Source organism: Lactuca serriola, chromosome 4 (assembly GCF_051521515.1).
Source record: "Lactuca serriola cultivar US96UC23 chromosome 4, Lser_US96UC23_V15, whole genome shotgun sequence".
NCBI classification, from domain to species: Eukaryota; Viridiplantae; Streptophyta; class Magnoliopsida; order Asterales; family Asteraceae; genus Lactuca; species Lactuca serriola.
This window is the reverse complement of record NC_136411.1, coordinates 72,431,897-72,503,985: the sequence shown is the minus strand read 5'-3', so window position 1 is coordinate 72,503,985 and position 72,089 is coordinate 72,431,897. Positions and strand designations below refer to the sequence as shown.

General features: G+C 34.8%; 6 protein-coding genes and 1 pseudogene across 7 annotated transcripts; 3 read left to right on the top strand and 4 right to left on the bottom strand.

Moving 5' to 3' along the window:
• Positions 1-21,488: 21,488 nt before the first annotated feature.
• LOC145098503 (secreted RxLR effector protein 161 pseudogene) lies at positions 21,489-22,028 on the bottom strand (annotated as a pseudogene).
• Positions 22,029-24,183: 2,155 nt separating this feature from the next.
• LOC145098501 (uncharacterized) lies at positions 24,184-26,246 on the bottom strand. The gene is made up of 3 exons (XM_079036137.1): positions 26,193-26,246; positions 26,096-26,150; positions 24,184-25,067 (listed from the first exon to the last, which is right to left on the bottom strand). The coding sequence occupies exons 1-3, from the start codon at positions 26,244-26,246 to the stop codon at positions 24,184-24,186; spliced, it is 993 nt and encodes a 330-aa protein (XP_078892263.1).
• Positions 26,247-26,803: 557 nt separating this feature from the next.
• On the bottom strand, positions 26,804-29,610 carry RGLG4 (Ca(2)-dependent phospholipid-binding protein (Copine) family). 2 transcript variants are annotated; one of them, XM_079039148.1, is made up of 12 exons: positions 29,495-29,610; positions 29,257-29,423; positions 29,051-29,135; positions 28,803-28,946; positions 28,602-28,715; positions 28,399-28,496; positions 28,238-28,317; positions 27,940-28,045; positions 27,652-27,779; positions 27,355-27,472; positions 27,208-27,264; positions 26,804-27,055 (listed from the first exon to the last, which is right to left on the bottom strand). In XM_079039148.1, exons 1-12 carry the CDS (start codon positions 29,502-29,504, stop codon positions 26,972-26,974), a joined length of 1,191 nt encoding a protein of 396 aa, XP_078895274.1. In that variant the 5' UTR covers positions 29,505-29,610; the 3' UTR covers positions 26,804-26,971. The 2 variants fall into 2 exon arrangements, with proteins under 2 accessions (XP_078895274.1, XP_078895273.1); XM_079039147.1 differs by lacking the exon at positions 29,495-29,610 and having other exon boundaries at positions 29,257-29,488.
• A 579-nt stretch (positions 29,611-30,189) lies between these two features.
• Positions 30,190-31,018, top strand: LOC145101862 (actin-related protein 2/3 complex subunit 5A). The gene is made up of 4 exons (XM_079039149.1): positions 30,190-30,347; positions 30,439-30,511; positions 30,613-30,713; positions 30,808-31,018. The coding sequence occupies exons 1-4, from the start codon at positions 30,259-30,261 to the stop codon at positions 30,941-30,943; spliced, it is 399 nt and encodes a 132-aa protein (XP_078895275.1). The 5' UTR covers positions 30,190-30,258; the 3' UTR covers positions 30,944-31,018.
• A 1,040-nt stretch (positions 31,019-32,058) lies between these two features.
• On the bottom strand, positions 32,059-35,480 carry LOC145101859 (flowering locus K homology domain-like). The gene is made up of 9 exons (XM_079039146.1): positions 35,157-35,480; positions 34,360-34,461; positions 33,220-33,438; positions 33,079-33,137; positions 32,903-32,997; positions 32,716-32,828; positions 32,569-32,631; positions 32,406-32,482; positions 32,059-32,289 (listed from the first exon to the last, which is right to left on the bottom strand). Exons 1-9 carry the CDS (start codon positions 35,433-35,435, stop codon positions 32,196-32,198), a joined length of 1,101 nt encoding a protein of 366 aa, XP_078895272.1. The 5' UTR covers positions 35,436-35,480; the 3' UTR covers positions 32,059-32,195.
• Positions 35,481-56,067: 20,587 nt separating this feature from the next.
• On the top strand, positions 56,068-58,137 carry LOC145101858 (uncharacterized). Its single transcript, XM_079039145.1, has 3 exons — positions 56,068-57,163; positions 57,595-57,666; positions 57,748-58,137. The coding sequence occupies exons 1-3, from the start codon at positions 56,351-56,353 to the stop codon at positions 57,751-57,753; spliced, it is 891 nt and encodes a 296-aa protein (XP_078895271.1). The 5' UTR covers positions 56,068-56,350; the 3' UTR covers positions 57,754-58,137.
• A 3,067-nt stretch (positions 58,138-61,204) lies between these two features.
• On the top strand, positions 61,205-63,056 carry DUO1 (myb-like HTH transcriptional regulator family protein). The gene is made up of 4 exons (XM_079037562.1): positions 61,205-61,509; positions 62,006-62,261; positions 62,327-62,720; positions 62,795-63,056. Exons 1-4 carry the CDS (start codon positions 61,307-61,309, stop codon positions 62,935-62,937), a joined length of 996 nt encoding a protein of 331 aa, XP_078893688.1. The 5' UTR covers positions 61,205-61,306; the 3' UTR covers positions 62,938-63,056.
• Positions 63,057-72,089: the final 9,033 nt, after the last annotated feature.

Here is a 72,089-nt window from a genome sequence, read left to right as displayed (position 1 = left end):
CTGTCTCGAATCTAGCCACAGGGGAAAAAGTTTCCTCATAGTCTATACCGTATTCTTGTGAATACCCTTTCGCAACAAGACGAGCTTTGTGTTTTTGAAGACTTCCATCAGCATTATACTTTGTTCGATATACCCATTTAAGTCCTACAACATTCTTGTCTTTTGGAACATCAACCAACTCCCATGTTGAGTTTCTTTCAATGGCTTGTATTTCTTCTTTCATAGCTTTCTGCCACTCAAGTTGCTGAACAACTTCTTCATAATCGGTTGGATCTGTTGCATACAAGGCAAATGTACAGGAGTTATAAACATCAGCCACGGATTTGAACTTCTTCGGTGTATCATCATAAGTGTCTCTCGGTGGTGGATTATTTGATGAATTGTCATTATCTGAATCTGAACTTGAAGAATCTGAACTTGAAGAACCTTGATCGCCCTGGGGTATTTCTGCATTATCTCCTGAACTTGTGGATGGTACCTCTTCAAAGTTTATAACCTGATCTCTTTCTTTTTGGGTATTAGGTATCCACCTTGCTTCTTCATTAAACTCAACATTCCTGCTTATTATCACTTTGCCACTAAGAGGGTTATATAAACGATATGCTTTGGATTGAGGACTATACCCAATGAAAATACATTTTAGAGATTTTTCATCAAGTTTTGAACGAGAATTTACCAAAGCATATGCTACACAACCAAAGACTTTTAAGTGGCTTACTGTGGGTTTTCTACCTGTCCAAGCTTCATATGGTGTGCGATTCATAACAACTCTAGTTGGAGAGATATTTAGAATATACACGGCAGTTGCAACAATCTCTCCCCAAAACTGATCAGACATTCCCTTCGCTTTCAGCATGCTTCTTGCCATTTCTTCTACTGTTCTATTTTTCCTCTCTGCTACCCCGTTTTGTTGGGGTGTTTCAGGTGCTGTTAATTGCCTGTAAATGCCATTTTTATCACAAAAATCATTAAACTCATTAGATAAAAACTCGCCACCACGATCAGTTCTGAGAGCCTTGATGTTCCTGCCACTCTGTTTCTCCACAAGTGCTTTGAAATTCTTGAAACACTCAAAGGCTTCTGACTTGAGTTTTAGGAAATAAACCCAACTCATACGACTGAAATCATCAGTAAGCAAGAAAAAATACCGACTTCCGCTAAATGTATCAGCTTTCATAGGACCACACAAGTCAGCATGTACAAGTTCTAGGCAATCTGAAGCTCTCCAAGAACTTGCAACGGGAAACGACTTTCTGCTTTGTTTTCCATAAACACACCCCTCACAGAAACCAACTTCACCAATATTTGGCAGCCCGAAAACCATCTCCTTTCTGCTTAGCAATCTCAGCTCATTTACATTCAAATGCCCATATCGTAGATGCCAAAGCCTGGCCTCATTATCACAACTAACTGTTAAGGCTTTATAATCTTTTGTAGCATCGAGAGGGAACACTTGATTTTGAGTCATTTGGAAAATTGCCATAGGCTGCCCAGATTTCTTGTTAATTATGGAACACGTGTCATCATCAAATACTACACGATGTCCAATTCTCATTAGCTGTCCAACACTCAGTAAGTTGTATGCTAAACTTGGTACAAATTGAACATCATGAAGAACTTTAGTATTACCTTGCATGGTTTCAATAGTAAGTGTACCTTCGCCTTTAACTTCAATCTTTCGGTGATTCCCAAGTCGGACTTCACTTTTCTTTGTTTCATCAAGATCTCGAAATGAAGATCTTGAACCAGACATGTGATTCGAGCATCCACTGTCTATATACCACACACGATCTGAAACATTAGTAGTTGTAGACATAGTCATAAATAGCCTACCTTCTTCTTCCACCTTTTCAGTAAAGTTAGCTTTATTTTCATCTTTTTGCTTGGTCCAACAATCTGCTTCAACATGTCCAGACCTATTACAATACCGACATTGCAGGTTGCTCTTTTGGTAACGTTGATCTGCAAAGTTTCCTCTTCCTTTTCCATGACCACGACCTCGAAAAGTGCATCTTCTTTGCCCACGACCACCGGAAGAACCACCAGATTTTTCTGGCCTGCCTTTAAAAGAATTGCCTCTTACATGGAATGCTTTCTCATCACCTTTTTCGTTGCCCCTGTTTAACCTTTCTTCGTGTGCAATCAAAGAACTCATCAACTCATCAAACGTGTAAGTTGATAGGTCCTTAGATTCTTCAATCGCGACAACAACATGATTAAATTCCTTGGTCAGGCTTCGTAGGACTTTGCTTACTATTGTTTCTTCACTAACATTTTCACCATAAGTTTTCATGTGACTGACAAGTCCAGATACTCTAGAAAGAAATACTTGCACAGATTCCTTTTCTTTCATAACCAAAGTTTCAAATTCACGACGAAGTGATTGAAGTTTCACAGTGATTACCTTTTTATCACCCATATATTCTTGCTTCAAAATTTCCCATGCCTCCGTGGATGTTGATGCTGCAGCAATACGAGGAAATATTTCATCATCCAACGTCGATTGAATGTATAGAAGAGCCTTTGCATCCTTCTTACGAGTGTCCCGCAACGGTTGATCTGGTTGAGCCGGTGTTGGAGTTGGCTCTGTGTATCCATTCTCCACCAATTCCCAAAGCTCCCGGGATTTGAACAAAGTCTTCATTTTTAGACTCCACAAATGATACTTTTCTCCTTTGAAGACTGGAATCAGAGGCTGAGTTGCAGAACTGTTGTTGTTGCTTGCCATTGCTATCTCTCTTAGGTGTTTCACTCAATTACTCCTTTCTTTTGCTTGATAAAGAAAGAAGCGGATCAGAACCTGGAAGAGCTCTGATACCACTGTTGTATGTAAATAGAAGAAGAGGAAAAAAAAGATAATATTTCACTGCCATTTAAAACTAAGAAATTACAGAGCTTAAATAGGAAACAAAAACATGAACTGAAAGAAAGATAAAAAGACAGACTAAGACTCTTGACTTTTGTAACTGAAAAACAACTTTTAAGACTCTACTAATGCAGTAATTAAAGACACATGGCAGTGATTATTTGAATCAATTAACCAACACATTTCTTGGAACTTTTCTTCCACATATTAGGGCTTGCATCTCCCCTCCCAAAGATTCAAGTTCTAGTTTTTTTGTTTTTTTTTCTTTCTTCCTTGGGAGGTATAAAACGCTAACTGATAATGCTTTTAGAGATGGTTTTCCTTGGCTTAGATTTCTTTGCACTATCCCTAACAAAGCACATTTGTTGAGGAACTCTAACTAGATCTAGAGAGTGTCTGAATACACTCTTCGTGGTTAAACAATATGATTGAGAAAATATCATTATAATGAATGAGTAGCGTCGTCAATTGGCCAATTCATTTTTTAGAGTTCTCGGATTTCTTCTTTGTTCAAAGGTTTCTAGTCTAATCATAAACAAACCTATTGACAAAGGCCTTTAGAAGAGAAATGTAGGAGTAAGAGAGGAGGTTGGACTTGAATAATAATGTGTGATCAATTTGTTTGTACATAACTAAGTAAAAAGTAGATGTGCTAAGTTAAACATCTATTGGATATCATTTTTTATACTATTTTAGACAACCCATGTAAACTGGCGTTCTTCTTTTTATACACAATAAGAACAACAACTCCCCTTGGATAAGAGCCTAATGATTGAAGTGTGAAATTCTATGCATGATGTTCAAGGTTCAAACCATGCCATGTCCAAAATATTGCTAGTGTTCAACGATTAACCTTTTATATAAGATTCGGGGGGGGGGGGGGGGTGGATGTGGGCTGCTCATATTCTACGGTTTACCATTTCATAATAAGAAAAACAAAACTATCCTTAAAATCTTAGACAAAAATTGGTTTCAAGTGAGGTATTCGGATGTATGAGAAATTCAACAATTATCGACATCAAAATGGTATAATTTTAAGTCAACAAAATAAATTATCTTTAGGAGTTATAAAATGATCGTTCTTTTTTCAAACCTATACTGACCGTTATGATTACAAATTTCTTCAAAATCAAAAGCTATTTTGATTATTTTTTTCATGTAATATTATTTACATTGCCATCTTTTGCAAATTCTTAATGATTAGTCTTTTAAGTGAATTTAAAGCAACTCCTCTTATCAACCGCTCTATTTTACAACAATGTTTCTAACTTTGCTTAATGTTTGATATTTTTAAACATTGGTGTTCAAGTGTGCCACTATAACAACGAACTCAAATTATAGGAACGAACCAACGAACTCAATAAAATTCAACTTATCACAAATTTGAAGATTATCATGGTGTCTATATCAGTGTAGTGAGAAGCGTTCGATTTTGGTTTATGCTAATTGCAAGAGAAGTTGCTTTTGAAATCAAATTCAAAGATGGAGATTTAATGCTTGGATTCTTTATCGGTCGACCAGAAGATGTTCAAATTTCATAATTGATTTTGTTACTTCGAACAAATAGGAAACAAATCAAAATCAAAGATGGAGATTCAGAGTGTGGATTCGCCATTGATTGAACACAAGAGGTTAGATTTTCAAAACTTAATCCATTGCTTCGAACAAATAGAAAAAAAAAGGAATGCATCAATAAAATGTATAAGATTTTTTTTAGATATGACATTTGTTCATTCTTCAATCCCTTTTAGTTTTTTTATCTTGTCTATTGTTTTATCTGAAATAGGGTTTATACTCCATTTGGTTCTTCTATCTGATATTGTATTTGTTGATATCGGGTTAGAGGAACCCCCCCCCCCCTTTGTATGGCAGTGATTGACATTCAAGAACCATATGAGAAAACATATGCATTAATCTGATGCATGTTTATTTGAAAAAGAAAAGTTTAATAACAACAATACAGTACAACAACTATAGAAGTCCTTAATGTTAGCTTCTTCAACACCTTTTACATATACACAAAATCTTGTTTGATTTGGGAAGAATCGCATTAGTATACAAAAGGTAACCTTTTTTGTTGTGATTCCTTAACCTGATGGGTTTGTTATGATTTAAAATATTTTCAATTTTCAAGTAATTATTATGCTTTCTACAACTTTTGTTCGTATTATTATCTTTTCTTAACAAAATAGTTTCTTGTGGGTTTGTGTACATTGTAATTTTTAACATAAATATATAGTAATTTGGCATGCATATGAAGTGTTTGACAAAATACCTAAACTAAAATATAAATTAACAACATTGCTAAAAATGAGGAAAAACAGTGTAATGGTTGGTTACAGTAGCTTTAGATTCCACCAAGTAGGTATCTAAAAGATAATCAAGACTTTAAAGAATCGGAGTTGTCTTCAAAAAAAATCTTGAATGGATAAGAATTCACAGACTAATAAAGCTCTAAACAGGGGCTGTTGAGTTTTTTGGTTTTTGTTTCAACATTTTATAAAGTTTTTACTCAACTTTAAACGTACATAACTTCCTCATATGACCTCGGAACAACGTCATTTTTTTCTATATTGTATTACTCTATATGGACTTCATTTTAAGCTCAAAAAACATCTTAATATGTTACGAATTCATAGACTTGTAAAGCTATAAACAGGGGTTGTTGGGTTTTTTAGTTTTTGTTTTAGAATTTTACAAATTTTTACTCAACTTTGAACACACATAACTTCCTTATATGATGTTGAAAAAATATCATTTTTTATAATCATATGTATTTACTTACCTGATACATATACTTATTCTTATGTATATGCATATGTTACTTATTGTTATATATGTATATGTATATAGTTATGAATATGAATATACTTATTCTTATGTATATTCATATGTATATGCATATGCTTATTCATATGCATATGCATATACTTATTTTTATGCATATGTATATGCATATGCATATACTTATTCATATGCATATGTATATACTTATTCTTATGTATATGCATATGCATATGTATTTATTTATTCTTATGTATATGCATATGCATATACATATGTGTATGCGTATGCATATGCATATGCATATATTTATTCATATGTATATGTATATGCTTACTCTTATGCATACATATAAGGATTAAAAATGTATTTTAAAAATATGCATGTGCAGATGCACATGTTTTTTTTAATATGCATTTGCATATGCACATGTTTTTTTAAAAATATGCATATACAAAGAAATATGAATAAGCATTAAAATGCATTTTTTGTAAAAAAATAATTTAATGTTAATTTTGAAATATAAGGAATATCTTTGTTGATTTAAAAAAATAATAAAATAAATAAAAATCAAAATAAAAATAATTTATTTATTTTTTCAAATAAGTGAATGTATACCTTATATTTCGAAATTAAGATACAAAAAAGAATTTTTCATAAAATACAATTTTAATGAATATTAAAAAAATGTTCAAAAATACATTTAAAAAAAATATGCATTATGTACATTCATATATTTTTTTCAATTTTTTTTTTGCAATTGTTTAGATATATGTATGTACATGCATATGTGAAATTTGGTACCTAATTCATTATAGATAAAAAGTTTGGTTATTTTCTCCGTAAATTTAGTTCTCCATTGATCGTGCCTCATATATATATATATATATATATATATATATATATATATATATATATATATATATATATATATGTATATATATAATAAATGTATAACGAATCTATTCATTAAGGGCATTATACCAAATATATAAAGAGATAATTACCATCTATATTGATAATGATAACACTAATATACCTCTTTTGTTTGAGCGGGAGGTGGTTGAACACTTAAATTGGATCTAACATCAACAAATAACCAAAGTGGTAGATTTTTGGTAAGAATGACAATATATTTGTAGGAGAAAGACATATTAAGCATATAACTATTTTTGTCACAAACAAAATGGATGTTGATATAGATATATGAATGGGGTTGTCTGATTTATGGACAACAAAGAGATTGCCAAACATATGAAGAGTTGAATCCGAGAAATATTATTTGGAGTTGATATGTTTTTAGGACTAAGTTTGTGGTACAACACATTATACATAACCACTCCGACATGAGAGAGTAACGTATCATTTTATGGAAGATAAGATAAGATTTTATTCTAAAAAAATAATAATCAAAAGGTGAAAAGATTAGTGTCGATACATCCGTCTAGTTAATATATGTATAAGATATGTAGTGAGCATGGGTGTATTGATATAGAAGGATGTCGAAGTCAAGGGTTACCTAAATTGGACATCCACACTAATCGTGCAATACTTATATGATACTAGGTGAATGCACGCGCGCTGCTCAGAAACACATATATAGTTGAAATCTTTACAAACATATGTTTTATTTAATATAACAATAACGTTGTTGTTAACTTTGATACAATAATTCATATACTAAGTTGATATAATATATTGATTAGTTTGAATTATATGATAATATATACATCTATTAAAACTGCATAATCTCAATCGTTTGAATGACATCTACCCGCAGGTTACTCATAAATGAAAATAAAAAATAATATACGGTTTAATGTTATTTGTTATTGTTAATTAATTTTTTTTAACGTTTTAATTTCTATCGTTGTAATTATTTAAAACATCAAACATTTTTTTTAAAGGTAACAATATAATCGTTTATATAAAGTTAGTTTTAACTATTATTATTGTAAGTTATTTTAAGTTACTTACTTAAAAACTTTTAATGATTATAAAAATATATTTATGAAATATTCTAGTTAAATTGAGACTATAGTTTAGTTTTTGCATTTAACACTATAATTTATCACGTTTAACTACTCACAAAATATTCTTTAGGGTTTTTAAGTGAAATTTATATTTATATTTAAGTTGACCATGTAATGTTATATTTAAATTAACAATTTAAATATTTTATCAAAACTGTTCAAAAGTTGTAGCTTTAAACTAATAATGGTTTACATACAACACCATATTAAATATAGTAAATTAAATATAATACTTTAAAAATTAAAGACATAACTTTATAAGTAGAAGTAAGATATCATTTTAATATTAAAATTTAGTTTCTTTATGATTACACTTTAGGTGTGATATTTATTTAAACTTATTAACCAACTTATTATCATTATTAGAAAGATACTACAATTTATCACTTTTAACTATGTACAAAATATTATTTTGGTTGTTTAAGTTCAACTACAATTTATATTTAAGTTAACCGTGTAATGCTATATTTAAATTAACAGTTTAAAAATTATAGCTTTAAAATGATAATGGTTTACATAAAACATTTTAAAATTAATAAATAAAGTATAATATGTTATAAGTTAAAGACATAACTTTATAAATAAAAGTAAAGATATTATTTTAATATTGAAATTTAGTTTATATATGATTACACTTTAGGTTTGATATTTATTTAACCTTATTAACCAATTTATAATCATTATTAGAAAGAAATTGAAAAGTCATGGGAGTTTTAAATGAATGTGGTGAAAGGTAAAATGCTTCTTTTATATATATACTAGGCGAGTGCCCGCGCGTTGCGCAGAAACATCTATATAGATGAAATTTGTACAAATATATGTTTTTTTTAAATACAAAAATAATGATGTTGTTAAATTTGATATAATAATTCATATACTAAGTTGATATAATATATTGATTATTTTGAATTATATCATAATATATATATATATATATATATATATATATATATATTAAAACTGCATAATCTCAATCTTTTGAATGACCTTTACCTGCGGGTTACTCATGAATAAAATTAAATATAATGTATGGTTTAATGTTATTTATAGTTGTTGTTATTGTTAATTAATTTTTTTAAATTTATTTGCTTAAGGTTTTAATTTCTATCATTGTGCTATTTAAAACATCAAACAATTTTTTTTTTATTTTAAAGGTAACAATATAATCATTTATATAGAGTTATTTTAACTATTGTTATTAAAAGTTATTTTAAGCTACTTATTTGAAAACTTTTAATGATTATAAAATATATTTAGTAAATATTTTAGTTAAATTGATATTACAATTTAGTTTTCACATTTAGCACTACAATTTATCATTTTTAACTATTCACAAAATATTCTTTGGGTTTTTAAGTGGAACTAAAATTTATATTGAAGTTGACCCTGTAATGTTATATTTAAATTAACAATTTAAGTATTTTATCCAAACTATTTTAAAGTTGTAGTTTTATACTGATAATGGTAAAATACAACAACATATTAAATCTAATAAATTAAGTAGTTAAAAGTTAAAAACCTAACTTTATAAGTAGATGTAAAAATATTATTTTAGTATTGAAATTTAGTTTATTTATGATTACACTTTAGGTTTGATATTTATTTAACCTTATTAATCAACTTATAATCATTATTAGAAAGACACTAAAATTTATCAGTTTTAGCTATTTACAAAATATTCTTTAGGTTGTTTAAGTTGAACTAAAATTTATATTTTAGCTGATCCTGTAAGGTTATATATAAATTAAAAATTTAAGTATTTTATACAAATTGTTCAAAAGTTGTAACTTTAAAATGATAATCGTTTACATACAACAACATATTAGACCTAATAAATTAAATATAATATCTTAAAAGTTAAAAACATAATTTTATAAGTAGAAGAATATACATTCTTTTAATATTGAAATTTGGTTTCTTTATGATTAAACTTTAGGTTTTATATTTATTTAACCTTATTAACCAAGTTATAATCATTATTAGAAAGAAATTGAAAAGTCATGGGAGTTTCAAATGAATGTGGTGAAATAAAAAATGAATGACAGTTTCAAATGAATGCGGTGAAAGGAAAAATGCTTCCTTTATAAGTATACTAGGCGAATCCTCGCGCGTTGCGCGAGAATAGAATTATATAGTTAAAATAATAACTTTTACCAAATTATTATTTAATATTTCTACTTTGAAACAAAATGTTAGTAGTAAAGCAAACATATATTTAACATATTAGTTTTATTAGACATTATAGTTTAATTTTTAAGTCATTGTGATACATACAATTGTTTGATAATTTTATAAACTGTTTAAAATTGTGTAAATTATATATCAAATGAATGATAATATAACGGGTAACAAAACATATGAACAAAAATATGAACTGCAACTTTTAATAACATAAAAATAGAAAAACATCTATTATAACCTTTATATTAATATATATATATATATATATATATATATATATATATATATATTTTTATTATTCGTTGTGTATATATATATATATATATATATATATATATATATATATATATATATATATATACACAATGAATAATAAAAAATATGAAAAATAAACACTATAAATTTTAATAACATAAAAACACTAAAATATCTATTATAACATTTATATTAACTCTTCATATTTAAATCACAAATCTCTTCAAATACATTAATATTTTTAATGAGCAAAACTTTACAACCTTATAAAAGAAAGGAAAATAAAAAGTTATTAGTGATTACTAATTAATAATCATAAGTTCAAAACTCTTGAGTTGTAACTAATAAATATACATAAATTAGAAAACTCTTGAGTTGTAGTGTGAATTTCAAATGAATGCGGTACTTGGAAATGTATTATTATTATTATTATTATTATTATTATTATTATTATTATTATTATTATATTCTTCTAAATAATTGGTTTTGATGCATCATTTTAATCCTTTCAATTATTAAACATAAAAATATTTAATTATAAATTTACAACATACATAGGTGCATATACATGATAATTACATATCAAATGTTCAAAATTATGTTATCTTTTAAATATTGTCTTTTAAATATGTTGTGTAGGATAACCCAACAAAAAAATAATAGAAAATAAACATAATCAAAATAGAAAAACTACAATCAATAAATAAGAGCATTGGGTGGTTGAATATATAAATAAAAATGTTACATAAACATACATTTAAATCAAAAGAAAAAACTAACATTTGTCAACTTTGCTCAAACAAAAAAACTATATCCATTTTATGAATCTTCTTTTTTCATTTAACACCATTCAACTATAGATACTTGATAACAATTCTTCCCTAACCTACAATCAAAATATTTTTCTTGAAAAAGAAGAAGCAGAAAGATATTCCAAGCAAAACATTGATGTTTGAAGAGTCACATTCAAGATTGAGTAATACACACAAATCACATATAAAGATCAAATGAGAAACTGAATATAAAGAAATAATAGAAAAGCTTCATTTGTTTTGGTTGAAAAAAAATCATATTAAAATTACCATCGATGCGACATAACCCATTTCTTCAAATCATCATTTTTGGATCATGAATGCTTCAACTATGTGAAAACTTTTGAATCACAATATCTTCAAATCCTTTTTACATGTAAGATTTTATATAACACAAAAGTCACAAAAGATTGGCCTTTTAATAGTAAACTTTTCACTAAATGCTAATTAAACATAATATAAGTTATAAAACTTTTGAGTGTTAAATCATAATTAGGAAAACTTTTGAGTTGCATTAGTTAAAAAAGGGGGTTTCAAATGAATGTGGTTTGAGAAAGTCAAATAAAGGGGTTTCAAATGCATGACATTCAAGAAAAATGTTAGCTTTATAAGTATGTATGATAATGATAATGATATATATATATATATATATATATATATATAATTACTTTTAATATTCTCTTAACGGTTGGAACAGAAAGAGTTCCAAACATTTATTAAATAAGGTACCATTATGTGTCTTGAAAATTTTCATAGAATAAATTTGACCATTGATATGATCAAAGAGCTCATGGTTTTAATAAACTTTTAGGTTCTTTCATTATCCTTGTTCAACAAATACATGCATAGAAACATATATATATATATATATATATATATATATATATATATATATATATATACACACACACTTATACTGAAACAAGAATTTTTAGTGAGCGATGTTTTGATGCTCTTATTCTCTAATACATGTCTTAAATATACCAAGGAATGTACTTATCACATGTTATATGCATATTGAGAATCTATTGCACATGCCTAGGAAAGTTATTTATCCTTATTAAAGTAATTTATCATGAAGTAGATGAAATTGACTTGTTAGGCAGAAATGATTGACAAAGTTTGGAAGTTGTTCTAATGGAAACTTAGGTCGCAATCATGAAGTAAAAGGGAAAAAATCCAAGACCATACAATTGCCAAAAAATTGTTGCGATTCTATTTAGATTCCTTGTCAATTAGATATACATGTAAGATGTTCGTAAAATGTTTTAGTTTGTTATTTATGATATATCTCTTATTATTTATGAATCTAGTAGGAAGAAAAATCTCGAACACCCTTATATTAGCTTTGAATTTTATGAAGATATACACTTGACTAAAAGGTGGTGATAGTCCATTCAATAATAAAATAAAGAGGATCTTCAAAGAAAGAGTACACTACATCAAAATTCGGAGAAATGTGGGTGTTTTTGACTCTTTAACAAAGTACATTGCAATTAATTTTTATTTTAATCGATTTTAAAGGGTCACCAGTATGTAATATAATGTGTACTACGACACTATGGTGGTGAAGTATGGTTATAATTGGCTTCCCCCCTTCGTATACTATACTACGGTGTGATGAATTTAGCAATCATGAAAAAAGAATGCTTGGATGGTGTTGTGTGGTCGATCCACCGAGGTTGTGGTATACATATTTATACTTTGGGTTTTTTTTATTATAGCATATTTTAGTTATTTGTTTTTTTTGTTATAGAATCTTACTTTACTTTGTTTCTTATTTCATCGTACTTTCACTTTGTTTATTTGTTTATTATAGTATCCTACATTCATTTAGTTATGTTATTTTTTTATTATAACATCCTACTTTAAGTTGGTTGTTTATTTATTTATAAAAACATTCTTCTTTAATTTAGTTTTTTATATGCTTAATATAATATCTTAATTTCAACAATGTGTTTATTACGGCACATGTACTCACTCTCAATATCTTATTTGTGCAAAAATACATGAGCCGTCCCCATCCTTGAAACATAGTCTAACAAGTTTTGCCTAATTCAAACTTGAATTAATTTGAGTATGCCCTCTCATAAAATTTGTTCTTCTGTACAAATTTTCTTTTGTTTGCATGTAGTAGGACTCACAAATATTTGTCATTATGGCAATTAATATCTCCATCTATTATTAAAACATAAAGAGATGGAACATTGGTAAATATACATTCATTTATGTTTCTCTTCTTGTTGTTTCATGGGTCGTGGTACTCATATATTCAATATTAAATAATGATTAATATGGACGTTAAATTAAATGAAATTTAAATTTTTATAAGTTAATAGTAGCACTTCTTTATGTTATTCCAATTTCCATGTTTAAATACATGTATCATGCTAATGTAAATAAATGTTATGGAGTAAATAAATTTTAAATAGACATTAAGTAACAATAAGAATATGGTAAATAAGAAACTTTTCATGGTCTAATCTCAAATAGGAAATTCTTTATTCTTTAATTGATTGAATTTGCATTAGGAAATTACTCATCCTCTATCATGTTTGCTTTTGGTTTATTTTCTAAGGAGGCATCTTCAGCTCTAGTTTGTCATTGCATGTGATTGACATATATTATTATTATTATTACTATTGTAATCATCCATGTCTATTGATTTATAATGTTGTTTTATCAATCATTCTCATATAATTATAACCACCCCCGTTGCATTCTATTTCGCCGTCTACCAATATTTCTTATGCCTTTAAAATCCATATAGCATGTGATTGACCTATCTTGTTATTATAACATCACTCCATCTCTATACTATTTATCAAATATATACAATACATAATGTTAATATCTTCCGCTCTAATGTGTTAGTGTGTGTGAGTTCTATGATCACTTTCCATCCCCACACTTTATTTGTGATGAGGTGTGTATGAATACATATATGTAGATGAAGGTTCTTCTTGATGGTTGATGGTTTTCTCGTAGTTGAAGAAAGTAGGTTGATGCTAGGTATATGGTTTCAACTTTGTATGTAGTTGCATTTTCTTGGTTTAATCCACAATATTCATTTGAACTCGCCATGTTTCTTCTATTGTTTGTTTATATATTATTTTCATTTGGGCTTACTTACTTTTCATGTTCATTTTATTGTTCTTACAAAAACCTAAATTTAAGCATTACTCAATGAATCATCTAGTACATATGTCATAATTAGATTTACTTTAAGAACCATGTACAAATCCCCTTTGATTGGTATTAATATAAAATCAACATCACCATTTTGTCGGGATGGAAAACAAACCACTGAATTTGGTAGATCACTTATTAATGTCAAATTTTTGCCATGTAAGAAATGACAGTCAGTTGGAGTGCTCTCATTGGCATAACACCAATTTTTCTATTGGTGTGAAATGTCTTTAGGAGTTAAATAGTTTCCTATTTTGAATATCATTATAATCTATTAAACCTAGAAAATGTATCGGCTAAAATACATGTATTATGTAAGGAATCTTATTTAATTTCCATTAACATACTATATATAAAGTACGTACCTTTTAAAGAAAGCACATTCACAAGGTGATGTAGAATACAAAACACATACAAAGATTGACGTTGCTGATCCTTGGACTATCCAGGAAAATCTCTTCCAAAGCTACATTGATTCAACGAATACATTGGTTTTAGGGCTCAAGTTCTAGCAACAAGGATTCCGAATTTGGAGAAAAATAACTATGCTTCGTAAAATTGAAAGTTACCATCCAAATTACATCATCTCAACTTAAATAAGAAGCAAAAAAATTAAACTGACTTGAGAAAAGCCCATGGGCCGAACACATTCCCAAAAACAAAACACGAAAAAAAAAAAAACATAAAAACATGCATAACTTCACTTAAAAAGCGTTTTTAGGACTCAAAATGGTTTAAGGACTTATCATGGTGTGATCCTCGTTTCAAGTTTCAGTATAACTAGTCGCAACACTAAAATAGAGCTAAATAGCCAAAGTTATGGTGCCAATTCCATAAAGCCCCTTTGATAACTCGATCATGGGTGTATGGATCTTTAACCATACTCCAAAATCCTTAATAAATAAGAAACATTCTTATAGTTATCTAACATGGGAACCAAGAAAACAAACCCATGATATGTATTATTTTTGGAATTCATATTAAAAATAAAGGATAAATATGTCTTTGGAAAAGAAATTATCCCCAATGTTTTTAAGTTGTCAAAAAACCTAAATCTTCTCTAATAAATGAAGATCTTTTTTGCCACTTATCACATTCTCATTCAATTTGCCAAATGTCATTTTTGGTTATTTTGAATTAATTTTTTTTCTACATGTCATTTTATAAGTTTTTCTATTTTATTAAATTCCACATAATACTTTAGTGTAATAATTGCAAGAAAATGGATATTAATTTCAGTAATAAACTTACATTTTAATTTCAAAATTCTCAAAATTAAAACTCATTAGTTTCTTTTCTTTATTTAAATTATTTGTTTAAATTTAAAAGATAAAAAACATTTCCATTATAATAATTCATTATTTTTCTTATTTTCTTATAAATTCAAAGTTTTCAAATATTTTGATCTTTATATTTAATTTTTTTTAAACTAACTCATGTAATACGTGGGTCTCATAGAATGTCGTATTTTAATGCTATAATTTTTGCACAAGTTTTAAATTTATGTATATATTTGGTCCAAACTTTAAATGTTGTTACCAACATGATTATTTTTTTTACTTATTCTCCCATAAATTAATTTTTACAACTTTTTTAAACCATTTTAAGACTTATTTTACAAATTTTATATTTTCTAAAGTTTTTTAAATGTTTTTACACTTTTTTATAATATTACAACTTTTAGAAATTCTTCCCTTAGAATTATTTTTTGTAAAAAAAGATAAGTGAGTGAGTTGTAAAAAAATTGTATGAAATGTAAAAATTGTAAACGTGTTTAAAACAATTTTAAAAGGGTTGTATCAAAATTTATAAAACAATGTACAAAAAACAAAACAAAAAAAATATTAAAAGTTGTAAGAAAGTTATAAAATTTTAAAATGTTGCGAAATAGTTGTACAAAAAAATAGATCGTATTTGTAACAAAATTTAAAGAGTGGACCAAATTTGTATCAAAGTTAAAACTTAGGCTAAAAATGTAATATTGAAATGTAGCCGACTATACATGGTATAACATTATACAAGGTGAGAATAAAAAAATCAATGTTCGTTACATTTTGTACCAAATCCATTGTCGAACTCAGATTCTAATCAAACATTGGTGATAAGATAAGTGATCAACTATTCATTTGTTCTATAAGAGATCATATGAATAAAGTCACAGATTAAATGATTAACCTCATGCTCATTTGTTATTTCTCGATCTCCGATTTTATGATCAAATTCAGACTACAAAATCGAACACATCAATTTAGTATGGACTAGGCCTAATTCTTATAGATCAACTCAAATCACTGAGGGGCCTAATGATATCATTTTTCTATTAAGGAAAAAGGAAATAATAAACTTTGACTACATAATTATAACTTTTACTCATCAAATCGCACATGACGCTACGTTTTATAACATCAAGTTACTAATGCATTTACGTAACACTAATGCACAACTAACTTGCAAATTACAACTTATGTATCTCCATTTGAATAATAGAAGATATTGTCATCTTAGAATTACTTATGATTGAATCCATGAAGAAATCTCTAAGCATGGGTTTACCCAATACTTAAATTCCTATTTCCAAGTACTCATGAATATTGCAACAATCAGTATGTAGTATCTAATCTCTATAGACAATCTACAAACGATTCATTACAATCTTAATTCACTACTTACTTCCAAAAGTATGAAAGATTGTGGAATTAGAATAATAAAATTATTCAGGAAGCAAATATGCAAAGTGAAACACAATAATAAACTAATTAACTATGGTATCATACCCCTTGAATATAAATAAATCTGTATTATTTAATCACCATAACAATTACAAGTTTATCCATTGTATGTTGTTTCGTGTACTCAACTAACCACTTGAACTAAATAACATCAGTGATTCCTTGTTCTAAACATGTATGCTATGCCTCATTATGGTTCTTATTTGTGAATAGATTGACTAGACGTTACTCCAATGAAGCTCATTTCAAAGTTTCAAATTCTTGTCCTTATCTAAGATGTAATGGAATTTCATCTTTACATGCATTGACCTTCTGTAATGTCGTGGTTCTAAATTCACAGAGACCGAGACTTCGTTATTACAGAATGTTCCACTGAAATTTTTTACTTGAACCAATTTGATGGTAATGAAGTCTCAAATTCAAGGTACACTCCTTGAACACTTCTCTTGCACTAAAGTTTCCAACTCACATGTAGATTTTATAAGCATCTCCCATTATGGAAACATTTCCATATTCCCATATCACCATCAATTCTGAACAAGAATTATCTCAATCCAAAATGTGTCACTATGGTCCGTCCTAAATAATAGCATACTTCTAATTGTCAACAAGCAACCAGTCTTTGGTAAAACCTTAGAATGTTCTTGACAGTTGTTTAACAACTTCAATCAAACAAAATTCTAATCCATTTCTCACAATGCCCAAGGCATCCGAAACATCAGAATAAGTACATATTATGGCATATATGATCGATCCTATATCTGAAGCATATGTGACTCGACTCATTATTACATGTACAATGATTTAATATATGTTCATTTTCTTGCTATAATATTTCTATATGTGGAATCTCCTATGTTGAACCATTTCAACATGATATTCATATATGTATTTGACTAAGTTCTATTAAAATATACAATCTAAACCTTTAGATTTGAAATAAAGTATGAGTGTCCTCTCCCCAAGTATACTATAGCGAAATAATTCCCAAACCTTGCAATTGGCAAATTGGAGATATCGTTTCATATGAGCAGCATTGCTAGCATGCAATACTACCATAACAATTATGCTCCCACTAGCTTTGACTTGTACCTAGAAATCAAATGGACTTCTAGAAATGAATACCCTTTGACTTTCATATAGATTTGCATATTTTTGTTATGTGATGCTTCGTTAAGTCTCTGACTATACTTCTCAAGCTTATACACCTTAGTTGGATAATGTGTGTGTTGGATTAAGGTGTCTAAGCTCATAACTAAATTGGTATAAACTTGTAATTAGAAACAAAGTCCTTTTGGGTTGCCCTAATAACTAGAACTTGGTTAGAATGATATTTGTAGACAGAGGATAAATTTATTAGTTTATTATATGATTAATAAATTGTAGTAAATGATTTGTTAATATATTATATAATTAATATATTAATTGGAAATAGATAGTTGAGCATAAAGAGAAGTTTGTTGCTATTTCTTAAATTTAGTCTTCACCAAATATGCAGTAAAACTGCCAACCTAAAGTGGTCTTAAGGTTGGTTATAAGTTCTGCCATCTATCAGGCAAGAAAAAAAAGTAACAGGATTAAAATAGAGAGTAACCCTTTTAGTAAAGAGTAATTGGATCATAAGATAGGGAAAATATCACTATATCACAAAATAGAGAGCAACCCTTTTTAGTAAAGACTCATCATTTTGCAACAAGTTCATGTATTATGAAGTTAAGTTTGATAGCAACTTACTTTCATTTAGTTGTATGTTAAAGGAAAAATGTCATTATAGCACAATAAACTGTCATGTTTTGTTTGATTTGGTCATTATTGTTCTTTTTTTGCGCAATAAATCATTAAAGTTACATTTTCGGTATCAACTACATTGTTTTCATCGATTTGTTAGCATTTAATAATTAAGATATATATTTTGCAAAAGCCATGTGCTGCTTATTTTTTTTTTTAATTAAGAAAATTAAAATAAATAATGATAAAAGTTAGAACTCATCTAAATCAATTCCCCCATTACTTCCTTTATGCTCAACCCTATATTAACCTCTTAACCCTAAATCACAAAGCTACAGTCACCATCCACCATCACCTGACGATCGTCGACCATCATAGTCGGACCGCAAACCACCATCATCAAACTACCACTGATCTTCGCTTTCCCGAAGAAGAGAAATCGTTGATGTTGCCTTAACTTTTTCCGTTGAAAAGATGTTACCTTCCATGGAAATGATGTCGTCGCCTTGGTTATTTCCAGTAACCGTCTCCTTCTTCGTTCTTGTCCCACCTACCCTCATACTATTTCATTACCGTAGGTGACCGCTTTCGGTGATATACACCACTGAAGCCCACAATCACCCACAATTGGCATATCAGTAATCGCGACCTCCATCCCTTATGATTGACGTGAATCATAGCTACCCCAACCGTGGCAATCATATTAGAATTCCAGTGAATTAGATCATTCCTCTGATTTTTTACACTCTATTCGAAAGTCATTTCAAGAACCTCGTGAATCGGATCCACTACCACCATCGGCATATAACTAAAATCTTTTGATTTCCAAAAATATGTTATAGTTTCGGTATTGGATCTTGATTTTCATTGATCTTTTGATTTGGTTTTGATTCATACATCAATAGTACACAGTCGATTACTATATTGTACTGATTTTCTATTTCCAACAGGTTTGGTTTTGATTTTATCACATTTGATTTTGATTTCATTAGGTCTAGTTTTGATTGTTATCATATCTAGTTTTAATTTTCATTTGCCTTGGTTTAGTAGTAACTGATATAGGTTGTCGGAGGAGGTTACAGGCGGTGGTTGTTGGACATGAAAGAGATGAGGTGGATTTGATTTTGATTGATTTTAGTTTTGATTTTGGTAGCATTTTCTTTTGGTTAGTGGTAACTGATGTCACGGTGGAGGAAATAGTTGGTAAATGGATATAACATTTTCTTTAATTTTTATATACAAACACTTACTGTTAGTATAGTGTGTTCGTTTTCGTCCTTGAAAGCTTCATGTAAAGAAAAAAAATTAGATGCAAATGATGTGGATGAGGCTCGAGTTGGACTCGATTCCCTTAAACAGATTAGCCGTCTGTTCCCAGGGTACAACAACCTAAACAGTATTGTGTACTGCCGGATATCACCACTTGCCTGAAAGAATCGCCGGAAGCAGGAGTGCAGATAAGGAAGAAGAAGAAGAGTAATTTCATTCGTGTGTTTGAATGAGAAGGCAAGGTCTTCTTTTATAGTTGAATCGTGAAACAGAAACAAATCACTAATTGATTGAGCGTTTAATGGCAATAAATGTCATTAATTACGCAATTAATGCATCAGTTACAGAATTCAAAAATAGGGACCAAAACTGTCAAGTTTAGCAAAAATGAGGGTAGCGCGCGCCCGAATTTTCAGACCTGCATTTCGTGTCCGTAGGTCGCGCCCATGCACGAGTTCGGTGTTTTTGGTCTACGGAACCAAGATTTGCACCCTCCTGCGCACGGGTAGGAATTGTAGCATAACCATAGACACAAGCTTGTAAGCCTTCCATGCAATGAAGCTTATAAACCTTGTTGAGTTTGGTCTCTCTACCAATGTGGGACTCATTCTCACATTCCTCTCTTTTGCTAACCTTATTCTCAAATACCCATCCTTGATTATCGATATCTCATTCACTTATACTCTATTTTGGACTTATAATATATCGTTTCAAAGTCCTCATGGAGGAGAACACAAACCCACTTAGAGTTCGTTATATATACAACATATGTATATATTTATATATGTCCAAAGTTAGTAAAAAACATAAATATTTATACTAAATTTCCAACAATCCCCCACATGAATGGAGATCGATCTCTACACATCCAATTTCCAGACGAAATTTTCAACAGTTGAATCCTGCATAGGATAAGTAGGTATTACCCTTTGAACCCTCCCTTAATAAGTTACACTTAATCTCCTAGCAATTAGTAGATCTCGATGTCTTTGAACTAAGCTTCCATTTATGTAGACGACAATGTAAATCTCACAGGACTCTCCCTGACAAGGTCATATCCTCATAGACGTGTTCGTTTTAGTCATGAACACTAACCTGGTTCTGCAAGAGCTTTAGGAATTTTTTTTTTGCCCCTATAATTCCCTTCGAAGCGACCCCACTTCTCTCTCATATAGGTGATTCCAAGAATCATTAAAAACCATATGTTTAGCCTAATTTTGTCACTACATATAGACTAGGAAGAAATGTTAACTCCCCCCCCCCCCCCCCCACAGTGACCTGCTCCACTGATACAATTAGGTTATCCTTTTGAACCCAAATCTTGGGATCTCCAGTCTTCTGGGTAAGGTTTCCTTCATATGAATTTATTCATTCATGGGCTTTAGTCCCATTCCTCTTGACGGCTTATAAACTACATCTCTACTCAAGCCTTTTATAAGCGGATCCGCAATGTTATCCTTTGACTTCACCCAGTCAACTATGATAACCCCCGTAGAGAATAGTTGTCGTATCGTTTTATGTCTACATCTAATGTGCCTTGATTTCCCATTATACATTGTACTTTGAGCTCTACCAATTGCCGATTGGTTATCACAATGTATACATATGGCTGTTACCGGCTTAGGCCATTCGGGAATGTCCTCTACAAATTGACGAAGCCACTCCGCCTCTTCAGCACAAATATCTGCTTGGATGATTTCCATGCTACAGCAGCACCTCCAAGTGGAAACACATATCCACTTGTAGATCTGGAATCTTTTATGTCAGATATCCAATTTGCATCTATGTATCCTTCGATAAATGCTGGATGTCTGCCATAATGCAGTCTATATTCTCGCATGTATTTCACATACCTCAGCAACCTAGTAATACTCTTCCAGTGTTCAGAACTGGGTTTACTAGTGTATCTACTTAGTCTGCTCACAGCATATGCTAAGTCAGGTCTGGTACAACTCATTAGATACATCAGACTGCCAGTAATTCTTGAATATTCCACTTGATTAACACTATCACCTCTATTTTTACGTAGATGTTGACTAGTGTCAATTGGAGTTCTAGCTATGCTAGTGTCTCCTTTAGCAAATTTTTCAAGAATTTTATCCACATAGTGTGTTTGACTCAAAATCAAACCACTTTGGGTTCTTGTGATCTTCACTCTAATAATCACATCTGCTAAACCCATATCTTTCACTATCCTTCGTGGATCTTATTATCTTGTCATCACTACCAATGATAAGCATATCATCAACATACAAACACAAGATGACATAACCATGAGTGGTGTTTTCACATAGATACACTTATCACACTCATTGATTCTAAAGCCACTTTCCATCATGACTTGATCAAACTTTTGATGCCATTGTTTAGGAGCTTGTTTTAATCCATATAGAGACTTAACAAGTTTACAAACCTTGTTCTCTTGTCCTGAGGCAATGAATCCCTCAGGTTGCTCCATATAAATTTCTTCGTCCAACTCCCCATTTAGGAAAGCCGTTTTCACATCCATTTGATGAACTTGCAAGTTTCTGATAGTTGCAATGGCAAGAACTAATCTAATGGATGTTATCCGCATTACCGGCGAATAGGTATCAAAGTAGGCTAGACCTTCCTTTTGTCTATAACCTTTGATTACTAGTCTTGCCTTGTATTTATCAATATTACCATCAGGTTTCATCTTTCTCTTAAAAATCCAACGGTAACCTAGTGGCTTGCTACTTGGAGGTAGATCCACTAGTTCCCATGTATCATTTTGTAAGATAGATTCTACCTCATTTTTGATGGCTTCTTTCCATTGAGGTCCCTCGGAAGAAGTTACCGCCTCTTGGTAGGTTTTAGGTTCACTTTCCACCACATAGGTGAAAAAATCATCACCAAATGATTTTTCAACTCTAGCCCTCTTACTTCTTCTGGTTTCTATCTCTTCCTCCTCAGATTGAGCTTGTTCTTCCTCTCAAACAACTTCGTTATTTGGTAAAGATGGGCTTTCAACTTCCTTGTTCAAACAGGGAAACACATCTTCAAAGAATGAAGCATTCCTTGATTCCATTATGGTATTCTTGTGTATTTCAGGATTCTTAGAATAATGCACAAGGAACCGATAAGCACTACTACTTTGTGCATACCCAATGAATACACAATCCACTGTTTTAGGCCCTAACTTTTGTACCTTAGGTGTTGGCACTACAACTTTAGCTAGGCACCCCCATACTCGTAAGTACTTATATGATGGCTTTCTTCCCATCCAAAGTTCATACGGTGTTTCATTCTTTTCTTTGCGAGGTATCTTATTTAAAAGATAGTTAGCCGACAAAATAGCTTCCCCCCACATTGACTGATTTACACCCGAACTAATTATCATGGCATTGACCATTTCTTTCAAGGTACGGTTCTTTCTTTCAACAATTCCATTGGATTGAGGTGAATAGGGTGATGTGAATTCATGACGAATTCCGTTTTTAGCACAAAAATCAGCATAGGGAGAAACATATTCCCTACCCCTATCACTTCTAACCACTTTAATTCTCTTGTTGAGTTGATTCTCAACTTCATTTTTGTACAAGACAAACTTGTCTATTGCTTCATCTTTACTCTTAAGTAAATATATGTAGCAATATTTCGTGCTATCATCGATGAATGTAATAAAGTATTTGTTCCCACCTTGAGTAGGAATTAACTTTAGATCACACACATCAATGTGAAGTAAATCAAGAGGTTTGGTGTTTCTTTTGATTGTTTGGAAAGACAATCTATTTTGTTTGGCTTCAACACATGTTGGGTATTTGTGATTTGAGTCAATATTAAGTTTTGGTATGTATTCTAGTTTAATTAATCGCTTAATTGAATTGTAATTTACATGTCCTAAGCGACCATGCCAAACATTTGAACACTCAAGCAAATAAGCAGAACTAGAACTTTCATTATTCATTTTGTTTGTCACCATTACATTCAATTTGAACATGCCATTCAAGGCATATCCTTTTCCCACAAACATACCATTTTTCGACAAAACAAACTTGTCCGACTCAAACACTAGCTTAAAACCAAATTGGTTCAACAAACCACCCGACACTAGATTCTTACGAAGTTCAGGAACATACAAAACATCCCTAAGCTTCACTTCTTTCCCCGAAGTCATTTTTAGAATGACATCACCACCACCTTTGATATCCGCGGTAGCTGCATTTCCCATATAGAGCTTTTCACCATCTTCAACTTCTTTGTAGGTGTTGAAAACACTTTTGTCATGACACACATGACGAGTAGCTCTCGTGTTAATCCACCACTCCTTTGAATTTGTATTCATGAGATTCACTTCAGAAACCATAGCCGTGAGATCAGTTATCCATCGTAGTAGCTGCATTTCCCATATAGAGCTTTTCACCATCTTCAACTTCTTTGTAGGTGTTGAAAACACTTTTGTCATGACACACATGACGAGTAGCTCTCGTGTTAATCCACCACTCCTTTGAATTTGTATTCATGAGATTCACTTCAGAAACCATAGCCGTGAGATCAGTTATCATGGCCACCAACTCCATGTTATCATTCACCATGTTTGCTTGATGGTTTTCCCTCGGTTGGCCACAGTTGTAGCACTTGAACTTCTTCTTGAAAGTTCCTGCCTTGGGGCCTAGGTTTTTGCCCTTTGCTTTCCCTTTGTGAGGTCCCTTGCCTTTGCTTTTGGAAGTTTGACCAGCTTCCACCATATGAACCTTAGAAGATTCAACTTCACTGCCTTTCTTCAAGGTCATTCTATTGTCTTCTTCAATGAGAAGACGCACCACCAGTTCCTCCACAGACATCTCCTTTCGCTTAGGCTTAAGGTAATTTTTGAAGTCTATCCAACCAGGAGGAAGCTTTTCAACCATTGATGCAACTTGGAATGATTCATTAAGATCCATCCCTTCTGCATTGTTATCATGTATGATGACCTGAAGGTCTTGGACTTGACTCATAACAGATTTCGAGTCATCCATTTTGTATTCCAAGAACTTAGCAACAACATGCTTCTTAGTTCCAGCATCTTCTGTCTTATACTTCCTTTCCAACGACTCCCATATTTCCTTAGCAGTTGCAACTTTACAATAAACATTGTAAAGTGCATCTGTTAGCCCATTCAACACATAGTTGCGGCACAGAAATTCTGAATGCTTCCATGCATCCACTGCATTCACAGATTGAGCATCAGCCTGCCCCTCAGCAATTACAGGAGCAGTTTCTGTTGGTAAATGGATATAACATTTTTTTTAATTTTTAAATACAAACACTTACTGTTAGTATAGTGTCTTTGTTTTCGTCCTTGAAAGCTTCTTGTAAAGAAAAAATTAGATGCAAATGATGTGGCTGAGGCTCGAGTTGGACTCGATTCCCTTAAACAGATTCGCCGTCTGTTCCCAGGGTACAACAACCTAAATAGTATTGTGTACTGGCGGATATCACCACTTGCCTGAAAGAATCGTCGGAAACAGGAGTGCAGATAAGGAAGAAGAAGAAGAAGAGTAATTTCATTCGTGTGTTTGAATGAGAAGTCAAGGTCTTCTTTTATTGTTGAATCGTGAAATGGAAACAAATCACTAATTGATTGAGCGTTTAATGGCAATAAATGTCATTAATTACGCAAGTAATGCTTGATTGAGCGTTTAATGGCAATAAATGTCATTAATTACGCAATTAATGCATCTGTTACAGAATTCAAAAATAGGGACCAAAACTGTCAAGTTTAGCAAAAATGAGGGTAGCGTGCACTCGAGTTTTCGGAGCTACATTTCATGTCCGTAGGTCGTGCCCATGCACGAGTTCAGTGTTTTTGGTCTACGGAACCAAGATTTGCACCCCACCTGCGCGCAGGTAGAAATTGTAGCATAACCATAGACATAAGTTTGTAAGTCTTCCATGCAATGAAGCTTATAAACCTTGTTGAGTTTGGTCTCTCTACCAATGTGGGACTCATTCCCACATTCCTCTCTTTTGCTAACCTTATTCTCAAATACTCATCCTTGAGTATCGATATCTCATTCACTTATACTCTATTTTGGACATATAATATATCGTTTCGAAGTCCTCATAGAGGAGAACACAAACTCACTTAGAGTTCGTTATATATACAACATATGTATATATTTATATATGTCCAAAGTTAGTAAAAAATATAAATATTTATACTAAATTTCCAACACTTACGTGGCAATGATGTGGCCCTATTGTTTCCATGTCATTAGTGTCAATTAAGCATGGTAACCTACAAACCTGTAAGTATTGGAGTTGATCCCCTATTTAACAAGTAAAATGTAACTTTAATGACCTATTGTGCAAAAAATACATTAATAACCAAATCGGACAATACACGATAGTTTATTGTGTTGCAATGACATTTTCCCTCTGCTAAAGCATCGTACATTTATATCTTCCTATAACACTATAATACTCGGTGACTTTTTTCCCTCTTATTTTTGTGAAATCTATTGTAACACAATATTTAAAAAAAAAAAAAAAGTCCTACCGGGCGTAGTCCGGGTTCATCTCATAGTTAAAATTGAATAAAACTTCAATGGAAGGGGTAGAAGAAGCTCATAACGTGATGGAGAAGAAAACGTTGATGAAATGAATAAAAAGCACATCCTAATTGCTTTATCGTAGCGTTACATGGAATGTTCTAATACAACTCAAAAATCCGTTAAGGCCTTAATTACATGAAAAACTTCATAATTAACGGTGTGACTTGATGATAACTAAGTAGTCACCTTAATAATAGAGAAATTTTGGCTCCCCATAATAAAACGGCAACAATTGTTAATTGTTTAAGAAAAAAGTTACTTATGAGGAAACTTAAATAAAAAGTTGCACGGTAAAAAATGCACCATTTTTCAGAAAATGGTTGCATTAACTTTAGCAAAATAATTCAAATGAAAATTAAGGTTTACGATCATTATCATTAGGTTAGTACAAACTTTCATCTTTTTAAGTTGATAAAACTGAAACATCAATTATATGATTGAATAAACTGCTAATATACAATATTGGTTGTATTTCCCTTTAGATATATATACCAATAGACTTGTTTTATCAACTTACAAACTTCCATTTAGTTTAGTTTACATATGAATATTGATCGCTATGTGATCATCATGTATAAAGCCTGATCCGGGAGCTGATTTGTTGGCGACATATGTGACAGCGACTCAACCTTGATCCACATTCTCTACAAGCCTATTGCAATCATGTACATTATTAAATTACATTTACATGATAACAAATCAATCTATGAAACAACTCTGGCAACCCATCAATTAGTGCTTAGTTTGCGACTGACAGTTTCACCATGTGGAAATATAAAAGTAAAAAAGAACACTGCAACTCACCATGTGTCCACATCCAAAGGCCATATCCTTATCGTTTGTGAGACAGATTGGGCATGTCTTCACCAAATTAGAATAAAAGAAAGAAGTCAAGTTTTGGGATATAATATATCAATGTAACTAACGTAGAGTGAAATTAAATGGTATAACCTTGTTATCATCATCTTGTTGTGTAGGCAATGTGCTGTTCATATGAGGAACATGAGTGCTGCCTCTTGGACGTGGAGGTGGTCGTGGAGATATTCTCGTTGTGTTCCCAGTCACTCGTCTTATTTGATCCATGCAAATTAACAAGAAAACAAAGTTAAATGTACAAGAAATTAAGTATTCAATTTGGTTGTATTTATCATGTTTATCTTTTGTGTCATATTCCTATAGATTGAAAAGTACTGGAGAAGAAATTAATAGAACACATCATAAATTGAATGGTCTATACATTATACATACCCAAGTAAGCCAAGCTCAGTTACTGCCATATATTGTATGGGAATTTCCATAAGGGCAGCAAGTGCGAAAGCTGCTTCTTTATGAGGTGGACTTATATCTTTGGACATGATACCGGTAAAATTAACAAACTGCAGATAAGAAGCACATGAAATAGATATGAGTTTGTCTTTTGAGGTCAAATCGATTAACTTCATCTTCAAAGTTGATAATAGTTTTTGGAACTTTTTAGAAAATCCTAAGCATAAACGTAATGCATGTGTGTGTGTATATATATATATATATATATACCTGAAAGTTATCAAATCCACGAGTAGGAAGCTTGTCATCAAACTTTCTCATGTCGTCCCAAGGACCATCTCCAACACCAACAAGAATGATCACCAGAGGATACAAACTGATCAAAAAGTGTAACACTATGATCAATTACAAATCTTATACTTCTCTGCATCCATGATTTTCTTATTGACTAAAGAATTTTAAACACAAAGACAACTGGAATTAGATATTAAAGAAGTATGGATGAATGCATTTTGAGTTTTAGCTGACAAAACTTTGAGGAATTGGATTATCAATCGACGCAGAGTACCTTGCTTCAACAATTGCACTAATTGTTTTCTGCTCCTGTAAACTGAGTTCTCCATCACTTGTATTCACACTTCTTGTAACCTTTACTCAAGAAGAATTTATATCACTATATTGTATTTTCATGGAAGGATACTTGGAGGAGATGTTTAAATTAAAACCGACCTGTCCATCTGCTATGATAACTAGAATATGGAATTGGCCTCCACTTTTCTCTACTATATTTATGGCAGCATTCACAACGGGTGCATAAGATGTTGGCCCTTTAAACAAAATAACGTTTTATGACTTATGAGCTTTCCATCCATATAAGTAAGTTATAACTACTCTTTTTGACCTCAGAAATCAAAGTATAAAATATTATTTACCAGCCAACTGTACATTTTCCACCACCCTCTTGTAGCATGTTAAGACTTCTTCAAATCCATGACAAGGGGAACCATCTTCATGAAAGTTAAATACTTCTTGATCATGTGTTGTTGCTAGGAAAAAAAAAAAAAAGATTGTTTAGATGATTAGTGAAGATTTTGAAATTGTGATGTTTTGATTTTGCGCGTAATTAAACTTACAGTCTCCAAACCCAAAACAAGGAATCAAGTTGTCATCATCAAAAGGAGCAAGTGTCTCTCCAATGATGGATATGGCCTTCTCGTAGGGATTAGGAGAATCAGTAGTGATGGCATGAAGGCTGCGATTATTGAATGAAACTCTACCTATCATAAACAAAAAAAAATCTAGCTTTAGCTTACATATCCATTATAAATAAATAGTGATTCATTTTAGATAAATGAATTACAAAATTGAGAGTATTAACAACCTGTCCATTCATTACTCTTAGTAAAATCTATTCCAAGGATAAGATTAGAAGACTCTAACCCAGATGCTCTTAATGCATCTGTAACCTGCATAATGAAATCTGAAAACGTAAGGAATTTTTCAATGGCCATTGTATACATTTTCTTTTAGAATACTGAGTTTTTGTAAAATTAAACAATCTGATTTAATTAATTAAGGAGAAGGAACCTGTTCTAGTGAAGAATAGTTGTCTGGGATGTATGCGTACTTGTTCTTGTCAGTTTTTCTAGATTTTGTAGAAATAGAAGTAGAACGTTTCATTTTAAGAAAGGATGATTGTCTTTGAGATGAGGACCTATATGTTGGTGCTGATGATGGTGATGGTGTTTTTCTTGCTGCAACAAGAACACGAACCCGAGTTAGAAGATTTCCCATAATTTATTTTTGTTTCTGTAATTTCAGTCACCTCTGTCCATGGTCTTTTTATTAATGATTCTTTGGTTACTTTCTCTGTAGTTTCACAAAATCCATGCTGATATCTTTTGCCTTCAAGTTAATCCTTATGTGGCTTTACTTGGTCATATATCACTTTAACTTTTCTTTTCATGGGAGAATATTCTTAAATTATTGTCGTGGTTGATACATGTTTCTTAGCGTATGGACTCAGGAAGCATATATTCATATTCTGCTTACACTTTGAAGCATTGCATATATAGAAATTTCCACTATGTTTCCTAGATGATGATGTCTTTTTATTGTACTTACACCATGGATGACATGCATACCATGATCAATCTATAAAATGTTTCGCTAATTAATAATTCCAAAAAAGAGTAGTCAAAAAAAATTATTGGATCATGCCATCATGGTATCCGAGATGATGATATCCGACACCAACATATTTTTGTAATCAATTTTTTATTTTAAATTTATGCGTGCAGTTTGAGTTTATTAATCCTATATGTACAAAAGGTTAATTTTGACAAAAAAAAAACAATAAGAAAAATGTAAAAATGTTATTTTCAATTGAACAAACTAATGCAAAAGGTTATTTATGTAATAATATATCAGGACACTAATACCGACCCAATAAACAACAAAATACAAAAGGTATGTTTGGTAACAATTTCACTTCAGGTCCCTGAACTTAGAAAACATTTTTATATTGAACCTAAAAATTTGGCAAAAGCCCAAGTCTGAGTCGAGAGAGAAAGGGAAGGTTGTGCAAAAATGGGGGAGCATGTGGAAGCAGACAACGCAGAAGCCATCATCACAAGGATCGAACACAAGTCTCGCAAGATCGAGAGTTTACTCAAACAGTTAGTGCACTACAACCCTAATTTTCATAACAAATTTCAACTTTCCCCAATTTATCAAAGCCCTAATAGTCGATTGATCGTGATCGATTAGGTACAAGCCAGTAGAAGCCCTCAAAACTGCTCTGGAAGGATCTCCCCCCAAGACGAGAGATGAACGATGCAAGGTTTGTTCTTCCGAAAATCCATGATAGAAAACTGAAATGTGTAATCTGTAATCATTCATTAGCCGAGTATCGTCGATTTGAGTGCTAAATTGTTTATGTAGTCTGCAAATTGGATTGTGGTGCATAGAGCGTTAATGGCGATAAAAGATGTGGATTTAATGTTCACCTCTTTGGATCCCGAGTACTACGATATTCTCATGAAGTTAGTACCTGGTTTCTTCATCTCCTCCATTCTCTGTTTTTCATTTCATGCTCTTTGATTCTGAATCTGAGCTCGTGTTTGTATAATTCAACAGGTACCTGTATAGAGGATTGTCAACCGGCGATCGGCCCACCTGTGACCAATGCCTACGGATTCATGAAAAGCTTACACACAAAGCTGGTCTTGGATGCATTCTTCGTGCACTTAGTGATACTGTAAATACTGTTTGATTTTTACAATGCCAATCATCATCATAAACCAGCTTATTGTCTAAGAATAAATCATGTTTTTTGTTCTTGTTTCCATTTCTCTCCTACTCATCATATTTCACAAGAAAATATGCATCTTGTTATTTTGAAAATATGCTTCTGTGTAAAATTGTCCAGTTCGTTGTTTGTTGTTTTCTGTCAGTTTACAGTTTTTGGATTATAATGGAATTCAAATTCATATAATTATGCAACCAAACTGGGAATTCATCCATCGGAATTGAATTCCGATTCCAGGAAATCTCCTGTAATCACCGAGCCAAATGCCCCATGATTCGTAGAAAACTCTATGATTTAGAGCCTTTCTAATCAGAGTTTTTTCAAAACCTGAAAATATTGCATTTATGATTCACCCCATAAAATGGTTTTTTATGATATAGATTTTATTAACGATTATTTTGGTTTTATGCATTTAACCTCTTTTGTTCAATAATTTTTCATTTTACTCATTTAATTATATTCAAGCTTCAAATCTTTCTTATTTTTAAATAATTAATTTATTTCATTTTAATCTATAATATCTGAAATTAGATTCGTAAAGGTCATATCACATTTTTATTGTTTTTTATTTTATAACTATATGTGTATTACTATTATCTTCTTCAGAAAAAATGACCTGAAATAGTTCTTTTTTTTGCCCGTATTATAACGTACTCTTTTCGTTAGATGTTATTGTTAGGTAATATATTTTTTTTCCTTAAAAAATAATGTACGTTTAAGAGTGACAAATTAGATGAGAAAATTTAACAAAACAAAATTAAAATACTACACTAAATTAATCAATTAAAGAAAAGGCTTTTAGGAATTGTCAAGGATTACAGAAAGTTTATGATAATAGAATTTTGTTAAACAAAAAAGAAAAGGTTATTTGAATGATCAATCTAAGAAATCAGATACCTAAAATATTTATTAAAAAAAGCGATAATTAGTGTTAAAATTGATTGCCATCTCATGTAATTAACCCATATACAAAAGTTTATCAGCCGATGTTATAAATAATAATATCAAGCTAAAATACTAATTTTTATAGTATTTTAGTGATCAAGTTTAAAATTGTTAAAAAAAAACAACAATTGAAATTTGCTTTACTCTTTTACATTTAGAATAAACTTTGAAATACATGTAACATGTTACAATTTCCAATAGCAACTTCATCATGTATACAGAATACCCATGAAAAAAACATGTTTAAAAAGTAAACGAAATTTATTTATGACTACATATAGGGGTTAGGTAAACCATAGTAACCTTGAGCTGCAACTGGTGGGTAGTACATAGCACCTGCCATCAATGCTGCCGTTTCATCAACCCTATAAACACAACACAAAATCACTTTTAAACCTACCAAAATTTTCAAAGAATATAATTTATAATTTTTTTATGGAAACTACATTGCTATTTCTTGAATACAAATCAAGAAACTTACATAGACTGCTGACCACCAGTTTCCTGCATCATCTGAGTGTATATGTACTCATCAACTCTCTGTTTTGCCAACGCAACCTATTTCACATCAACTTCTTAAACTCATTTCAATCATATTTGTATTATAAAAATATTAATCTTATTTTTTTAAAGGAATCACCAACCTGTTGAGCGCTACCACCCAAGTGAATTTGTCTATGTTTGTTTTCCCCTTTCCCACCATGAACCTACATCACATAAATCAAAATTAAAACAAATTTTTATTTTTATTTTTTTTATTCCTTTCAGTAACAATTAACATTTAACAAAACCTTGATAGTTGCTCCTGACTCTGTTCTGATCCGAGATATGTTTGACCCACATCTCCCAATTAATCCACCAATAAATGTCTCAGAAATCATCATCTCCAGAGTTACATATTCAGCTGAAAAGGTAAATAATAAATTCAACATATTGTTTTGTTAGCCACTAGAAATGGAATGGATGCAATTATATAACCTGAAGACGGGTCCACATATTGCTGAGTTGGCCGATGAGTGAAGCCAAGATTATAAGTTGGACTGATGGAGATTATTTGCTTAGGTGGATTATCCCTAATATGAAAATTAATTAATTATAACTAAATCTAAATTCTAAATCCAATCGATAAAAAAGAATTCCTCAAAAACCCAAACCTCAACTGGCATCCAATCTCCACCAAAGCCCTCAACACTGCAGGAACATCTCCAGATATCTACATTTTCCATAATAAAATAACAAAAAAAAAATTAACGATTTTAATAAAATCGCCTAAAATATATTACAAAAATGACTACCTGAACTACGCGATCAGATTCATGAGCAGATGCACATAATGGCAACTGATTTTGAGCAAGAACAGTAACTGTTGCACCAGAGGAGTTTCTTAGTTGACCAATGTTTTGACCAGATACCCCAATCAAACCGCCAGCTTGGCACCCAGAAATTAACAGTCTTATAGTATTTGCTGCCACGTGTCCTGTTGCAATTTTCAATCCTTCAACATTTTGATCATCCTGCAATGAATAGTCATTACATCAGTAGAAAACAGGTATGAAAAGGTGAAACAGGAAATAAAAGGATTGAAACAAAATAAAAAAAGATGAAACACCCACATGCAAAACTATAAAGAGGATTTAGAAGCTAAAGAAAGTGACATCACATGAGACAAAATTCAAAGTTATCAACACATAAACATGCTTGCATAAATAAAGAAACATAATCTCCCTGTATTTTAACAAGATCAAATGGTGAAGTATTATATGAAAGATGGCTAATCTACAAAAATGTCATTTTTCTATACAAAACTTCAAAAGAATATAGAATGGATCAAGACACAAGTAAACCAGAAACAGGAACTTGCAGCAATGTTTCTATTTTGGTACATAGTGATGGGGGGGGGGGGGGGGGGGGGGGGGGGGGGATGATAAAAGGGAAGGGATGGGAAGGAGGGGGAGGGAAGGGAAGGGGTGGGATGGGGATTGGAGAAGGGAGAAGGGGAATGGAAGGAGGAAAGGAACTGTTATTTTTACCTTTGACCTCCAATTTGGCTATAATCCCACCAAGTTTTCTCTGATCTACATCTGTTCTATCAAAAATGGCCAATATTAAGAAAGGATTTATTAGATGGTAAAAAAGACAAAATGTACTAATAAAAAGAAAAGGATTTCCCTATAGTAATGACCCATTGATTCACAGACATTCATAGATAAATGGAATTTGTGCATCGTATATTTGCACATATTCTGACATCAAACTTAAATCGATAAAGAATCAAACTCTCACCAGAAATTAACTGATTGTTCAATAGATGACAAATGCTAGGTTTTGAATTTGATTAAATAAAGGTACTAACAAAAAGGTTTGATATTACTTATACTATTTACAAAGCAAAAGTGGAATAAAGCTTTAATACGCAAGATTAAATATCACATCACCATGAGAACTAAACTGCCAATTTTGTGAAGAGCATTTTCTGCATCAGTAAAAGCGTCTTCATTGTCTTTAGAGCTTATGATGATAACACGCTCCTCATGTCTCTGTAATTTATGAAAAAAATAATAAATAATATGAACATATGTAGGCATGATATAAACCAAATGTGAAGAAGTATCTCTTCAGGTAATATTCTGTCAAAAAGCAAATAACTATCTTCCTAATAAGATAACCAAACTTTGGTTGCCCTTTAACACAAGATTCTAACTTGTATAAATGATTCATGGCCTTCTAGCATAAAGATTAAAACAACATTCTATAAGCAATAAACAGAGTTATCTGCAAAATGCAAACTTAAAGCTAAACGATCACATCTCAACATCCACTCTATAATACTTGTTGTTCAACTAGTCTTAAGAATATATACCAATTATTACTTCATCATACATCATGTGTGCTTTTTATCTCTGTTCTCAAGTAGTATCCCCCCAAGTACATAGTTGTTTTATAATAGTTCTCCATTGAATAGTTTATGTTGTTCATATAGTTCTGTAGTTTTATTGTTTAAATACTTCAAATTTAAAGCTAAACAACTTTTTTAGACACTAATCTTAACACCAGATATATAGATAAATAAGTACACACAACCTATCCACCTTTTAGTGGTTCTACCCAAATTATAACCTAAGCATATCCCATAGATAACTTAATTCACGAGGAAGTTGACTAATTTCAGATTAAGTATGTGCATATACATTACACAGCACAACATATGGGCATATGCAGCAATTTAACTAACCGCGATGGCGTCTGCGATCTTGATAGTGGCCTTAGTTTCCTCTCGGATTTTCTGAATACGGTTTCCTCCTCTACCAATTACCTTCCCAATCTGTTTCGATGGCAACAATATCCTGAACAAAATATCCTGCCCTAACACTGCCCGACGCTTTATTGGCTGCAATTCCGCGCAAGTTAACGATCCCTCAAACTCCTCCTCGCGGTAACGCTTCGTTGATGGAGGAGCAACCGCCGATGAGGGAGGCCGTGGTGCGCGGGTTCCGCCTTCTTCGTGTACCATTGTTAAAAGCAAAGAGCTGTTTTTTTTGGTTGCTGTCGCTGAGACTTTTTTTTATCAGGGGCATCTAATATTATGCTCAATATGATTATTAAGTCCTCATATTATTATATTTTTGTCAAATTGAGTACTAACCATTATAAATGAATGATTTAATAAAAATAATCAACTTATTTCAAATTTGGAAATATGACTATTCTCTTCGGAATTAGGTCGTTCCGAAGTAGTGATGTTCATTCTGGAGTTGGCGGGTTGGTAGAGTTTGGATTCTGAAACGTTTAGTCATACATTCTAGACTGACATAGTTAATTCCGGACGACCGTAGTCAAATCTATATATGTTGACCTAACATTCTGGATTGTGTTACAGCAGTACATAATGATATCGTACATTTCGTACACATATTTCAAATGCATAATTAGGAGTTTGTGTTTGCAATTGTGGTTGTGGTTATTAAAGAGATCTTTTAAGAAGGAATCATAGGTACCAGTGACATATTAAAATTAGTAAAAATATAAAGGGATTTGGTCTTAAGGGATTTTAGAGGAGGAATCATTTACACATGGTTTTAAATTTTTGTGTGATTTCTTCAATTTACCATGGTTTTCAATTTTGCAATTGGATTTTTAATACAATTATGTCTTTGATTGGAAGGTTTATTTGATTTATTTTTACATACATTTTTATGGTGTTCTATGCTTGATGTGGGCTAAATTATTTTATGCTTAATGTAGATGTGATATTTGGTGATGAAGGCAAAACATGATAGTCGGTAACATGGAGGAGGAGGACAGTGGCGTTGGTTTTCTTAAAATGAGTGGCTTCAAGTTGGATATTTCTTAATGGCAATTAATAATCCAATATAAATTTTGTGAGAGGAAAATATTGCAATTTTGATCAGAAAAATAAGATCAGGGTTGTTGGTTTTTGTGGGTTTGTTAAAGGATGGTGGTGGTGATGATGATGGTGATAGTGATAACGGTAGTTCATGGTGGTTGATGGTGGTTTGTAGAGGTCGATGGAGTAATGACAAGTTTAAGATTAAGGGTGGGAGATGCACGTGAAGGTGGGGTGGTGTAACATCCGGATCGCTTGAGGTATTCTTATTTTATTTATATAATTCAAAATATTGAGTTTATGTTGCCAAGACATGGGGGAGGCACTAACACGATGTGGCATATCTGGAATGTTTGCGGGTTCTAAATTGGTTCCCATGGCGTGGCAACATGTTGGCCACGATGTGGTGACCATCTGATGAGAAAACCCTAATTTTTTAGTATTAAAAGGAAAGTATAGGCTAGATTTTGTTTACCCTCAGCCTCCATCACTCTCAAATCTCAGGACCCTAACCCTAATTCCTTTTGGTGATCTTTGAGTTCATATTGGTGATTATTAAGCTCTATTTGGTGTTTTTGTGCATTTTAAAGGAAGTGGGGGAAGGTTTGGAGCAAGAAGCAAACAAGCAATACTCCATAATCTCTTAAATCACCTTGTTAGATCATTTGTAAGGTTTATTGGTCTAATCTTTTAGTTTCTTCTTAGTGGATCTAAGGTTATCTTACATGTTACAACCCTTTGGTGGATTTTGAGTGAAGCTAAGAGATAAAGTTTGCAAATTTATGATTTCTCTGAGTCCTAATATCATTATATCTCATAGATTTAGGAGTTTGTTGTGGTTTGGAAATCATGCATGAGTTTAAGTCCTTTTCATCCACATTTTTACCTAAAATTGATGAGACGTGCAGTGGACATGCATGTCCATAAAGCACCAATCTTTATGACCCATTAGGTGAAGGAAAACCTTCTGGAAAGTTTGGAAGAGTATCTTTTGTGATTAAAGGCTTAATGGTTAGGTCTTGCTTCTTAAAGCCTTAAAGGACCTAGGTTTAGAGATCTTGTATTATTGAGATGTCTTAATGGATGAAGTTGGAAATTTTATCCATCAAGACCTTGGGAAGGATCATATTTGGGCTTTGGAGCCCAATGAATTGGTAGAAACCAGCTTAACCTGTAACACCCAAAATTTTCAAATAATGTTCACATTTTAGAAACACACTTTCATTCATAAATATTATAAAAATGTCATTGTATCACATATCAATCCCCAGAAACACAACCCAAGATCATAATGTATAAAAATTCCTCATGTGTGTACTGATCATGTCGGCGCCTTCCCACGATCCTCACTGGTACCTGAAACACATAGCACAACACTATAAGCATAAATGCTTAGTGAGTTTCCCCAAAATACCACATACAACACATATTAGCCACTCGAGGCTATAACTCTGTTTGACCCTCTAGTCAGTGTGTCTCAGTGGGACCCTCCAATCCCATAACCTTGTGGACCCTCTAGTCCTAACTCTGTGGACCTGTCGGTCCTAACTCTGTAAACTCTTAATCATAGATAACACAATCACATAGAAATCACATCATACAAAAGCATACAAGATACTCTGTCACATAACTCTAATTACCACTCTTTGGTAAAGTATAGTGAGAAGACTCACCTCGGGTAACTCGGTAATCTCGGGCTCGGTAAAAATCCAGTCTAGCCTCCGCCTAATCATATGAAATAAACACTCTTAATCAATACAACTCTCAAGGCTAGACTATTCCCTCTCTTAGTACTCTCAGAAGGGTAAAAGACCATTTTACCCCTCTCATGGCTCAAAGACCCTAAAGTTGACCAAACCCTAAAAGTCAACAAAAGTCAACCCTCCGGGTTACGCTGTGCGTACCAAACCTGTATGCTGGGTGTACCCAGCGACCTCACAGAAACGGGGTACGCGGCCCCTTACGTCGCGCATACTGGGATTACGCCCCGCGTAACTCCCAGTTTCAGACTCCTAAGCTTTTGGGGTCTTAAACAGTTAAGACACACATCCAACCTCTAGATCTGACCATTTCTAAGCCTCTTAATCCATAAAGTTGGTGACTTTAAGCCTTTGCATGGCTGGACAAGTCACTAACACCCATAACATTCCATTTCCCACCCTAGAAAAGCTCATAACTCAAGCATGACCCCATAACAACGACCAAGTTGGGATTTTTATGGATCTATAACACAAATATCACTGAAATGGGACAGATCTAGGTCCATGGAGTCCATTACACTCATAAAGTCTCCACCTTTGAGACTTTTAACCCTAGAATGGTCCATGCAACACCAAACCAAAATAAAGTGGAAAGTTTTGAACTTTATACCTCTAGATGAAGCTCCTTCCACTGAAGATCTCATATCCAAACTTACACTTCAAGCCCTAGCCTCCACAAGCTCCTCTCCTTCTTCTTCGTTAACATACCAAGGCACTTTTAGCTCAAAACACTCACACACAAGATAAAGGACGAAGGAAGGCTCTCTTAGGGTTTCACTCTCTGATATGGTGGCTGAGAAATAAGCCTTAGCATCCCTTATATAGTGCACAAGCCAAATATTAGGGTTTGCATCTGGGCCCTCTACGCCCAGCGTACCTAGGCGAGTCCGCGTCCAAATTAAGCGCATGAGTACGCGCAGCGTACTCCCTAGTACGCCCACCGTTCTCATTTGCTACAAAATTCACTCAAGGGCTAATCTTGACAACTTGACAAAAGAGAAGGGTTAAATAGCTTTACTTGAATTTCGGGATGTTACATAACCTGATTAAGTTGTTCAGACCAGTTCCCATGGCATGGCCTTAGGTTGCCACGACGTGGCGACTAGGGGATTAGTCATATGTTTTGTCGTTTTGTGTCCATGACGTGGCCAATGGGAGGCCACGACGTGGAGGATTGTAGTGGCAATTTTGACATTGACTTTGACTGTTAACTTTGAGGGTTAACCTTTGACCTAGTTGACTTTTGGTTAAATGGATAGTTTTTATATGTGGACTAAGGATTCATCTTGTGTGGCTATCTAACTGGCATTTAGCAATTTTTTTCTGACTGTTTAAGTCGTAGACTTTTGACTGCATTCGTGATGTGAGTCTTCTCATTATACTATCTAGGATGCTAGTTGTCTTTGCAACTCACATTGTATGTTGGGCGGGACCCGATTGTATACTAGGTCGGGCATGTTTTGTATGATAGGGTGGATCCCGTTATATATGTTGGGTGGGGTCGGTTATGTATGTTGGGTAGGCCCGTTTGTATGTTGGGCAAGGCCTGTCATGATGGGTCGGTCCCGATATGTGAGCGGGGCCCGAGATTATATATGGTATATGGTATTTTGGGGAACTCATTAAGCTTTATGCATACGGTTTGTGGTTTAAACATTTTTAGGTACTTCCAGTTCCAAAGAGAATGTCCCAACTTGACTACATAACATCCCCTTATGATTACTGCATCGGTGATTATTTTACTTTGATGATTTTGATACATTGTATTATGATTGGTTTTGAGACACCTGATGTATGGATTTGATGATTTTAAAAAAGAAATTTTTTATCAATATTTTGGGACGTTACGGGTGGGGGGCAAACAAAGAAAAAAAAACAATATAAAGGTTAATTTGTTATTTTATATTCATTTAACAGAAAAATGTATATAGTAATTGGGACCGCGGCCATAAGGGCCATTTTTGTAATTTACTCTAATATATACTTAGTTAGCAGAAGCATGAATTCATGATGTATGGACAATATATGTTTTTGAATTTCATGAATCATAAATCATAAATTATTATATCACCATTTTAAAATGATGCCCAGATAACATTTTTATAATATTCATGTAAGTTAGTAATAATTATAAATGATTCCGTCATGAAATTGGAATAATGCCCAGTAACACTTTATAAAAAGTACTATATTGATATGGTTGTAATCATAAATGATTACATCGATTTAGAATAATATCCAACAAGTTATATATTCTTTAACAATGAAAATGAAAATGTCAGGGAAAACAGACGATATTTGTCAAGACTCAGAACAAATCTAATGTCACTTGCCAAATTATGATGACCCTTGTTAGGAAGTAATGTGGATAACACACGCAACTAAAAGCACACAAAGACACACTATTTACGTGGTTCGGTAAAGGTGAATTACATCCACGGGCAGGAATGGAGTGTTCTTTATTCACAAAGTTCTCAAACAAAGATTACAAGTTCAACCAACATAGATTCGTCCAACTCACTAACGATATAAAAGACCCTACAAATGACTAAGCATGCATCTGTATTTATACTTGAGGATCATACCTAAAACCCTAATAGGCCAAGCCTATTGACCTATAATCCCATGAATGGTGTCAACCAATCACAATTCCCCGTGAAACATCTTATGGAACATTCATCCATGTCATACAACCCATGAGCATCAACAACGCACATAATGGAACATCATGAGCCATAGTGGCACGTCATGATGCACAGGTAGCGTATCATGAACACTGATGGCGCTTTATCCATCATGGTGGTGCATCAACGTCAGGGTGTATTCCTAAAGCATCTTTCAAATTCATGGAATCCTTGGACAATCTTGAGCATCATAGAGGTCTTCATAGCATACAGCTCATCAAGGAATACAAGTGGCACATCTTTGCAACAAGATGGTGCATCAATATGAGAATGGTGTTTCTTGTGCAAGGAATGACACTTCTTCTCCAGGGATTGCGCTTCCTTTTTATAAATGACGCTTCTAGAACCATACTGGCGCTTTTTCCTTCATAGTGGTGCTTCTTTCTCCATAATGGAACTTCTATAACCATAGTGGCACCTATTCCTTCAAAGTGGCATACCTTGACAATGAGTAGCACATCCACATTATGGATGACACTTCTTCATCCATAATGTTGCTTCTAGAATGGCAGTTCAAGCATAGGATGATGTTTCATAATCATAGATGGGGTATCCATGCACCAAGATGCTCCATTGCACTTCCAGGTGCTCCATACCCCCTTTTAGAAGATTCGTTCCTTTGTCACTTTATTCATTCCTTTGTAATGTAACGCCCCAAAAATTCATGACCAAAAATTTCATTTTTTAATATAACTAAAACACTATTGTAACTTTGTTCACACATTGAAAAGCATTTCAAACAAAACATTTATAGAGTTCATTCCCAGAAATCGCGTATTGTGGAAAACATGGGGGTATGCGTTGCGATCGCCTCGAGCTCCTTTACTTGAAAACTGGAGGTACCTGAAACCAAAACTGAAAACCGTAAGCATGAAGCTTAGTAAGTTCCCTAAATACCACATACCATACAATAATATACTGCCTTGCATATCTGGGTCCTGGCTTACCCCTGTGGTCTCTTTCAACCGGATACTGCCATTCATAACCATAAGCCATACATATCATACATATATATATATATATATATATATATATATATATATATATATATATATATATCATAATCAATAAAGATGCTATGTGCCGATACATAGTCTTGCCATTATGCCATGGTCCGCCATGTGGTATTTCTTATCAAGTCGAGGGCCACCCCCTGGGTCTTACAGAAAAGTGCCAAGAGCCACCTCTTGGTTTTCCATGCAAGCATCACAAAGACAACTAGCATACATACTACTCTACTTAGCTAACTAGCATACAGTGTGCCAGGAGCCACCTCCTAGTCTTGCATATATAATGTCTAGGGCTAACCCCCGGGTCTTCCTATAATACATAATATCATACCATGTGCCAGGAGCCGCCTCCTGGTCTTTCATACATAATGCCTAGGGCTAACCCCTGGGTCTTCCTACAGTACATAAACCAAATGGGTCGGCATTAGTGCCTTTGACCGATACAAACAGTGAAGAGACTCACCTCGAATGTTGAAGCTCGCTTCACAAAATCCTTAGATGTTGCCCTGACAGTTCCTCGAGCTATCAATACCAAAATATCACCCAATCAGCAATTGGGTTCTAATCCATGATCCATAATCCATACTTGGGGTTAAAATGACCATTTTACCCCTGGCCCAACAAGATTCATAACTAAGGCCCAAATCCACACACAAAGGCCTAATTACTAGTTAGCCTTCCCAAGCCCACTAGTGGCCCGCTAATGGCCCAATTTTTCAAATTGGGCCCAACTCCTCAAATGGGCATTCCCTTTTAATCCAACATATTCTTAGCCCAAAATATTTGATTTTTGATAGCCCACAAAGGCCCAAAGTAACGAAGTCCAACAAATGGCCCAAACTGAGGCCCACTTGTACGAAATCCACTCTGACTGAGTACGTAGGGTGTACTTAGTTGTACGCAACCTGTACTGGGTCCATGACTTGTACGTTGTGCGTACCAGCTTTTACGCCCAACGTACTCTTCTGTTAAGTCCTTTTTGTTATTAAGCACTTAATGTTTCAAACCAAGGGACCAAATCACATATCTGAGCTCTACTTAACGTCTAAACCCATAAAGTCAGTGACTTGGTGACTTTGCATGCCCCACATAAGCCCAAACTCCAAAAATGGCATTCTACTTCCATGAAAGTGACATTAACTCATTCATAAACTCTTCAAGACCTTCAAGGTGGTAACTTTCTGTCTTAGGGACTCAAATATCACCAAGGGTGGCAACCCTAAGCCTAGGAAACAGATTTGAACCATAAAGCTTCATCCTTGGGACCAAAAGGTACAAAAACCCAACACAAGAGATCTAAGGAAATAACCACCAAGTTTCAGACTTTATACCTCAAATGAGAGCCAAAAGTTGGCGTAAATCTGGATCTAAAAGCTCTATCTTCTCCAATAAGTCTTCAAGAATGAACACCTTCTTCAAAAGTACCAAAATACTATTATAATGGCCTTTTAAGCTCTAAGATCACTCAAGTATGGATTAGGGTTTCGTAGTAGCTGCTTTAGGGTGAGAGGGTGGTTGGGCTTTAAGGCATCACATTCCTTATATAGTGCCAAACCTTAAAATATAGAGTTTTGGTCTAAATGGAGTACACCCCGCGTACCTCTTAGTACTCCCGACATAGTTACAAACCACTCGCGGCCATGCAACCTTCTACGCCCTGCGTTCTCAATGAGTACGCCTCGCGTACTCATGGAACCCCTAAAACCCTAAACTTAGTTTGGTTATAACTTCTTCGTTCCAAGTCTATTTACGACGAACTTTATATCCATGGAAAGGTGACAAGAATCCATACGCTTCTAACAACTCATCATTACCTAAAAAAAATTCGAACAAGAATCCAAAATCCCTAGAAGACTGAGATGTCAAATTACGATTAGACCCTTAGCCTCCGAAGACACAATCAAACACTTGGATCGCGTATACCCCAACACCCACATCCAGAATGGGCCAAATCCTTCCTTTCTCAAGGCCCTAAGCCTTATGACAACTAATGATTGGGCCGCAGCCCCGAGCAACGAAACACTTTAAAAAACCGGGTGTTACATGTTAGGAGATCCATTCCTTTCTTAGATGATCTGTTCATTTGTCAAATGCTCCATGAACCCCAAGTCCTCCATTGAGTTCCAAGTGCTCCATTGAACTTAAATGCTCGATATAAATGCTCCAAATGCTCATGTCATATTTAACAATCTCCACCTTGATTTGAATATCCTCTAAACTTCACCTTAAACAATAATTTCCTCTCCTTTCCTATCATTCATCCCTGAAGGGACTTACCTCCTACGAACATCAACTAAGTCCAAGCAAAGCTTGAACTTCTCTTTGGGGAACGACCTTGTCACCATGTTTTTCAAATTCTCATTGGCACTGGACTTTTGAATGAATAACATGTCATAGAACATGATAAGTGTCTCCACCTTCAAAAGAATCCTCTGAACGAGACCAACCGCCAATGATCTAATTATCACCAAATCACTTTTATGCTTTGAGTTTATCAATCCAACCAAGTCTCTATGCCGTGCATTGACACCATATACTAGAAAACATCAAGCGTTCCTTTCGAGTGTCACAAGATCCATTTGACTATTTCCCAATGAGCTTTCCCTCGATTGCCTCGAGCCGCCAAAGAAGTACCAATACGTTTGGACTGATCACGATAGAACAACCGTAAGACTTTCTCAATGTAGTGAGAAATATATAACCATTTTGCTCTTCTATCACTCTGAATCTCCATCCTTGTGATCTTATTTTCAGCTCATAAATCATTAATTACAAGATCATTCTCCATAAGCTTCTTCAAGTTGTCTTTCCTGACATCAGTATCAATATACACTTCTTCCCTGGTTTGTTCAAGGGATTCACCATGTCTATGTTGTTCAATGTCACCTTGTTGCTCCATATTTATCACACAACTATGGAGGATTTCTGTTTCAAACTCCACCTTATGGCTAGCACCTTGATCTTTCCTCACAACACTTGTACCGCCTCCTATTTGGTTATATATAACAGATTTAAAGGTCACATCTCTACTAATAACGAATTTTGGATTCTTTCCTTCTTCTATACACCACATATGATGACCTTTCCCTCTAGATTCATATCCTAGAAATATACATTTCATTACTCTCAGCTCCAGTTTACCATCATCCATATGAGCGTAAGAAGGGCATCCAAACATTCGTAAACCAGAATTTTAGAGGGTTTCCCATACCACACATCTTGATGAGTCTTACAATCAATTGCAGTTGATGGAGATCTACTCATCAGATACCAAAAATTTCTCCGATAAATCAACAGATAATCGCATGCACTGAGCATGCTTCATCAGTGTTTGGTTCATTTGTTCTGCCATTCCACTTTGTTGTGGTGTTAGTTGTACGGTGTGATGCATCACTGTACCATCTGTTTTGTAGAAGTTGTCAAACAAAGCCTTACAGAACTCCAACCCATTTTCTGTTCTGATTGACCTGACATGGTTCTTGGTTTGTTTCTCAACCGTGATCTTCCACTCATTGAACCTCTCAAGCACTTAATCTTTGTTCTTTGTCTTCAAAAAGTACACTTAGGTCTTCCTTGAGTAATCATCAATAAAATTCACAAAGTATTGACATCCACTATGAGACTTCATAGGAAAAGGATCCCATAGATCTGAATGAACACACTCGACCCTTGCGTGAGTGTTAAACCAAACTGAACTTCACCCTGCATTGTATCTCTTGAACACATGATTCACTAGGTTTAGCATTTCAAGTTGCATCTCCACCAAACAACCATTCTCACTCACATGTCCCAACTTATGATTCCATAAATTTCTTTCATCATCATACTGATCCAAGGATTGGGATACAATCATTTTTCCCTTAACCAAACAACCTTCCAAGATATAAAACCCATGAGGATTCATTTTTCCTTCATAAACTACAAGAACACCCTTGGAGACTTTTAACCAGACACCCTCACCAAAATACTTCAATCCATCCTTCGCAAAAGTGCCAAGAGAAATCAAATTCTTTCAAAGTTCTGGGATGAACCATCAATCCAGTTTCCTAACAACATACCATTATACATCCTGATTTGCACTATGCCACTACCCTTGATACTGCTCACCCAATCATCACTCATCTTGACTGTGCCATTCCACTCTTTGAAGGAGTTGAACCAGTCACGATTGCATGCTATATGATACGATGCTCTAGAGTCCAAGACCCAAGCATCAAAGGAACTAGATGTACATATTGTATACTCAACAACTCTTTTATTGGCGCGGGCCTTCTCGGAATGTTGGGCGTTCAGCAACTCTACGCGGGATGTAGCCTCGGATAAGGTCAACAAGTGGCGCAACTTTTGTGGGGCGACATGGAGCTTCCGAGACCAAGCGAATCTGAACGCGAGGCGTTCCTTCTATGTAGCGCGTATGCGAAGAGCGACGTGCCCTTCATCCGAAGCGAGGCGTGATCAGAAAGCGACGACCGAGATGCGACCATGTCATCACCCCCCTCACAAATTCACAATTTCACACTCCGACTTCAAAAATTTGTAACTTTCGTATACGAGCTCCATTTTCGACGTTCTTTATATTCACGCGTAGGCGGGAATGTACTCTACAACTTTCTTTTAGACTCCGTCGGCTAATTTTGAATTTATTTTAAATTTATAATTTTAACAGGCCGAGACAGGATTGGTTCGTTAAAAATGCATAACTTCTTCATCCGACGTCCGTTTTCGTCTGTCTTTTTACCGTTACGCTACTATTAATGAGATATTTGATTCTTGTTTAGGTTGTGTCGGCTAGAAACTGCTCGATCTAATATTCAAATTTTCGGGTTGTACACTGCTAAGCTGAAACTTCGAAAAATCATAACTTCCTCATACGAAGTCAGATTTGGGTGTTCTTTTTATGGACGCCCGCGGTTTAACATATTCTACGACTTTAGTTTAGATTGCTAAGGCTAAAAATCGCTCTATTGTAAATTCACTTTTTACGTCTCCCGGTGCTGAGCCGATTCTGTCGCGAAACTTCGACGGGTCATAACTTCTTTGTTATAACTCGGATTTCGGCGTTATTTATATGTACGGAACCCTTGAGACATATTCTACAACGTGGTTAAGATTATTTATTCCCGATAATCTTTTGTCGAAAAGTCGAATTCGACCCCTATTATCTCTAAGTTGACTAGCTCGGATCTACGGGCGTTACAGGAGTTCTTAGGCTTGGGTAGCCTTACTACTTGAGTATTCGGGAGCCTGGTTGCCGAAACAAGGGTGAGATGGGGGTCTCCGTATCGTTTAGGAATCGTTGTATCTCTGGGATGAGGAGGGATTATCGTAATCGGAAGGAATTGAAGAGATTGTGTATGCATAAATCCGCGAATTTAGGGTCATGAGTTGAGTACCAGATTGGAAATGAGTGGTTCTAATTCTTTTGTTGAATCAGACTCTCGAGCTCGAGTCTGGATCCATTTGTGTATTGAATAGGTGAGATGAGGTTTCAGATTCATGGATGGGTTTCATTTTGAGGGGGGTATTGGCCTCCATCTGATATCTTAGGCCGAAGTGGATCGGTTTCGTTGGTATGAGAAGTACCGTGAGATGCAGGGAACCAGTAGGTAGTAGACGGTAGTAGTCGGAAGTGAGACGATTTCAGGTGGGGTTGTAGTATTTGCTTAGGGTAAAGCAAACTTCGTGACTTGTGTGTCGCGATGAGCCAAGATAGTTATTGTGAGAAGGAAATTGGTGAGACGATTTCGGTATGCGATGAGTAACCTTTGGAGGTTCATCTTTTGGGTCAGGAGTTGACCTGATGCTCAATGTTGAAGGGGATATTTGAGAGGGAACTGGGGCTTATGTCTATAGATGTCATAGGATACTTCCAAGCAAGCATGATCTTTTCTTGTGTTTAAGTTTTTGGGTTTCTTTCCTTCCGATGAGTTCTGATGGTTGTTCATGCGGTGGGTCCTTAGGGGATTATGACCTTTTCTGTTCCTTTTGAGTTGCGATCGGGATCGTTTAGAGAATTAGATTTGGAAGAGTGTTCTTAGAGTCTGTCAGTGAATGGGCGATTAACGTGATATTTTTGCGAGGGTGGTCTGGCAGGGAGACAGACCACTAGAGTTTTCAAGTTCTGGAGAGTCAGATCGAGTACCACAACGGTAATTGGGTTTTTCCTTCTTCGGGGTCGGGAGTCCCTGGTGGGTTCAGGTGCTTTTGAATGAGATTTTTGTAGTATGTGATGTCCTTTTAGTGGTGTTTCTCGGGTTTGGTTTCAATCCATGTGTTGATAAGGAGCGATTTCGAGGGCGAAATCTAAGTCGGTGGGGGAGAATTGTAACATCCTGTTTTGGATCGTCCGTGATTAGGGTTCGTGGGCTGCAAACCGGGCATGAGAAGGTCTCAGGGTTGCGACGAGTTGCTAGAAGCATAGGGCATCTCGTCACCTTTCCGTGGGTTTGAGGTTCATGGGAATCGGGGTTATATCGAGGAAGCAATGGAAGTTTGAATTTGTGGCAGGATAAGTCCCTTATTTGAGAATGGTGGCAGCTGAGTATGTTGGGCGTACATATGTGTACGCTTAGCGTACTCATGTGCATGATTTTTAAGCAGAGACACCTAGTACGATGGGCGTACTAGGTATAGAGTGGAAACCCTAACTTTGGATGTGTCCCTATATAAAGAATGAGATGGCCTCATTCCTGGCCACCATCTTCAGTCAATAAACCCTCTAAAACCCTAATCCTTCGTTCATGGAGCTTGTGAGTTCATTTGAGAGACTTGAGTGATCTTAGTGTGTTCTTGGAGTAAAGAAGGAGCTTTGGAGAAGAAGGAATGAGAAGTTCAGGCCTTGGATCTGAGCATATCTGAATTGGAAGCTTCATATGGAGGTATAAAGCTTCAATCTTTCTCACTCTTTTTTTTAGCATCATATTAGAGTATTTTAGGGTTTTTGTCCAAAACCCAAAAGGTGGAGACTTTATGAGATAGTTATCTCCAGAGACTTTGATCAACCCCTTTGAGTGTGATTAGTAGTGTAATGTCATAAAAATCCAATCTTGGTCGTTGGAATCAAGCCATGCATGAGTTATGATATTTTTGAGATAAGGGGAGTGGGTGTTTTGGGTGTTTGTGACCTTTCCAGCCATGCAAAGGCTTAAAGTCACTGACTTTATGGAGTAAGAGCCATTAGGGAGTCCAGATCTGGGATTTGAGGTAATGTCTTAACTGATTAAGATCAAGTGAGTAGAAAGAGTGAATCTGGGGAGTACGCTGAGCGTAATTCCTATACACCCCGTGTACTACCCCGGTGTCCCCGATGGCCAATCTGGATTGTGAGTACGCTGAGCGTACCAAGGGAGGTACGCTTCGCGTAACCTTACTGTGGACTTTTGGGCTAAGTCTTATGTTGGGCCTTGAGTGTTGGGCCTGTAGTTTGGGCTTGTTGCAATAGAGTATTGGACCAAAGGAATATATATTCATGCTTTGGGCCCTTGATATGGGCTTTCCATTTATTTTTGAGAGTGGACCTCGGGTGAGCCCATTTATTATTTGGGCCTTGGTGGGCCCAATGGGTTTTAGGTTATTAATGGGCCGGTTAGTGGTCTACCCTTAGACCTAATGAGTGAGAGTTTGGACTTAGTTCTTAATTGAGTTAATTGTGGGTTTTGGATCAGAGTTAGAGGCCGGTGCGCAACAACAATGTTTTTAGAGGTTGTTCTTCATCCGAGGTGAGTCTTCTCACTATACTTTACATGAGTGGTATTTTTGTGTGACTGGGATGTCCTATGTGCTTACATTGTGTATTGTGATATCCTGCATTATTTCTTTGTGATTTATGTTGTGTATTATTCAGAGCTTACAGAGTTAGTACCGGAAGGTCCCACTGAGACACTTTGACAGGAGGGTCTTACTGTGTTATAGCCTCGAGTGGCTACAGAGCTGTGTGTGGTATTTTGGGGAACTCACTAAGCTTCGTGCTTACCGTGTTATGTGTTATGTGTTTCAGGTTTTTATCAGGATCGGGGGAAGGCGCCATCTCGATTGTACACACCAGAGAAAGAGTCATGTTTTAAGGATCCTGAATTATTAATCAAACAGTTATGGAGATGTGTTTTGTAAACTAAATAAATGAGAATTTATGAAATGCGTTATGAGAATTATATGATTTTAAAATGAAAAATTTGTTTGGAAATTTACGATGTTACATTATTCCTTCCCTATCCTCTCTCCTCTTAAGCTTCCAATCTGCTAGGGTTTGGATGTGAGCCATTAGAGACACGAGACTTTTGGGGCTTGCTTTTAAAGACCAATAAAGAAGGAATAGTACTTTATTTGCTACAATAAACTAAAGGTATGTAATTTCTAATATCCCTTTCTTAATTTCGAAAATAGCAATGTACTTCTGGTTCTTGATATTTAATTGTTTGTTTCGAATCATAGTGAGAACATAGATCCTTTAGGTTGCATGTGAGCTTAGGGTTTAAATTTTTCCGCCAAAATAAGATTTTTTTTAACCTATAAAACTCATCGATAAGTTATTAAATACATGCATAACATCAACAACTTTCACTGAATGTGAATTCAACACAAATGAAAATACATCTTGTCTGAACTGCATCGAAGATGAAGTAGGGTGGAAATACTCCCCAAACCGCAAGCTAGTAATAAGGCAAAAAGTTTTCCTGTCAAAGCAAACCCGATAGTCGTGTACCGAAAATAGAAGCTACTCCTGATCAACCCGATGATAAGTAGTGTATTCCTTGCACATAAGATAATGAAAGAGTAAATAGTGACATTCGACAACCATTGACATGTTAACATAAGCACCAAAACAAGATGCCCTAAACATGGTCGCACGTTGTGGTGTATGTTGTGAACGAACCATGATTTCTCGACCGAGTTTAGGCCTACAGGTTGTAGTTACAACCGCTTCGTATGTTCTGTCATGTTACAAAAAAAAAAGAATTATAATTAGGCATTTGATGCATGTTCTGAACTTAAGTATAAGTTATGGAGGCCATTCTGGAACACAGTTTCGGTTCAACTTTTCAGATCAACATATATATGTTCCGGAGGAGATCCTGGAAGAGAATTTCGGGTCAACATTCTGGATCAGTTCTATTTGTTTTGGACGTGTTCTACATCTTCCGAACAAGATCTTCGTATTACGAAGTCGTACCTAGAATCAATATATTTTTAAGATTTGTTGATCTAGTGCATACATATATCCACATGTAATCCTGCAATAACCTAAAAACCACTAAAACAAAGAATACCCATGTGATCGCATCAAATCACACAAAATAAACAAAAATATATTTTTTTAACATATAATCTTAAATACAAACATATAATTATAAAGATAATGGAAACATACATATAAAAAATGGCCTCTTCATTGTTAGAAGAAAACATTCTTTCAGTTGGATTGGTGTTCGAAATGCTTTCCAAAATGAAGTATGAAATGGGTTCGAAATATTATTTATAGGGGCATATTACCGGTACGGATCCCTATACTCATTTATTGATTATGAAATACGGGTCCAAAAAATGCCATTGCAGACTGAATGGTTATTTTCCTTTGTTTTTTTTTTTTGTTTTATGGTTTTATTTTAAAGTACCTGTAACATCCCGAATTCAGGTGTGTCTCTTAAACCCTTCTCCTTTTCCACGGTTGTCAAGTTAAGCCCTTAACTTGAAATGTTAGGCAAGTGAGTACGCTGGGCGTACTGAAGAGTACGCTGCGCGTACTCGCGCGCTTAATTTGGACGCGGACTCGCCTTGGTACGCTGGGCGTACCAAGGGGTACGTTGGGCGTAGCAAGACCAGATGTAAACCCTAATTTGTGGCTTGTGCACTATAAAAGGAATGAATGGCCTTTACCTCAGCCACCATTTCAAAGAGTGAAACCCTAATAGAGAGTCCTCCTTCGTTTCTAGCTAGTGTGTTGGTGTTCTAAGCTTCAAAGTGTCATTTAAAGGTGGTGGAAGAGAAGAAGAGGCCATTTTGGAAGCTAGGAGTTTGTGGACAAGAGTAGATCCGAGCTTTACAGAGGTTGGAGCTTCTTTCTGAGGTAAAAAGCTCAAAACTTTCCTTGTCTTTGGTGTTGTGTGCTTCTTGGACCAATTTCTAGGGTTTTTGGTCCCAAGGTGGAGACTTTATGAGCAAATGGTCTCCATTGGCGTAGATGTATTATATTTCAGGACTATAAGAATTGTATGTTCATAAAAATGCAATCTTGGACGTGGATATTGAGCCATACATGAGATCTAAACCTTTTGAGGAGGAAGAAAAGTGTTAGAGGGTGTAGGGACCTTTACATCCATGCAAAGGCTTAAAGGTTCCGACTTTATGGGATAAGAGGCCTAGAAAAAGTCAGATTTGAAAGTTGATTGAGTGTCTTAACCGTTTAAGACCAAAAACCAAGGAAAGGCTGAAATTGAGACTTATGATGGGCGTAACTCTCAGTACGCGCAGCGTAAGGGGTTGAGGCCTCGATTGTGACTCGCCGGCGTACGCTCCGCGTACAGAGAAGGTACGCGCCGCGTACTGCCTCCTGTTGACTTCCGTTGACTTTTAAGGTTTTGGTCAACCTTTGGACTTTTGGGTCTGGGAGGGGTAACATGGTCTTTTACCCTTCTGTGGAATTGTATAGTGGATTTAATCTAGCCTTTGAGAGCCATTATTTATTTGAGAGTGTTTCTTATGTGTTTAGGCGGGGGCTAGACCAGTGTGTTCGTGTGCGAGATTATCCGAGATACCCGAGGTGAGTCTTCTCACTATACATTACCTAGAGTGGTATATATGTGTAGACCGGAGGGTCTTGTGTGCTATTTGTATGTATGAGATTATGTGCAATGTGATATATGTATGGCATGTGATTATATAGACCGAACCGGAGGGTCCAACAATATAGATCGGACCGAAGGGTCCAACGATACAGACCAGGCCGAAGGGCCCAACGAGCTACGGGACTGGAGGGTCCCGCTGAGACACATCGACCGGAGGGTTGTACTGTAGCCTAGAGAAGGCGTATGTGTTGTATGTGGTATTTTGGGGAACTCACTAAGCCTTGTGCTTATAGTGTTTGTGTGATGTGTTTCAGGTACCAGTGATGATCGCGGGAAGGCGCCGGCATGACCAGTACACACTATCGAAGTTTCTTATATTTGATCTTGGGATGTGATTTTATGGATTTGTTATGTGATACATTGAGTATTGGGAATTTTTATGAGTGAAAATGCATTCTTAAAAAGTGAAAAATTGTTTTGGAATTTACGTCGTTACAGTACCATTAAAAACCAGTTACTCAATTTTCCAAAATTTATATTATACAGTGTAATTACAATTGAACTGGTATGGTGGTAGTACCACTAAATCTAATGACTACCAACTATCTTAATTATCAACCTCTTCCTCTTTAGTTTGAATTTAGTACCTCTTCCTCTTTAGTTTGAATTTAGTTTTATTAGGAGATTTTATGTTCACAATAAAAGTAGATTAAATTGTGGTTAAAAAAAAACAATAATTTCTTGAACAGTGATACGAATCTAACTTTTAAAGCACATATGGATGTACCGCAATCATTGTTGAATAGCGAAGGTGTAAGACCAGAAGGAGTGGGCTGCAATCCTTGCCGCACTTGAGTATCATATTAGCAGGAACACCACCTCCTGGGTGTGGTAAGGGTTACAATGCGACATTCTACGACCATCTCCAACCCATCTCCATTTTTTCCTCCATAAATGGAGTAAAAAAATGGAGTAAATAGTGTTTCATCTCCAACCCTACTTCATTTTCTACCCCATTTTTTACCCCAAAAAGTATATTCCTAGAATATTCCATTTTTATAACTTATATATATATATATATATATATATATATATATATATATATATATATATATATATATATTGTCAAATACACCCCTCTACTAATTAAACTCTATATTTATGATTAATTAATATAAATTAGTATACAACATGATATTATAAATATTAAATATTGCATTTAAATTATAATTAATAGATAAAATAAACTAGAAATGTATAAAATAAAAATGAGAGGTACTAAAATTGACAACCAAACTTCACCTCCATTTTTGGAGATATGAATAGTATTCCCCCATATAAATGGAGGTGAAAATGGGGTAGGGTTGGAGAAGAATGGGGGGAGAAATGGGGGAAGAAATGAGTATGAGGGTGGGTTGGAGATGCCTTAAGGGAGCATTCTTTCAAACAATATGATTAGTTTCTTTTTTTCTTATTTCCTTTTGATTGGTCCTTTTCATTTATTAAAGACAAAACTGCACAAATGGTCCCTGTGGTATGTCAAAAATTGCCATTTTGGTCCAAAAAGGTTTGGACTAGCACCAGTGGTCCAAAACTTTCATTTTGTTGTGCCTTTAGTCCAATCTGTTCTATTTTTTTTTCAAAATGACGGATCTGCCCCTGCTAATATATTTTATCTTTTTTCTTATTTGTTTTCCTTATTTTTAGATTAAAAAAAAACAATAAAATAAATCTCTCTATCTCTCTCTAAAAAAACAAGAAAATAAAAATAAATCTCTCTCTTTAACACACACACACACACACACACACTCTCTCTCTCTCTCTCATTCTTCTTCCCCAATATTTCTCATTCCCTCTTTGTTTGTTCTTTATGGCTATAAAGAACACTTCATAAAGGCCAGAATCCGGTGCCATTGCCGGAAACTGGTGTCACCGACGGAAACCACCGTCATCCAAAATCATTGTCGACACCACCACCATCTTCATCATTGGCGCCACTGCCTTCAGCCCCACCTTCAGCCCGCATCGTCTCTATCACTAGCAACCTACAACAAATCTGAAAATCATCATCACCTGTAACAAATCCTAATCGATTCCCACCATCGGAGACCCTTTTGTCACTTTCTTTGTTCGTCTTCTCCACCGGAAACCATATCCATAACCCCAATTTTTGACAAAAACCATCACCAACTTCTGAAACCCTAGCGCCGCCACCTTATCTCATATGGATTAGGGTTTTGAATGAAGAAGAAGGACATCGTCGATTTGTGAAGACAACGACGTTTACAGATCAGGAACGTCGTCGATCTTGAGGGTTTCTAGACGAAGCCACCTCCGAGAATCTGAAATGCATCCTTACAAAGCTTGAATCGATAGATCTGGTGGCGACAATTCAGATCCTCCTCCGCCCAGATCCTCCTCCGCCCAGATCTGGAAGCCAGTTTGTGGGATACCACCGTCAGAAGCAAACATATTGCCTCTCATCGCCTTTCATCTTCTCCTCTGACTTGATTGTTCCTCAGCAAAACCTAGCTCGAAGCAAACCCTTATTTACAGATCTGTTTCCATTGTCGGAGAAGAAACAAAGAGCATGTCGGTGAGGGTTGAGATCGGAGGTGTTCCAATGAGAGAGAGAGAGAGGAAATGGTGATCGGTGGTGGTGGTGGTGTTTACAGGAGGGAGGATTGAAAACAAATTTCTTTTTTTTTTTTTTTCTTTTTTGTTTAATTTGAATAAAAAATATAACAAAATTAAAAAAATAGAAAATGAAATTAAAAAAAGGGCAAATCTGTCATTTAAAAAAATTCAAAGTAATTTGGACCAAACTCGCAACAAAATCAAACTTTTGGACCACTGGTGCTAGTCGAAACCTTTTTGGATCAAAGTGACAATTTTCGACAAACCACAGGGACCATTTGTGCAGTTTTGTCTTTATTAAAAGAAATATTTAAGTGTGACACCACTCCTTAGGTGTGGTATGAAACCACACGTTTGTGGTAAAGAGTAAACTAACACCAACGGTGACAGTAAAGAGAATACAACTTTTATGACAATAGTCCGTCCAACCTAATATCTCCTTTAACATTTTGTTTTGTGTTTGTTGCAAATGGTAATTGAGATTTTAATTTATCAACTGTGAACTATGTTGAATAGTGATACTAATTTAAGACATCTAGTGTACCAGCATTTGTTTGGATTTGGTATGACTATAGGTGTATCATATGCCTGACACCTTTTTTTTTTTTTTTTTCAATAACTTGAAATCCATATATAATATCTTTTTAGCCATACATAACATAAATTAATTTTTTTTGACAACCCTGTTATTTTATTTCATGGGGTGTACCAAAAATGGTTATTTGGTCTTCCTCAAACTTTAATAGACATGAGCCAATACCCCAATTCATATTCACACTTATGAAATCTATATTTAAAATGCGTAATTTTATTTATTAAATTTGTCACGTTAATATCAACAATAAATATATATTTGAATTTATAAAAATAAAAGTCTAAGAAATATAAGTTATAAATTATGTCATGCGATTTGTTCAATAAAGAATACAAAAACAAGGCTTTCTCCTTCAATAAAACCTTGAACTTCTTCAAAACCTTGGTCACAATTCTTCTCTCATATCTCTGATCTCTCAATTTTTTTTTTCTCATTCATCGAATCTCGAAAATCGCAGCAATATCACGCCCATTTAGTTTCGATCACACTCCGTGAAAGGAATTAGGAATTTCGATTCCTTTGTTGGTTTTTCTTTAATTCTCATCACTCAATAAGTTTTTTTTGGATGATGAATCGAATAAGTCTCTGATTGTAACCAAAAGCTGTTGATCGATATGGCGTCGCCGGCACCAGCGAAATTACAACTTCTACACAACTTCTCGTTGACACATCTGACGTGGAACAACAATCGCAGCGGTCGCAGCAAACTCGCCGGAGAAGTCTCCTCTACATCACCACCTCCGTCCACTCCATGGCGTGAATCGCCGCCGTTGAAGTCGCATACTCATGCTCCTTCTCATAGGCGTCAAACATCACCGTCAAGTGTTTCACAGCGGCCATCGCTTCTTCACAAGCAATCGCCGATGCGTGATTTAGAGTTCGAGGCTAATCTAAACTACGATGCTTCACAGTTTATGGAAAAAACGGATAAACGAATAATGTCCGAATCATCTACGAAATATGTTGAAAACAATAACAAAGGGAGAAGATCTAACAAGATCTCTATTCGTTTCCGGGAAAACAGCAAGCAACACGACGGCGTCGCGGAAGAAAATCGCTCATCCACACCAATGGATGATTCCATTCCGCCGCAAGCAGCGGCATCAGCAGAAGATGAATCATTGCCGAAGACCTGGAATTTGCGGCCGAGAAGACCGCCGATGAACCACAAACAATCTACTGGAGGCCCGCCGAAGATCGGCACATCACGATTGCAAGAGATTAAAACTTCTCACGAGACTAATATCCACAAACAGTTATCAGAACTGAATACTAACAATAACAGCGATCCGAGGAAGTCGAAGAAGCAGAAGTTTTCTATTCCGCTTTCCCGTAGTGAGATCGAAGAGGATGTGTTCTTGTTGACCGGATCAAAGCCGTCTCGGAGGCCAAAGAAGAGACCAAGGGCCATTCAGAGACAACTTGATGTAAGTTCCTCTTTTTCTGTTGATTTTATCATATCCCAGTTTTTCGTATGAACTATGAATTGCAATTTTAAGATTCTTTTTTGGATTGTTATGATCCGTTCAATTTACCATTTCTGGGATCTGATACCGACTGATTTCTCCACAAATTGCCGATTCCCCAAATCCATTGATTGAAAGATAATTTGCATTTGTTTTCAAAATATACAACCTTCAATATTTATCACTTTTTCTCCAAAACCATTCATTCTTCCCAAACCCATGGTATTCCCTTTTAATATTTTGGGAAATTCATCCATCTGCAAATTAAAAAAAAAGCATGATGGTTTCTACATGATTTTAAAAACCTAATCTTGAAAATATTTGTTGATTGCCACTCAAGAATATTGTGTTTTCTATTTGAATGGTTTCTGATTTTTCTTTTTTTTTTGCAGAATCTTTTTCCTGGTTTGTGGCTCGACTCCATTACTGCTGATTCATACAAAGTATCTGAAGCTCCTACAAAGGTATATATAAATTCATTTGGTGTTTTCTTGTTCCTTGTAATAACCGATTAATTTTTTAATTTTTTTCTTTTCTGGTTTCAGGGATAGATGTAGGTTAATAACAGTTTGAGGGTTATCAATCTTTCTTTCTTTTTGATGGAAGTTGGAAGGCTCGGATTCTTTGGATGTTGTTTGAAGGTGCAATAAAACCAAAATTTGACTAGATTAACGGGTCGGGCGGGTGTATATAATCGGATCTTTGTGTTATGGTTCCTTTATCTTTTTATAAGCTTAATAAAATGGCCGAAGACTTTCCTACAGTGATACATGTTACATTCTTATCATATTAAAAATTGGGATAAATACAAGAAATAGGAATGTACCATGTAATGTTTCCTTATTATGGCAGTGTACTTTCATATTATATCTTATTAAGGCATTGTGTGATGATGTTGAGAGTTTCAATTTCAATTTGGATTAAGATCTGTATGACATTGTTGTGTATTGATTTTCATTTCTCAATGATGTCAAAAGAACAATATTTTTGTATATTAACAAAAGTTTAAATTGATGATGTAGTTTTGTACAAAGTAGCAAAAAATCCAAAGTTAAAAGGAAAAAAGTTAATAAACTAAACATGCAAATTATGGTATAATCCATGTACGATATTTTAATGATTATTCATTTATATATCAAATGGGATTTTCTAAAGAACACTTTTTTATATTAATTTAAACAGTGTAAATTTCAACCATAAAAGAATAGCATTTACGTAATAAAACATGTGTAAATTTCACGGCCATAAATCTGAGTCAAAACATATAGGCCACGTAGTCCCGCACAAAAGGTGACTCACCACGCACTTAATTAACTTACATAAGTGGTCCTCCGGCTTTTGCTCCTTTATGTTTTGAGACTACTTAGGGTGTTATTATTACTTCATGTTTTTCATTTTCTTATATCTTCGTGCACACTTTTTAAGTTTTCATATTTATCTGCACGTTTTGTCTAAAAAAGTAAATGGTTAAGGATCAAGTTGTACAAAATGTCCATTAATAAATAGCTATATATGTTTAGTTTGTATAAGGGATAATAATTTGAAAAGGTAACACACTTTCAGTGTTATTTATATTTAGTCATTAAAGTTTTTTTTTTTCATGCTTCGTTGAATTATTTGAAATCGTTCACATTTTACCCATATGATAACCGGTTATAAGGGTAAAATGTGAACAGTTTCAAATAATTAAGGGGTAAATCAAACACGAAAAAGTTCAATGACTAAATATGAACAAAATTGAAAGTTCGTTACCATTTTAAATCATTATCTCATAAATGGTTCTAAATGTTATTAAGAACGAGCACAATCGGAATATTAATGTCACATAAGTGAGTATGTTGTTATTCATGTGATATACCTTTAGTGTATAAGATACAAAAACAACACTTATTCAATTACATAGAAAGTGAAGGAAAAAAGATTGTGATGGGTTCAAACACTTACTTAAGACATACACGATAGTTTTCACTCTAAATGGTGGAGATGGTCGTTGTAGATCGTAAGAGGAAAAGAGAACATATGATAAAGAAGTGTGAAGATAATGTGATGTTAGATTTGAATGAGTTTTTTCTCTTTACAACAACAATAACTTTGATTAGAGAGAGTTGGATGCATAAGATCATGGTCGAGGAGCGGTACATGAGCAGTAAATTAAATCTCTTGTTGTTGTAACGAGAAAAACCTCATCCAAATCTAACAACAAAGTATCTTCACACTTCTTTATCATACGTTCTCTCTCCTCGTATGATCTACAACGACAATCTTCACCCTCTAAAGTGAAAATTGTTACCTATGTCCTAAGTAAATTGTTTGAACCCACCACAATATTTTTTCCTTCAGTTTCTATGTGATTGAAGTTGCTCCTACTACATTTCTAAGTGTTGTTTTTTGTACCTTATACACTAAGAATATATCATACGAATATTACAACATACTCACCTGTATGGTCTCAATATTCCAGTTGTGCTTATTCTTAATAACATTTAGAACCATTATGAGATAATGATTTGAAAGGGTACGGACTTTCGGCTTTGTCCACATTTAGTCACTGGATTTTTTTTCGTGCTTGATTTACCCGTGAATATTTGAAATTGTTCACATTTACTCTTATGACCCGTTACAACCGATCTTAATGATAAAATATGAACAATTTCAAATAATTTATGGGTAAATCAAACACGAAAAAAAATTAAGTGACTAAATATAAACAAAACTGAAAGCTTGTTACCTTTTCAAGTCATTATCCCTCTGTATAATGTATAATGTAATATTTCTTCTTGATCCGACGTTTTGTGTATATATGTTTAGTTTGTATAACTATAATGTAATATTTTTGCACCGATTTTTATTATTAATATAAAGTGATTGCAAAGATCAGATCACTACCGATGAAGTTGCCTAAATTAATTAATTACCATGCTAAAGCAAAAAATATATATTCACTAAGCGGAGACTATAGTAATTCTTTTTCTGCTTAAACTAGAAAAAGAAAAAAAAAAAAAAATAGACTTACAAATATGTGTTGCCTAATTCATTTTCCATATAACTCTTCCTTATATATAAGCATTTGAGAAATTTGAATTTATAAAAAAAATGAGAAAAATATTGAATTACTAAAATTAAAGTGTTTTTTTTTCTCTTTTAAATTTAAACAGATAAAATAATCAAAGCAAATTAATGAGATTTTAATTTAAAATTTTGAAATTATAAGGAAAGTCAATTAATGAAATTGATAAACATTTATTATTAAATTTAAATACCATATAGAATTTAATAAAATAGGAAAACCATAAAATTACATATGGAATAAAAATTAATTTAAAATAACCACAAAATGAAATGTAACAAAATGAATAAGAGTGTGACAAGTGGCAAAAAAAAAAAAACTCTTCATTTCTTAGAGAAGATGATTATATTTTAGATATTTAATGATTAATAAAATACATTCAAGTATATCACAAGTCGAGAATACCCGATTTATGCAACATGAACACATAAATACAAGTTCCATTTATTATACAACCACGCCAAGTAAACAAGATCAATTTCCTTTTAACCACAATTGCTCAGAAATAAATAGATTTGCGTAAATATTGAAATCCAATAATTACTTTTTTTTATTTAAACAATATTTTTTATTAAGTTTTTTCGCATCATCAAATTACGTTAAAAATTAAATTTGTTTAAAAGTCGATGTTATCAATTTCTTGGTAACGAACGACCCAATTTTTGAACTGTAACATATTATGTATCGACCCATACAGTATTTAGTGTGACGACAGACGAGAACATAGATGGGCATTTTGGTAATTTCATAAATGGTGGTCAAATTTGGTCGAATAGATTTCAGTACCATTTACGTTTTTAGATTATTTAATCAAGGGAAAATACGTATTATTTATAATCTTGAGGACCGAAAATGTAAAATTCTACCCATGTTTTCGAAAGAGAGAAAAAAGGGGGGAATATCGGAGATCATGGCAACAACCGTCTTAACCGTCACTATACACCCACCCTCTAATTGCAGACAAATTCACTGAATTTACAGAGAGAAAAAGGGTTGCAGTGTGTGAAGTGTGTGCGAGAGAGAAAATTGAAGAATCAATGGAAAGGGGAAGAATGTATGATGAAATGGGGGAGATAAAGAAAGGGCCATGGAAGTCAGAAGAAGATGAAGTTTTGATGAAGCATGTCAAGAAATACGGACCCAGAGATTGGAGCTCCATTCGATCCAAAGGCCTTCTTCAACGCACTGGAAAATCTTGTCGTCTTCGTTGGGTCAACAAACTCAGACCCAATCTCAAAAAGTACCACCCTCCATAACTTTCTCCTTTCAAATTCATCAACACAGCGTCTCTTTTATCCAATTCCCCATCTTTTTTTTGAGTTTTAGTCTCGCGAATTTTGAAAATTGAAGTGATAATCGATTATGGTAATCCGTAACGTTCGTTTTTGTCATCTGTACTTTGCACACACAAACTGTTTGTGTTTATGTCTGTGTGTGAGAGTGTTCATAGAGTATATACTTCAGTCGATATACTGAGTTTTTTGGTTTAATATTGTGTCTGTGTGCTTCTTTTAGAAATGGGTTTCTTGTTATCAATCAAGAACTTGGACTCATTGTGTTCTTCTTTTACTTTTGCAAGAATGCAAGATTTTATCTTCATTTCAAATGGTTGTTTATAAACTTTTGATAAATTGAAATTAAATTTTGATAAGGTTTCTTGTAATTTTGTGTTTTTCTTTTTCTTTTTGACACATGAAGAACATGCATCTGATTTCTATCTCTGTGTGTGTGATCAGTGGTGTGAAGTTTTCTTCAGAGGAAGAGAGGATAGTGATAGACCTACAGGGGCAATTCGGGAACAAATGGGCAAGAATCGCTACGTATTTGCCGGGAAGAACAGATAACGATGTGAAGAACTTCTGGAGTAGCAGACAGAAAAGATTGGCTCGAGTTCTTCAAACACCACCGCAGGCGCCGCCACCACCACCACCACCAAAGTCCCACAAATCTCTCCGGGAACCCCCTTCCCTCCATAAAGTTCCCACCTTTGAGGTAAACAATCTCATTTCAATCCATTTAATTTCGTATTATAAAAATCATCTGTTTGACGATTTCAGGCACCGAAACAAAGTTCTTCAACAGAAGAATCATCAGTGACGTCACCAAAAACATTGTCTTGCTCCTCGCCTTACTGTGAACCAATCAACATGGTCCCACTGCCGGAACTTATCACCCCCACCACCGCCACTCCCACCACGGCGGCCACAAGCTTGCTTATCTATGACGACATCCAGCCACTCTGTCAATACCCCTGCAACGTGCCACAACAACCACTTTTACTACCACCTTTCCCTCATGCTCCGCCTCTTAAAGTCGAACTCCCATCACCACCACCGCCGCCGCCGCTCGAAAACCACGACATTTTCACCCAACTTGCGGACCCTAATTTCTTCGCCGTTTTTGGGCAAGGTGGTTCTTCGGAGATGGTGCCATACCCTTACATCCCACCAGGTATTCATGCCGGAAGTTAAGTATCTTGGTGAATTATCTCTTTTGTTTGATTTACAGAAAGTTTTGTGTTGCAGGTGGTGAAGGAGAAAGCGGTGGGAGCTGCGGGAGGCAAGAGAGTGGTGATCCGATGATGATGGCGCCGGATACGTTCATTGATGATTTTCCGATGGATATGTTTGACCATATCGAGCCGCTTCCGAGCCCATCCGAGTGGTGACGTGTGAGCTAGGGGTTTTAGGGGTATTAATTTGTTGTTGTTCATTGTATTATGAACAAGTTTTACTTTTTATTAATGCTTTTTAATGTATGCCACATAAAGACTCGTTGGTGTGTGATAACGGATAATCGAAATGGTTGCTAACAATCTTTTTTTGTTTTTAAATGATGACGATTGATAATTGATCCTCCCTTCCATTTTGCTTTGTTCTCCTTTTATGTATTTTCTTTAATTTTCTTGTTTGTTTATGTTTTCCTTTTTTGATCATAGCACTGTTCGGGGAAAAAAAAATCTAATATATAACTCAAATTATGATCAATCTCCTCAAAATCATAGATATAGATAATGACCTCGGTTGGACGAGTCGGGAGAAGTAATCATTAGTGTATCCACGATCTATTAAATTCTATACAGTTAAATGGATTGTCACACCATCCATTAAACATCCATATAACATCACTCACAACCCATTAAACACCTATTCAATCCTAATCACCACTTTATTCATTCTATCGAACCATTTAATGATCATTCAACTATACTCCACGTTATCACCCACACTTCATTCAACTTCTATTCAATCCTAGTCATCACCTTATTCAACTCTTATACTACTTTTATTGTGGATGCTCTTAATGACCTGTACAAAGACCAATATGTCTGTATCGGTAAGAACGTTTTAGCTTTCACTCGCGACAAACTATGTAAACTCCTACAAAATTACCAAGACGTCTTTTACATAGGGTCCATTCGACTATTAAAATTAGGGGTGAGCAAAAACCGCACCGCAATTAAAATTAACCGCAAAAACCGCATTAACCGCAACCGATTAACCGAAACCGCAATAAAAACCGATGCTGAGGTTTTTTGTTTTTCAAAAACCGCAAATTTGCGGTGCGGTGCGGTTATTAGTTTTCAAAAACCGCACCGCACCGCATATATTATATACAATTTTTTATTATTAATTATTAATATATTAAATACTAAAAATAAGACAAGTTTTATGGATGAAAGAAAGATAAAATTTTAAAATACAAAAGTGTTTGTTTTTTCTTATGTTTAACTTTGGAAAATGGTGAAATTTGACAATTTTAAGATATGTATTATTAAGTATTAGTGATTTAACGTTTTTAAGATATTAGTTGTTTGTAATTTAAACTAATTGTCTTATACCTTACAGTTTTTTATTATTACAAGTAATATCTTTAAACTCTTAAAACTGTTTGAACTCCAAAGTACGGTTAAAAACCAAACAAAATAACCGCACCAAATTCATGCGGTTAATAACCAAAACACAAAAAAATAAAACCGCACCGCAAAAATAAACATCTAACCACACCGCAAAAATAACCGCACTAAGCGGTTTTGAAAATGGATTAACCGCATTTGCGGTTAGTGGTAAGGTTTTTGCCAATAACTGCACCGAACCGCACCGTGATCACCCTTAATTAAAATTATATCCAGTCTCACATTACTCTCTAAAATTAGAAATGACAATTCCAATCCTAACACGCCAACCTAATCTAATAAATAGCAGGTTGAGTTGAGATTTTGAACCCATTTAATTAAATGGTCAACCCACCTAACCCGTTTAATTAAATGGGCTATGCTATGGTTGAATTTTCTAACCAATTTACAATCTGCCAATCCGTTTAAAAATTTTAAATATTTTTTAATTTATATTTATTTTGTATTATTATTAAGTTGATCATTATATTTTGATTATTTTTTATTTATCAAAAACCATGGGTTAGTAACCATTACTGGAATTCGAGTTGATAAAAGTGATAATCGAGTTCCGTAGAATTTAGAATTTAAACATTTATAGTGTTTTATGGTTGTAAACACTTATTTGTCGATCCACCAAAATTCGGTACCCAAAACCGAGCACATTGGGTCAACAATCCACGAGTGTGGTGGAAAACTTGTTGATCTCGCCCCTGATCCTCTCTTGTTTCCAATGCTCCTTCTTGACCCCCACAGATTGCTCCTCAATCAAATCCAAAAGTGGCGAAACTATTGAAATCCTTATACATAAACTCCCAACTAAGGAGCTAGCCAACTTGTGACTCAAAGCATCAACGACCACATTCTCTTTTCCCGGGTGATACAGAATCTCGCAGTCATAATTTTTGACCACCTCAAGCTACCTACGACGTCTCATGTTCATATTCGGCTGATCCATAAGATATCTCAAAATCTTGTGATTCGTGTAGATAGTACACCAGACCCTATACAAATAATGCTGCCAAATCTTGAGAGCAAATACCACTGCTCCCAACTCTAAATCATGAGTCAGATTATGAAATTCACGAGGCTTCAGTTACCGAGAAGCATAAGCAATAACCCTCCCTCACTGCATAAGAACTGCCCCCACGGCGGTGATGGACGCATCACAAAATACCATAAATCCTTAACGCCCTCAAGGAGGATCAATACTGGGGCCTCACATAACTTCCGCCTCAGAGTCTCGAATGCAGCATGCTGCTCAGGACCCAAACGGAAATCCATTCCCTTCCGCGTCATACGAGTGAGGGGTACATCAATCTTGGAGAGATCCTGAATAAATCTTCGATAATACCCAACTAATCCCAAAAAACTCCTGATTTCCGAGAGAGACTTCAGAACCTCCCACTACATAACCGCCTCAATCTTGGTCGGGTCGACCAAAATCCTGTGCTGGTTAATGAGGCGACCGACTTCCCGTAACCATAACTCATACTTCAAGAACTTGGCATATAGTCATTCCTGTTGGATTAGTGTCTAAGCCCGTAACTATATTTGGTATGTACTTGACCCGGTTGTGCATGGTCCTTTTGGGTTGCCTTCACCGAAGCAACTTGACAAGGTAATTTAATGTGAAAGGGAGGATATTATGATTTATTAATATATTATAAGAATAATATATTAAAGGAGAAATCATATTTATTTAGTTAGTATTAGTAATAAATTAATTAGGAATTAATTTGGTGACTAAAAGAGACTAATTGAATAAGGGGCATAAACTGTCAAATGTGTGATAGTTGAGTTTTGGGTTGGGAAACCTAATGGACTATGGGGGAACGAAATTATGAAGAAGCATCATCATATTTTCGTCCAAGGCCTTATTCCAGAAGGTTCCTTGGTCTGCTTGGTGACTAAGTTGTCCATTAGGGTTTAGACTGAAACCCTAGCAACCTACAGTATAAATATGACCCCTAGCCTTCAGTTTTCGGCCACTTGCTTCCCAAGAGAAACCCTAGGCTGAAATTAAGCATCCTCTTCCCTCTCTAAAAGTTGCCTTCTTGTTTGTGGTGCTTGTAAGCCATTAGAGGAGTTACACTTGTGACTCTAAGCTCAAGAACAAGAAGATCCAAAGGATTTCAAGCCAATTGAAACAGGTAATCACTTAGATCTATTCTTATAGTGTAAATTTCGAATTTTATATGCTAGATTAGGGTTTGCAAGTCTTGGATTCATTGCATGTTCAATGGAGAAACCTACGCATTAGGGTTTGTATGAGCACATAGGATTGTTCTTATGTATAAAACCCATCAGTGGTATCAGAGCCTTGCTTGTTTTCTGTTGTATGTGATGCAATTGTCGTTTTTCTGCTTAAAATCGTTTTTCTTTCCTCTACCCGACTCAACTCGGCGAGTCAGTATTTGGACTCGACGAGTTGGCCCTACTCGACGAGTCCAGGCTTGACTCGGTGAGTCCGGGAGTCAGACAGAGTATGTTTCGGGATTTACTTGCTATTTTGCTGTAGGATGGATGCCAAAATCGTTTTTTGATAATAAAATCCGAATTTTATTGTATGCAAATGATTATCCTCCCCAAAATAAAAGATAATTTCAAATCTTTTGAATAATAGTTTCTTTATATGATAAATATGCATTATTTAAATTATTTGGTAATTATCTTGTGACTAAAATTGGATTAGGTCAAATATATATAATCATAAAATTAATTGTTTATTTTATCTTATTTGATATTTGATCCATTGTGTTTTGAAAAGTTCAAAACTTGTCCTCAAGTTTTGAAATTTAAATTTTATGATTAAAAGTTTAATTTTGAATGATTTAAATTTCAAACCCTTAGAATTTTACAAGTTTAAAATTCAACCTTATACTATTATATTATTACAAGATTAATTAATATATATGTATAACAATAAGCTAGTTTTATCGCTAGTATGCCTCATTCACAAAGCCAGTCTATAAGGTGGGTATAAGGTTGTTGCCTATAAAACGACGCTTAATGAGTGTACACTCACACCCACCGCTTGCTTGATTGGTGGAGGGTCGTTAGCCGAACGGATAGGATAGGGCACTTAATTCCTCATTATAAGTATAATGAATTTACAAAGTAACTATAATGTTTTTACAAATTCCCAATCTTAGTTACTTTAGGGTAAAATGTGAAAATGATGCTATTCCATGGAATTACACTTTGCATCTTTGTCAATCGTTAGTGGAGCGTGTGTGGTTAACCGACACATCAATTTGGGATTGACATTGGTGGCAAAGGGTGGCTCGATGTTTGTCATAGATCAATGGAGCGTGTGTGGTTTACCGGCACATTGATTGGGTGATAGAGACATTGGGTGCACCATGTTGATTAGCATGGTTATTCACGACTTGTTTGCGATCCTCGGTATCCCAGTCGCAAATTTGAAGTGCATATCGAGATTTAAACATGCCATTGAAAAGTTCAATGAATCTTAAAGATCTAGGAGTTTTCAAAAACATTTAAAACTTAATTTCATTTCGTTTTTCATGGTGGAAATTAGTGAATCGTCATTCACTCACCTTCAAATTATTTACTTTTAGAGTACGACATCCCTTTCTAAGTTGTAAATAATGTTGTTGGATCCTAGCCCTGATTTTCATTTGGGTGTTTAATTGGGGATTCTTTCTAATCAAACTTGTTCTTTCTATTTTCAGATGTCGAACGCTATCAACAACACTCCTGCAGCTACTGGTGGATTCTCACTCATGAATTTGTCTGGGAAAGTGATCTTTAATGGCAACAACTTCAATGAGCGGATCCGAAACATCTGAATGATCACTCGATACAAGGACAAAGAGTATGTCCTCGATGAGAAGCTTGAAAAGATCAATCCAGAAACTGCCACTGCTAAAGAAATCGTTGCCTCTGAGGCTCATGAACGTGTTGCAACGAAGGTTCATTGCATCATGCTCGCGAACATGAACGCAGAACTCCAGAAGTCCTATGAGGACATGTATCCATTCGAGATGCATCAAGATTTAATGGATAGGTATCACCAAAGCGTGAGGCAAGAGCGCTATGAGATCATCACTAACATGATCACCGCTAAGATGGGGAGCGAAGAATCCTTGACCTCGCATCTATAGAAGATGCAGAGGTATGTCGATCGTCTTCTAAAGTTGAATGTTAACTTTTATGAGGATTTGGCTATCGACATCATTATCCATTCCTTTCCTCCATGCTACAAGCAGTTCAGAATGACCTACCACATGAACAAAGAGGAGGTCAACTTGAGCAAGCTTTAAGGGTTGTTGAGAACTGCTGAGTGCAATCTAAAGGATAAATCTATTGCATCAACTCCTACTGATTTGGCCCCTATGTTGGCAATAGGGCAAGGAAGAGGTAAGAAGAGGAAGGCTCCATCTAATAGCCACCAAAAGGGAAAGTCCCAAGATGGTTCCTCTTCTAGCGGAACCAAAGCAGGTCTTGCTAAGTCCTCCTCCGACCCTAAGCAAGCAAAGTGTTTTTATTGCCACGAGAAGGGCCACTGGAAATGAAGCTGCCCCAAATATCTGCATGATATTAGAGATGGGAAGATAAAGCCCACCTATGCAGGTATGTATTCTATTAAATCTAACAACTCATCACTTGCTACTTCATGGGTTCTTGATACAGGATGTGGCTTCCACATTTGTTCTGATTTGCAGGGCCTAAGAAGAAGTAGAGAGGTGGAACATGGGAAGATAAACTTGATAATGGGAAACAGAAGATCGTCGCCTATGACCAAAGTCGGGGTTTATTCTTTAGTGTTGAGTAATGGGTTAGGATTAGATTTAAACAATTGTTGCTATTCGCCAGATAATGCAAGAAACATCATTTCTTTTCATGGATTATATAGACAAGGTTTCAGATATTCATTTGATAATAGTAATGGTTCTATTAATGTTTATTTGAATGGTGTTTTTTATTTCAATGCATTTCCTTGTAATGGAATATATGAATCTGTGTTATTTGTAGACAATTTAGGAAATGATGTGTTGAATGTTGATTTGTCTAATAGTTTAGACAAAGCATGCTTGTGGCATTGTTGCCTTGGCCATGTGAACAAGAAACGCATAGCCCAACTCCAAAAGGATGGAGTGTTGGAGTCATTCGACCTTAGGGACGATGACGTGTGTGAATCCTGTTTGCTTGGGAAGATGACCAAGTCACCCTTTACTGGCACTTGTGAAAGGGGTGAGGGTCTATTGGATCTCATACACACCGATGTGTGTGGGCCTTTTAGATCCACCACAAGGGATGCTTGCCGCTTCTACGTGACTTTTACGAATGATTATAGCATATATGGATATATCTACTTAATCAAGCAAAAGTCAGAAACCTTTGAAAAGTTCAAAGAGTTTAAGAATGAAGTGGAGAATCAGCTGGGCAAGAAGATCAAGATGCTTCACTCAGACCAAGGATAAGAGTACCTAAGTCTTGAATTTCACGACTATCTAAAAGAATGCGGAATTGTTTCGCAATTGACGCCTCCGAGAACGCCGCAATTGAATGGTGTGGCTGAGAGACGTAATCGGACCTTGTTGGACATGGTTCGTTCTATGATGAGTCAGGCTTCGTTACCAATAGCTTTTTGGGGGTACACCTTAGAGACGGCCGCCCATATCCTTAATTTAGTTCCCACCAAGAAAGTTGCCAAAACACCTCACGAGATGTGGACACGGAAAGCTCCCTCGTTGGCACACATCAAGGTTTGGGGTTGCGAGGCTTTCGTAAGACGAGAGACTCACGACAAGCTCGAACCTCGTAGTGAGAAGTGTTATTTCATCGGCTATCCACAAAAGTCTTTTGGCTATCTCTTCTACCGACCGAGTGACAATGTTGTCTTCGTTGCGAGGAGAGGGGTTTTCCGAGAAAGAGAACTCATAAGGCAAGAGGACAGTGGGAGGCAAATTGATCTTGAAGAGATTCAAGAACAAAGCGATGAAGGAACTTCTAATACTGGCACTCAACCTGAGGAGGAAACTCCTGTTGAACCTGTTGACGAATCCTTACCTCTTCGACGTTCCACTAAGGCTAGTGTTCCACCCTAGTTGTATGGATTCCATATTACTACTGAAGGGGATACATTTATTAGTGATAGTACACTAGTAAATTTGGACGAACCTAGCAGCTACAAGGAAGTCATGGCAGGCCAAGAGTCTGCTAAATGGAAGGAGGCAATGGAGAGCGAGATTCAGTCCATGTACGACAACCAAGTTTGGAATTTGGTTGATAATGTGTCGGGTCGTAAGACACTCAGGTGCAAATGCATCTTCTAGAAGAAGACAGACATGGATGGGAATGTGCACACTTATAAAGCGCGGTTGGTTGCGAAGGGCTTTACTCAAACTCTTGGAGTTGACTATGATGAGACCTTCTCACCAGTTGCGAAGATAAAGTCTATTAGGGTGATGCTCGCGATAGCTGCGTTTCATGATTATGAAATATGGCAGATGGACGTGAAAACCACTTTTCTTAATGGAAAGTTGACTGAGGATGTTTACATGAATCAACCAGAGGGTTTTGTCGATGCGAAGCATCCAAATAGAGTGTGTACGCTTGAGAAATCCATTTATGGATTAAAGCAAGAGTCTCGCATATGGAATCTTTGTTTTGACGAGAAAGTCAAAGATTTTGGTCTTCTGCGAAGCGAAGACGAGTCATGTGTGTATGTCAAGGCTAGTGGGAGTATAGTAAGCTTCCTCGTATTGTATTTCGATGACATACTGCTCATAGGAAACGACGTCCCGACCTTGCAGGAGGTCAAGTCCTGGCTTGGGAAGTGTTTTGCTATGAAGGACCTCAGAGAGGCTGCATATATTCTGGGAATAAGGATAGTGATAAACAGAAGTAAAAGACGGATAGGACTCAGTCAGGATACATACTTGGATAAGGTACTAAAGCGTTTTAGTATGGAAAATTCCAAGAAAGGGGAGTTGCCAATCCAAAGCAATACCAAGTTGAGTAAGACTCAATGCCCGAGTACAGAGGCAGAAATAGCTGATATGAGCCGAGTACCTTACACTTCCGCAGTTGGCTCTATCATGTACGCCATGACTTGTACTCGCCCTGATGTGGCCTTCGCTTTGAGCATGGTCAACAGATATCAAGGGAACCCTGGTAGAGCGCATTGGATTGTTGTTAAGAATATTCTTAAGTACCTTTGGAGGACCAATGAATGGTTTCTAGTCCTCGGTGGGAGTGATGACTTGAGGGTACAAGGGTTGTAACATCGTAAATTTCAAAACAATTTTTCGCATTTTATAAAAACATAATTCATTCATTACTCATAAAAACATCATTGTTTAAAACTCGATTCATAACATATATCAATCCCAAGATCTCATAACATAAAAATCCTCTGTGTGTACTGATCAGGTCGGCGCCTTCCCGCGATCCTCACTAGTACCTGAAACACATAACACATAACACTGTAAGCACGAAACTTAGTGAGTTACCCAAAATACCATATATAACACATATTAGCCACTCGAGGCTATAACTCTGTGGGTCCGTGCACCTAAACTCTGTGAACCCTCAGGTTCTATCTCTGTGAACCTTTCGGTTCTAACTCTGTAAACATGCACAACATAAATCACATAGAATAATGCAGTGCAACACATAACACATATATGGCATACAAACACTGTATCACATAACTCTGATTACCTACTCAAGGTAAAGTATAGTGAGACGACTCACCTCGGATATCTCAGTAAATCTCTGACTCGGTAAACCCTGGTCTAGCCCCTGCCTAACCACATGAAATAAATACTCTAATTAATACAACCCTCAGGGCTAGGCTAATCTCTCTCTCTCTCTATACATCCTCTAGGAAGGGTAAAAGACCATCCTACCCTTACGATGACTCTAAGGTCCAAACATTGACTAACCCTAAA

What these genes read in the sequence shown, in the direction of transcription:
- LOC145098501 (XM_079036137.1), bottom strand. Translation starts at nt 26,246, where the DNA reads ATGTACGATGCTTTAGCAGAGGGAAAATGTCATTGCAACACAATAAAC. An exon ending in GCAACACAATAAACTATCGT is followed by an intron (nt 26,151 to 26,192) that starts GTATTGTCCGAT and finishes TTTGCACAATAG; the next exon opens with GTCATTAAAGTTACATTTTA. An exon ending in ATCAACTCCAATACTTACAG is followed by an intron (nt 25,068 to 26,095) that starts GTTTGTAGGTTA and finishes ATTTACCAACAG; the next exon opens with AAACTGCTCCTGTAATTGCT.
- RGLG4 (XM_079039147.1), bottom strand. Translation starts at nt 29,463, where the DNA reads ATGGGAAATCTTCTAACTCGGGTTCGTGTTCTTGTTGCAGCAAGAAAA. An exon ending in TTGTTTTGGGTTTGGAGACT is followed by an intron (nt 28,716 to 28,802) that starts GTAAGTTTAATT and finishes TTTTTTTCCTAG; the next exon opens with CAACAACACATGATCAAGAA. An exon ending in AGTGCAATTGTTGAAGCAAG is followed by an intron (nt 28,046 to 28,237) that starts GTACTCTGCGTC and finishes CTTTTTGATCAG; the next exon opens with TTTGTATCCTCTGGTGATCA.
- LOC145101862 (XM_079039149.1), top strand. Translation starts at nt 30,259, where the DNA reads ATGGGGGAGCATGTGGAAGCAGACAACGCAGAAGCCATCATCACAAGG. An exon ending in CGAGAGATGAACGATGCAAG is followed by an intron (nt 30,512 to 30,612) that starts GTTTGTTCTTCC and finishes TTGTTTATGTAG; the next exon opens with TCTGCAAATTGGATTGTGGT. An exon ending in TACTACGATATTCTCATGAA is followed by an intron (nt 30,714 to 30,807) that starts GTTAGTACCTGG and finishes ATAATTCAACAG; the next exon opens with GTACCTGTATAGAGGATTGT.
- LOC145101859 (XM_079039146.1), bottom strand. Translation starts at nt 35,435, where the DNA reads ATGGTACACGAAGAAGGCGGAACCCGCGCACCACGGCCTCCCTCATCG. An exon ending in TTGGCAGTTTAGTTCTCATG is followed by an intron (nt 33,439 to 34,359) that starts GTGATGTGATAT and finishes TATTCATTGCAG; the next exon opens with GATGATCAAAATGTTGAAGG. An exon ending in AGTCAGGAGCAACTATCAAG is followed by an intron (nt 32,632 to 32,715) that starts GTTTTGTTAAAT and finishes TATGTGATGTAG; the next exon opens with GTTCATGGTGGGAAAGGGGA.
- LOC145101858 (XM_079039145.1), top strand. Translation starts at nt 56,351, where the DNA reads ATGGCGTCGCCGGCACCAGCGAAATTACAACTTCTACACAACTTCTCG. An exon ending in CCATTCAGAGACAACTTGAT is followed by an intron (nt 57,164 to 57,594) that starts GTAAGTTCCTCT and finishes TTTTTTTTGCAG; the next exon opens with AATCTTTTTCCTGGTTTGTG.
- DUO1 (XM_079037562.1), top strand. Translation starts at nt 61,307, where the DNA reads ATGGAAAGGGGAAGAATGTATGATGAAATGGGGGAGATAAAGAAAGGG. An exon ending in CTCAGACCCAATCTCAAAAA is followed by an intron (nt 61,510 to 62,005) that starts GTACCACCCTCC and finishes GTGTGTGATCAG; the next exon opens with TGGTGTGAAGTTTTCTTCAG. An exon ending in ATAAAGTTCCCACCTTTGAG is followed by an intron (nt 62,262 to 62,326) that starts GTAAACAATCTC and finishes TGACGATTTCAG; the next exon opens with GCACCGAAACAAAGTTCTTC.